The sequence below is a fragment of the Lactuca virosa genome, chromosome 3 (genome assembly GCF_052849685.1).
Source record: "Lactuca virosa cultivar CGN04683 chromosome 3, Lactuca_virosa_CGN04683_v6, whole genome shotgun sequence".
In the NCBI taxonomy this organism is placed as follows: Eukaryota; Viridiplantae; Streptophyta; class Magnoliopsida; order Asterales; family Asteraceae; genus Lactuca; species Lactuca virosa.
Genome location: NC_136428.1, coordinates 138,880,042 through 138,940,989, shown reverse-complemented (window position 1 = coordinate 138,940,989; position 60,948 = coordinate 138,880,042). Strand labels below are relative to the sequence as shown.

The 60,948-nt window shown below is 38.0% G+C and overlaps 4 protein-coding genes across 4 annotated transcripts; all 4 read left to right on the top strand.

Moving 5' to 3' along the window:
• Positions 1-7,087: 7,087 nt before the first annotated feature.
• LOC145164107 (uncharacterized) lies at positions 7,088-7,447 on the top strand. Its single transcript, XM_079082831.1, has one exon. The coding sequence runs from the start codon at positions 7,088-7,090 to the stop codon at positions 7,445-7,447; it is 360 nt and encodes a 119-aa protein (XP_078938957.1).
• Positions 7,448-7,474: 27 nt separating this feature from the next.
• LOC145164106 (uncharacterized) lies at positions 7,475-8,413 on the top strand. Its single transcript, XM_079082830.1, has one exon. It carries the CDS (start codon positions 7,475-7,477, stop codon positions 8,411-8,413), a length of 939 nt encoding a protein of 312 aa, XP_078938956.1.
• A 1,470-nt stretch (positions 8,414-9,883) lies between these two features.
• LOC145166632 (uncharacterized) lies at positions 9,884-12,484 on the top strand. The gene is made up of 6 exons (XM_079085650.1): positions 9,884-10,001; positions 10,113-10,964; positions 11,174-11,191; positions 11,415-11,462; positions 11,606-11,788; positions 11,868-12,484. The coding sequence occupies exons 1-6, from the start codon at positions 9,912-9,914 to the stop codon at positions 12,357-12,359; spliced, it is 1,683 nt and encodes a 560-aa protein (XP_078941776.1). The 5' UTR covers positions 9,884-9,911; the 3' UTR covers positions 12,360-12,484.
• A 30,550-nt stretch (positions 12,485-43,034) lies between these two features.
• Positions 43,035-45,722, top strand: LOC145166630 (uncharacterized). The gene is made up of 6 exons (XM_079085649.1): positions 43,035-43,165; positions 43,279-44,202; positions 44,412-44,429; positions 44,653-44,700; positions 44,844-45,026; positions 45,106-45,722. Exons 2-6 carry the CDS (start codon positions 43,285-43,287, stop codon positions 45,595-45,597), a joined length of 1,659 nt encoding a protein of 552 aa, XP_078941775.1. The 5' UTR covers positions 43,035-43,165; positions 43,279-43,284; the 3' UTR covers positions 45,598-45,722.
• Positions 45,723-60,948: the final 15,226 nt, after the last annotated feature.

Sequence of the window (60,948 nt, the reverse complement as noted above, 5' to 3'; positions counted from 1 at the left end):
CATTTGGTCAACCAAGTTGACTATGGCTAATCCCTTTACATTGGGAAGAGAATGCTTTTCTGGATTTCCTGTGTCACTATTGTCCCTGTCCATAAAGTTTTGGAAAGTCGATCTTCTAATAAAATTTGCTTTACTAGCCTTCCAAATCATTGTTGATTCAGCAGTACCAAGCAAATAGATAAGATAATTAAGGGTCTTGTTATAGTCTGTTTCACAAGAGTCCCAAAGGAACTCACTATGTAACTTAGAAAGTGATTGAACCACCAACTTTCTCAAGACTTTGACACTCAACTCTCCCGGCTTGTCAATATGTGACTACATCTCCAAGATGTGATCACACATAGACCTTTGCTTGCCAATAGGGCTTGAGTGACCTTAAACTTTTCAGGAACTTGTGGGTTAGGGAGAATAATTGGAGGAGGTGAAAGAAGTATGATTTCCATGGGACATCATCTTCATTTTAGGAAAACTTGTTTCAAGAGATTTGGGAAGATCATCTTTTGGGAGATATTCAAGATAGTTGATTTAAAGTCCTTAATATAACACCCAATATGAAATATTAAGGCTAGGACCCAACAAACTATTTTATAACTTAGAAGAGGGATGCCGTAATCCAAGCTATAAAATATTTGAAGGTAGGTGAATAACGATTCACCAATTTCCACCAAGATAAACGAAATGTATTATTAGGTTTTAATTGGTTTTGAAACTCCTAGATCTTTTGAGATTCATTGAACTGTTCAATGGCATGTTTCAATCTCGAGTGTGCCCTTCAGGTTTTGTGACTGGGATGCCGAGGATCACAAAACAAGGTGTGAAGTAACCATGCAAATTACTTGGTACTCTTAAATGTTTATCACCCAACCGATGTGCCGGTAAACCACACACGCTCCACCGGCCTATGATAAATTTTAAGACACCCTTTGCCTACCTTGTTAAATCAAGATAGTGTGCCGGTAAACCACACACGCTCCACTAACCGACTTAAGCAAAGTGCAAAGTGTAATTTCATGGGTTAGCACCTTATTCACATTTTCCTAAGTAACTAAGATTGGGAATTATAAGTGTTTAGTTACTTAGTATTTATCATTAATACTTTTAATGAAGGGAAAATTATAGTCCTTGTCCTACCCGTTCGGCTAACGACCCTCCACCAGTCAAGGAAGCGGTGGGTGAGAGTGGACACCCATTAAGTCACCATTTTATAGGCAACAACCTTATACCCCCTTATAGACCGGCTTCGTGAATGAGGCCTACTAACGGTAAGACTGACTTTACTCTTATACATATATATAAATATTATTAACTTATAATATTATAAAGTATAAGGGTTGAATTTTAACTTTTAAAATTCTAAGGGCTTAACTTGGAATGAAAGTATTCATAAGTGAAAACTTTTCAAATTCCAAAACTTGAGGGCAAGTTTTGAAACTATTCAAAACTAATTAATTCCATAACTTATGTGTTTAAAGTAGTTTTAATTAAAAGACTCTTCAAGTTCCATAACTTGAGGACAAGTTATGGAAGACTTTAAACTAATAAAAGAATGTAACTTTTCTTTATTTTTTTTTGTAACTTATGGAACTAATTAAGGTTACACATTTTATCACTTAATGAAGTGACTCTTGAACCTCCATAACTTGAGGACAAGTTATGGAGTCATAAAACAATTCAATGAAGACAAGACTCTTCATTTTTGTAACCTTTGCCAATTTTTTATGAATTTTATGATTCTTAAATGTGACTTTTCATATAACTTGAGGACAAGTTACAAAAGCACTCTTTGGAATCAACTCTTAGATTAAAATGGATTGAAAACAACTATCTCATAATTTTTCCTATTAATCTAAACAAACTCATAAACATGAACATCCATAATCAACATTTTTCAAGCATCATATAAACATGTATAAAACTTGAAACTTTGATTATTATCCTTTATTTGGATGAGAATAAACATTACCATAGTATCAAAAAACAAATTTTATGAACAAAAACACTTTGCGGTAATGATTCTAATCCAAAACAGGCCAAAAAAAAATAATTCGATTTTTTCCAGTTTTTTTTCCAGCAACTTGCATCAAGTATAATTGAAAAATAACCAGGCTCTGATACCACTGATGGGTTATGAGCATTATAACACTCCTAAGTGTACATGCAACCCTAAATACCTTGGATCTATGTTTTCTCTATTATACATGCAAATATGAACATCCAAGGTATTATCCTAATCTAGCATACAAAACAATGAATATAACAAGATAGAATACATACCTCTTTGATGTAGAATGTCTTCATGAAGCTTGAGTGCCTAGTGCCCCAAGTGTGACACCTCAAATGGTTCACACAACACCAAATACACTTGGAATAACTTGAGAGAAACTTGAACACTCCTAAAATCGGCAAGCCCTTTCTTGTTATTCATAGTGGCCGATTTTTCCCAAAGAAGATGATCTTATATAGTTGTTACAATTAGGGTAAACCCTTAATTGTCATGGCTTTCCATTTCTTTGGATCCATGGGTTCAAATACACCATGGAGCATCCATGAAGCATCATATGGGTTTTAGCCCAACTAGATGATCCATGGAGCATTAGCCCACTATATAAGTATGGATGATTTACACAATCAACCCATATATTTAATTAGTCTTCTTTTGATCACTTAATTAATCCTAGATTAATTCTTGATCAATACTAATTAAATAATCTTATTAATATATTAGCACTTATAATATATTAACCAACCTTAAGTGTTATTTCTCTCATTATAGTCTATCCAAATGCATGATGCCATGCAACCCAAATGGACCATGTCGGGTCGGGTCAAGTCTTACCAATTATAGTTATGGACTTAGACATTAATCCAACAGTTCCCCCATCATACCACATACCACACAAGTCCTCGGTATCTTTCAACCGGTAATCATTCATCGGTATCTTTCAACCGGTAATCATCATTGGTATCTTTTAACCGATAACTATTCATCGGTATCTTTCAACCGGTAACTATTCATCGGTATCTTTCAACCAGTAATTGGGGACTATTCCACCCCCTACCACTAGCATACAATCAACAAAGCATAAGTATACAGCCAGGCATATCCGGGTACTGACCTACCCCTTGGTCCTAAGGACCACTATCAGGGAAACTATCCCAATCATGCACGCAACATATCATACAGATATATCCCATAACCAACACATAACAAGACCAAGATAATTATCACAGAGACAATCATCTTCTAGATACTCCTCCCTGGTGGGCCGGCATTGTGGCCTTAGACCCACCCCTACTGGAAGGTAACTCACCTCGAAAAGAAGCTGTTGAAAGTCTGCTTGCTAGACGTCTGACTGCTGCACTGGTAATCCTCCGGCTATAAATCCATAAACATAGATTAGCCACTCATAAATACCCTTAGGTCAAATGACTGACCTACCCCTTGTCCAAGGTCAACTCCTTGGTCAAAGTCAACTTCCAGTTGACTGGACTCGCCGAGTCCTAGCACAGACTCGCCGAGTCCCTCTCCTACTAACCCAGTACTAACACATCAAGTCCTTCTTCCCACTCACTGAGTCACCCTTAACTCACTACTTGGGACGATTAGACCGACTCGCGATCTGACTCGCCTAGTCCGAGAACAACTCGCCGAGTCCCTACGAGCAGATCTCCTACTCGCTTCCAAATCCTCACCAGGGCATCTATCTTGAGGATTTGGGTTTCTGGGACTATTGCTACACGTTAAATTGCTCATTCCACGTGCAGCTACGAAGGGTTGGACCCTTTACACTTAAACCCCTCTTAACTCAGTCACAGTTCATATGACTCGCCGAGTTTGAAGAACAACTCGTCGAGGTCCAGGCAATCTTCATAGGACTCGCCGAGTGGTTCATCCAACTCGTCGAGTCTAAGACCATCTTCATAGAACTCGCCGAGTGCACTTTGGCACTCGCCGAGTCCCTTTAACCTTTCTCCCATACAGACCAAATCTGAGACATACAACAGTTCCAAACCATAGATCTAAGCCCCTAGGGCATGCTTATCACGTAAAGTTGCAAACTTTACGTGCATGCATGGCCCTATGAGCTCCAAAAGGCAATTCCAAGCTCTTTATGAGGTCAAACACTCAATAGGGACCTCAATCACTTCAACCATAGAGACTTTACACTTCTAAGATGTCCATAAGGTCCAAATCTGAAGTCCTTTCAGAACATAGAGCATAAACACATGGAGTTTGGGGTTTTAGGGCTTGAAAACCACAAATTAGGGACAAAAAGGGGATCTAATGAACTAGTGATCAAGGTAGGAACTTTTCTACCTGAATGGAAGCTTCCCACAGTGTAGATTTCGGATCTACCTCCCCTTCTTGCACTCCTCAACCTTCTCCTTCTTCTTCTAAGCTCCAAACTTCCTTCACAAAGCCAAAATCACTCACAAGAACAATATGGGGGCTAGGGTTTCGCTCTACAGCTCTCTGGAAGTGTTAGGGACAAGGGAGGCCAAGTTAGAGTGTTTAAATAGGGTGCAAACACCTGGATTAGGGTTTTAGTCCAGACAGCGTCTACTCGCCGAGTCCGGGACCCGACTCGGCGAGTCCATGACTTAAACCCTGTGTATCATCCCGCTTCTACTCGGCGAGTCGAGCCTTTGACTCGCTGAGTCCAAGGCCAAAATGCAAAATACTCAAGATTTATATAAAAGAATACGTACCAAGAACCAGGTGCTACAATTTCATTCTCCTAACGGTGGTTAAAAGAAGCGGATTTAACAGGAAAGTGAAGTTGATGAACATCAAAATCTAGGGTGGTGGTGGTGCTCGATGTTCTGTAAAGGCATTTGTGGGTGGTGGTGCAGGTGTGTGAACGTAGAGATATAGGGAAAGATGGTTGAGTATTTGGATGTGCTGCATAACACACTGGTGGTTCCGACGACTGTGTTTTGTGGTCTGGTGTTTGTTTTCAAAGAGATACAGAGTGTATAGAAATATCAGTATGGAATGTTTTGGCTGGGGGTGAAATCGTTTCACTTTAAGTCTTTTTATGATTTTGGAATCAATGAAGGTTCATGGACGGTGGTTTTCATGGATGGTGGCTTTAAAGCTTGATTCGAATTATGCCGACTGTTATTGATGAAGTCTCGATTATATTCATTTAATTTTGATTTCAGTTGTTTCTTTAAGTTAAATTTATTGGTTTTCAAGGACAATGGCTTTAATGCCTTTTCATTCTATTAAATGTTATGTTGAAAGAATCGAAATCAGTTTTGAATTTGAGATGATTTCCAAGTATTAAATCAAAATTGACCTTTGACTATTCTAATTTTAAGCTTTCCTTTGACATTGATAAAAGATTAAGGATTGATAGATTAGGAGAAATATTCTAAACCATAGGGACCATTTGTGTAATTACAGAGGCGGAGCTATGAGAGGGTCAGGGGTGCCATGGCCCCCCTGGTTTTTGGTATTCTAATACATATTTTATATATATATATATATATATATATATATATATATATATATATATATATATATATATATATATATATATATATATATATATATATTTGTGTATTGAACTTCTTGGCCCCTACGATTTATTATCTATAGTAAGGATATATATATGTGTAAATGTAATTAAAAATTATATTAAAAAACAATTAACTATGCATAATCAGGAAATCAGTTATGATGCATGTAAATCACTTGTAACAGAAGGCAGATTTTTGCTGAAAAAAATCAATTACAGTTCTAATAAAATTAGGATACTGCTTTTAGGAAACTAAATACTATATAAAAGAAAAACCAAACAACAAATATTACATCTAACTTATTATCCGAATCAAAATCTTTGAGAAACACAAAATAAGAAATCATCAATTTGCTTCTGCCGGAAATCATACCCACCATCAGAGTGCTCATCTCCGCTGGAGTTCGCCCTAAAAACCAACCACCTGAGTGCTCATCTTTTCCTGAGTTCACACCGAAAAAACCCATTGACCGTTGGGTCTCCGATCAACAACCGCCCTAGCTGACTTCTGTTATTTCGACCAATAGTGCTTTTATCTTCTGTGTTTCTGACCACAGATCACTGCAGTAGCCGCCGTCGCCGCCAAAGTACTTACCATTCCATATATTTGTCCGCCCTTTCCGACTTGTGTCTCCAGCCACCGAGACAGATCGATCTCCGACCAGCAGTTACGCCTCTCAAATTTCTTCTATCGGCTGGTTCTCAACTTCTCTCTTCTTCTATCTTTGACTTTCTCTCTCTATAATATATGATAATGTTTGAAAGTTCTATGATAGTTACAAGCATTAGAATAATATATCATTAGCTGTCAAGGATAGATATAGCATTAGCTGTCAAGGATTTAATAAGATAATTTTTAGTGATATAATATTATATATTATTTGTTTCTCATAAGAGTCGTACCAATATCCATTGCTTAGACAAATTGTAGTTATTTGTTAACTATATATTAATTACACATAATCATATGTTAAGTTTTTAACTGTTATTTTTTATATTATTAATTTTTTAGCTATTTGTTAACCATTTATTAATTATGCTATGTAGTGTAAACGAAAATGAAAAAATAATCAACACTTGACGGATTTTTTTAAAAGAAAACATGAAAGTTCTTCTCAAGTACCAGTAGAGCCACACCCAAATGTTATAGATACAAATACTCCTAATGATAGTGTTCCTGTGACCGAGAACCCATCCAAAAAACCTTGTCTTGAAATGAATGATGTTGATCTTAATAGACTAGAACGAGATCCTAGTTTGCGTATTCAAATTTACGATTATCCGATCAATCAACGAGACACAATTCGACGAGCTTATATGAATCGTGGTCCCTTTCAACCAATACTTTCTGCATATCCAAAATCTGGACCGGAAGACCATAAGCGTAGCTTTCAATGTTCTTGGTTCAAGCAATTCCCATGGCTTGAATATTCACAAAGTTCAGATGATGTGTTTTGTTTTCCATGTTTCCTTTTTAACAAACCTTCCGGAATGGGATACTACGGGCAACGGGCATTTACTATAGATGGATCTCAAAATTGGAAGAAAGTACGTAGGAAAAAATGTGCTTTTTGCAACATATGGGAACAGAGTGTACATCTTTTCACAATGTTGCACAAAAATCATATGATGATTTGTTAAATGAGAGTCAAGATATACGAAAGACGATCGAGAAATTTACAAATGAGGATCGTAAGAAGAATAGATTGGGATTGAAGACGATTATTTATGCAGTTTGTTGGTGTGCCTTTCAAGCAATTGCATTTAGAGGTCATAATGAAAGACCAGATTCCATTAATAAAGGGAATTTCCTTGAAATGTTGAAGGCAATATGTTCTTTTAACGATGAGATAAAAGAATTGTTTCGCACTGCGCCTAAACATGCATCATATACATCACCAACAATTCAAAAAGAGATTTAAAACCTTATCGCAAATAGGGTGAGACGGATGATTTGTGATGAGATTGATGGTGGAAAATTTTGTTTACTTGTTGATGAAGCACGTGACGAGTCTAATAGAGAACAAATGTCTATTGTTTTGAGATTCGTAAATAAAGATGGCGTTATTATGGAACGTTTCTTTGGACTTGTTCATGTTCCTGACACTACATCACAAACTCTGAAGAATATAATATATTTCCTATTGACACATAACAATCTTGATTTTAAGTCGATTCGTGGTCAAGGGTATGATGGTGTAAGCAATATGCGAGGTCATTTCAAAGGGTTGCAAGCATTGATTTCGAAGGATTGTCTGTCTGCTTATTATGTTCATTGCTTTGGCCATCGATTGCAATTAGCATTAATGGCCGCTTCTCAAGGAGTTATTACGTTGCAAAAGTTTTTTACTCAATTATCTTTTGTTATTAACGTCGTTGGTGCTTCTTCCAAGTGTGCTGACCAACTAAGAGATGCACAAGCAGAGCAAATGGCATATTTTAAATCTATTGGTGAGTTGGAGACTGGTAGAGGCCTTAATCAGATTGGTACATTACAACGGGCTGGAGATACTAGATGGGGTTCTCATTTGAAATCAGTTTCAAGCTTAATCAAAATGTTTAGTCCAATTTGTGAGGTTTTACTTAAAATTATTGAGGATGACACTGGTTCAATCAGAGGAGATGTAGATTCAGCATATGAGACTATTACAACATTTGAATTCATTTTTGTTCTACATCTAGAGAAAGAAATAATGGAGATCACAGATTTACTTTGCCAAGCTTTACAAAAACAATCTCAAGATATATTGAATGCATTAAGGCTAGTTGCATCCACCAAATTGTTATTGCAAAAAATGAAAGATGAAAGATGGGATGGTTTTCTATCTCATGTTAATTCATTTTGTCTGGAACGCAACATCGATATCCCTGATTTGTCTTCTTCTTAATTTAGTAGAGGGGCTCAAGCTCGTAATGAGTGTAGCGATCATACACATAAACATCATTATCGAGTGGATATCTTCATCGGAGCAATTAACTGTCAGTTAATGGAATTAGATCATAGGTTCAATGGTAGCTCGATGGAATTACTCCATCTTTCATCAACTTTAGATCCTAAAAATTCTAATGAGCCTTTTCGAAGTGGTGATATATGTCAATTAGTAGAAAAATTTTATCCTGAAGATTTCAATGAAACCGAGAAAAATCTTTTGAAGATGCAACTCCAACATTACAAGGCAGATGTCATTCAACGTGATGATTATAAGCAATTAATATATATTTCAGAATTATGTCAATGGTTGATAAAGACTAGAAGAGCAACCAATTTTTATTTGATTTATCGAGTAGTTAGTCTTATACTCACTCTTCCGATTTCCACTGGTACAACAGAGAGATTATTTTCAGCAATGAGTCTTGTTAAAACAAGGCTACGAAAAAAAATGGAAGATAAATTTTTAAAACAACTCGTTGGTTTTGTACTTCGAAAGGGAGCTTGCAGAAAAGATTACTTTAGAGACGATTGTGCAAGACTTTAAAGACGCCAAAGATCGACGAATTCCATTTTAATGAGCAATGTTAGAATACTTTATATTAATTTTTTGTTTGATTATTTATATGATATGACATTGAATCGAATAAATTTTTGTTTTCTGTTTCTTTAAAATATTTACTTTGGGCCCCCCACTACAACTTTTCGTGTTCCGCCCCTGCCTATATATATATATATATATATATATATATATATATATATATATATATATATATATATATATATATAATCCAAAGGAGCTTAGGAATAGTAAATTTTTTACCTTTAGCTTTTTGCCACAAATATTTACTAAATTTGATACTTTTAGTCCCTAAATCAAAACTTTTATATTTTTATGTTTTGATTAAGTTTTTGTGTCTTTAGGGATTTGCCACAAATCTTTAGAGACTTTGACACTTTTAGTCCTTGAGTCAAAAGTTTTACATTTTGGTGTTTTTGTCACAAATATTTAATAAATTTAACATTTTTCGTTATTGTAATCAAAACATTTATATTTTGACATAAAAAACGCAAAAAACCTCATTTAGAATTTTGTCACCATATTTTCTCTACTTTGGCAATTTTAACATTATTGCCACAACATTTTTAGATTTGCTCTACCAGTGTCTCTTTTTTTTGTTGTACATTTTTTACATCTAATTTTAGGGGCTGTCGACTTTCTCCCCTATTTGTAGTAATTCACAATTTCAGCCCATATCTTTTAAAGTTTGCCCATTTTTTCCATATTACCCTAATAGTTAGTTCTTTGCTAGTTACCTTTAGATTTCTTTTCATAATCCGTGAACACTGTACACCACTTCCATAGCGAACTGCTCCTATAAAACTCCCAAGATTGGTTAACGGGCGGACACCCCAACGCTTCGCTTCCTTCCCAACCTTTGTGCAATTGGGTCTTTATGTTTAAAAGCTATCGACATACGACACAACAACAGGCTGTCTTCCCCTTCATCGTTGCTCTCGAATTTTTTGCATTCCCTCATTCTCCTGTGAGTATAAAAAGTTCTAACCTAGTTTTTTTTTTTCTTCATAACTAACCTGGCGAATTGTAGAATTTGGTTTGTTTGTTTTGTATGTCCTGATTGATTGTTGCATTGCAGGGAATAATGCATAACAATGATCTGGTGGGATCTGTAAGAAAAAGAAAAAAATCAATAGATGTAGAAGGAGGCGATGATAGACTAAGCAGCCTGACGGATGATCTTATCCATGAAATCTTTTCTTTTATGAGCATCAAAGATGCTATCAGAACCTGTGTTTTGTCGTCTAGATGGAAGTTTATCTGGACTTCAATGCCTGACTTGAATTTTGAAAATCTCAATGATCGGCCCCACCTCTCGAGAACAGTTACGGACGATGAATCTGTCTCGAGAATTCTCAGCTTGGCATTCTCTCACAATCTCCAACAACTGAGTGTTATACGTGCGCCTGGGAATTCGATTATATTCCCATATTCCTTCATTGTGACACCAAAGTGGGACCTCCCAGCTTTAACCACATTGCATCTTCACTGTGTCAAACTCATGTCTGATGACCTTTTCTCCAAGTGCACTAACTTGAAGAACCTCATCTTAAAAGAATGCACATTAATGGAGGAGATGGAAGTTTTAACTATCTGTCATCCTCGACTTTCTGATCTTACACTTGTATCTACACCCCCGGATATGGAATTACAGGAGGGTGTGAATGTGGTTGCACCTCAACTCAAGAATCTCACTATTAAATGGTGCCAAGGGGAACATCTGATTTCTGCACCTGGGCTTACCTCCTTGGTCATAGAAGGTTTTCATCCATGCCAGAGTTTTACTTGTACAAAACCAGGTTTCCATTCTTTGGAGAAGGTTCGTATCTATTTCTATGATGCAGGGAATGCAGATGCTCATAAAATAGTTTCTCTGCTTCAACAGCTCCATAGTGTCAAGCTTCTTACACTTAATTTGCAGATTCTCCAGGTATTGGATTTGCTTCTTTCATCTTTTAATCTCAACAATGGAAAATACACTTTTATTTTTCTTTCACAAAACAAGGTATTCTTCCATTTGGCTAGCCTCTACTTGAAGATGATATAGCCTTCCATAACTATATGTGTGTGTGTGTGTGTGTGTGGTTATAAAGATGACATTAATCTATATCTAATTTCTTTTTGTTTTATTTTCTGCAGCGTCTTTTTTCAATAGAGGTATACCAGGAGTTGTTGCATTTGGCTGCTCTACTTCAAGATGAAATAACCCTCCATAACTACATGTTCATTCAGAATTCTGAAAAAAAAAAAAAAAAAAAAAAACAGACATATCCGTTCAACAGTGTTTAGGAAACTGTTTTTATCATTTTTATTATATGTGACATTACATACTATTTATTGTGTTTAATTTCAAGTTGTGTTTGGTTTCTTGACTGTGCAGGTGCGGCCCAGATTTAGGAATGTCAAACGGAGGATGAGGAAATCAGCGGTATGTGAGAACTTGAGAACCAATTTTTTTCAAAACCAACACCACCTAGGCCAATTGCACATAAAAAATCTAAAAAGCACGTAAAAAAACAAAAAAGTATAAACATGCATATATGTAATTTGGTTTTGTTATATTTTGTGCAGCGTTTTTCTTCAGGCATGGAAGTAAGCCCATATAAAACTTGTGTGTTGGCAAATGCAAAGATAGTAAAGTTTGTACCAAGTACTCAAGAAATAGTATACTTGGAAAAAGTAACCACATGTACTGAAATAAAAAACTATGATGATAATTCTCCAAGTTCCATCTTCCCAATGGTCTCACGTGAGGTATCTACACAATGCTATATTTTTCCTAGTTTATAACATTGTAACATTACAAAAACTTGAAATTTTTTACGACTTGCAGGAGATTATAGTTATGGGGGATATAGCATTAGCACATGTATTTGTGAGACACCTGAGGATATTGGTAAAGGAGTGTAAAGCAAATACAGATATTGAGACTGACATGGCTCATATGGATGAACATGGCAAACCACAAGTCTGGATGATGCTCTGGGCATGGGAATTGCAATATAAGCTTAGGAAAATGATGGCAATGCTTCAGCAAAGGGTAATTGTAGAACTAGAGAATTGTCGCATGATGGCATCGTTAAGGCGAAGATATAATATTATGCAGAGGGGATTAGAGACTCATCCCATAGTTACATGGTTGGAGGATATGCGTGCATTGTTTGAGCGCATTCAACGGTTGATATCTCGGCTGTCTGCATCAAAGAGCGATGTGTTGCGACCAATTTTTCTTAGTCTATGTCAAGATGCTGTCATTCTCACCAATAATATGTTGGGATGGATATTGGAGACTACAAACTCAACTCGACAGACGATGAGATTATAAGTTATGGTTAAATCAAAAGGGTCGTTGAGTTAGGATATCATTATTAAATTTTACAAATTACGTTAGAAAATTAGATAAGATTGCAATCTTTTAAGCTTAAAGAAATTATTTTTTATAAACTTCAATTCTTTTAGCAGCTTGCAGACTTTAAAAAAAACATTATTTTTCTTGCAGAATGCTAACGTTTGGTCCACCTCTTTTTCTGCAGATGTGGTCAGCTGACTGCAGACGTTTTAGTGTTTTACCTTTTGAAATACAAACAATATCTTAAGATCTATTTTTCTTCTACTGCTTCTGCCAAGTCAACACTTCTTTTCATGGATTAACGTTATTGTAAAAAACTTTAATTTAAACATCAAGTATTAAAAATAATATAACAGTAAACTGCAGAAATGGTCGAGTGGTTTGCCTTTTTTTTTTTTGCCAAACATCAAGTACTTCTACATCCCGTCTATGTCCCTCTCCTTGTTGTTGCTCATCCTCTCCTAAAGCTCAGATCAAGATGAATTTTTATAAGGCCTGTCATAACTTTACTCAACACAAAACGGTCTCCTCATGGTTTAAGGAGTTGAACCCTTGGACCAGAGATTTCATTATTAAGGAACGCCTCGTTTGGATTGACATTGAAGGAGTTCCTTTGAGAACTTGGAGCAAAGTAAATTTCTGAAATATTGTCAATAAATACGGTAGCATTGTGTATATGGATGATGATTTGGAAGAGAACCTTTTTACTAACCGCGTTTGCATTGAAACTAATCTAACGGGTATAATCTCAGATGATGCTTCGTCTATGGGAGAAGTGAATAGTAATCATATGCCCTCACCTGCCCCTTTTGAATTATGTGATTTTATTGATGATTCCGAGAGACATGATCAAGATTTTATTAGTCCTACAAATTCTAAGAGGCAGGATGATTTTAATGTCTTGTTATTGGTATTGATTATGATGCAAGTTCTCCGGATCTTGATGACACAACTCATGAGGATTTGCTTCATGATCCTTTTCAGTGGATGAGATCTAAAAAGAAAGATAACATTGGTTATTATATATATTTTTAAATACTACATAAAACTTTCAATTCTATAAAAGCCGTGAAAATTGACTATTTAAAAGTTTTTTTTTTGTCAATTTAACCATCAAAAAGGAAATATGTGCATTGAAAGATTGATAACTCATGTCTGCTATGCAACCAAAATTTTCTAGTTTGTGTGAAGATGCTGCCATTCTCACCAATAATATGTTGGGATGGATAAAGACCATAAATTAAACTCCCTTATAATCAAACGGTAGATTTATTTGGCTTCTATTGCATTTAGTAGGTAGGTAGGTAAGGAAGAACATTGGAACGATAGTTGCATTCTTGTTAAGAAAAAAGTTTGGTGGAATGGAATGATTTTGAGGTTGATGTTTGCTTGAGATTCACTGAAAAACTTGGTTTGTAGGTGTTTGTGTTGCCTTCTTTTTTTATCTTGTTTCACAAACACATATTCAAAGACTAAATACAAGGAATGCTAATGTTAATGATGCTCCTAAACCCTTCTATTGCATTCGATCATGTTGTTTCCATGCATCCTTTCCAAAAATGTGTTGCATTTGTGCTATGTGGTTTTTGCATCACTTTCATTGCATGTGGCTTTAATTTCCAAGTTGAAGCAAGTTTTTTATTTATTATTAATTTCGGATATAATAGCCATTTAGTGTTGTTATTAGTTGGTTATAAAACCTTCTATTATTTAGAACTATAAGGTCATTTTGGAAAATGTGTTAAAATTTGGTTAGATGTATATAAATGACCATTTGGGATGGTAGTTTTGTCATTAATCCCTTAATTTTATATGTTTTTATTCGGCAATGTCAATCAGAACATTCAACTGGTGCAATTTACACCAAATCTAACATAAGTAGATGACTAAAATACCCCCAACTTCTCACAATTTACACCAAATCTAACATAAGTAGATGTATGGAAATAAATTTTTAAGAAAAACAAGAATTTTAAGAACTTGTTAGTTAACATTTTTTTCAAAAAATTTGCACGAAAGTGAATATTTTCCATTTTTCAAAATTACAATGAGGTTGGTGAACTTTGAAAAACCAATAAATATTGTTTTCTACAATTTTCCAACTCTAAAAAATTTATAAAACACAAACATACTCATCACCACAAGGATGATGATGAACTTAAAATTATGTGATGTCTAAACAGGAAGTACAAGTATGACACTCATAGACTTTGAAGGATTTAGTGAAAACTTTAATCTGCAAAAAGATTTAGAAAAGAAAGGTATAGTTAAACATATGCAAATGAATTATCTAAAAAATATCAACGTGGATAATTTGGAGAATGCTAAGTGAAAATGTGTCTACAATGTTTAGCTCTCCAACCACATCATCATCTAGGAAAAGAATTGAGCTATTCTTAATTTAAAAATCCAAACACAGAAACACACGTAGTCTAAAATCTTTATATATATCAAAAATATAAAGCCCAATTAGTTTTAATGAAATAATAAACAGGCCCACATAACTAATCTTTTTGGTGGTGAATAAGTGGGTTTGATAAGCCCATGCCACTTGATCTTATGCAATCAGTGATACACATAAATAACGCTGACTGAGAAATAAGACGCTCCTTATTCCTTCTTCAGTTCTTTGCCTCTTTGCCAAAAAATCCCGCATTCTTCTTTTCTTCCTCCTACGCAAGCGACCACTGAAAATCACGCCTCAAGGCAAGCTTTTGAAATTAAATTTGATCACTCCATTATCATCTGGAGAGCAAGACGAGATTATCCATCTCCATCTACCTTCACGAATCCTCTCGTTGATTCCAACCGCGACTCCTCCCTCCGGTCGAAGCTCTAAGGGGTTGACAGAAAACAGATTAAGGGGCAGGGGCAAAGTGGGCATGGGAACATGGCCCATTTTTTTTATATTATATTTATTATTCACAAAACTGAATCAAGCCAAATGCTAATCGGTCGGTCATGAGATCACGATTTTACGCGCACACATAGAACGCAGATGTGGTGCAGACGTTTTACCTTTTAAAAAACAAACAATATCTTAGTATCTATTTTTCTTCTACTGTTTCTGCCAAGTCAACACTTCTGGATGATAATTTTCATGGATTAACGTTATACCCTCACCTGCCCCTTTTGAATTATGTGATCTTATTGATGATTCCGAGAGACATGATCAAGATTTTATTAGTCGAGGCGGGATGATTTTAATGTCGTTGTGGATTTGTCTGGCTCCGCTCTATTGGTATTGATTATGATGCAAGTTCTCTGGATCTTGATGATACAACTCATGAGGATTTGTTTCATGATCCATTGATCAGCGGATGAGATCTAAAAAGAGGGATAACACCGGTTATTATAATTTTTTTAAATACTACATAAAACTTTCAATTCTATAAAAGCCGTGAAAATTGAAAATTGTTTGGTTTAACCACTTAAAAGAATTTTTTTTTGTCCATTTAACCATCAAAAAGTTTGAATTTTTTTTCAAAAAAAAAAACAATAATTCCCTAAAAAAGTAATCTTTTGTTTTGTTACTTGCAATTCACTAACGGAAAAAACGTAGAGCGTATTTTTTTTGAAAAAAAAATACAAACTCCCAGCAGTTCAAAAATCTTTCAATAGTAAGGGTGTGTTTGGCACGGAGCTTTTGTAAGCGTTTGGGAGCTTCTAGCTTCTAGCTTTTGATAAAACGCTCTAGTTTAAACAAAAAGCTTCGTTTGGCAGTACAAGCGTTTAGCTTTTAGTTTTAACAAAACGTTCTTATTCTAAAAGCTACTTCATGTAGCGTTTAACAAAACGCTCCTAAGCTTTTGAAATCAATTTCCATAATTACCCTTAAAAATATATTATTATATTTATTTATTTTTAATCAATTGTCCTTTTATGTAATTTTATATATTTCAAAAACTTCCAGCTACTTTTGCCAAACATTCATATAACAAATAAAAGCTACAGCTTCCCGCTACCGGCTACCTGCTACACGCTACCAGCTAACAGCTACTTTTGCCAAACACGCCCTAAATCAGATAAAATCGAAGTTATAGTGGTTTTTACAGAATTTTAGCATAATTCAAATTCTAAATGAGAGGCTTGATAGTTTCAAAGTGGACTTTGTTGCAGTATTTTCGAAGTGGATAAATACTAAATGAGATCCTTGAGGTATTGCACCTTGATGTTGCTTATCATGTGCATTGGCAAATAGTAATACTCTTGTACAATAAAAATACTAAAACATAACATATTATTTTTTCTTTTCTTTCACAAAAGAAGGTATATGATAGAACTCATCTCATATTAGACCAGTATCACACCATAAGCCCAAAGGTAGAAATCAGTCCTTAAAAATAAAAAAAATAAAAAATAAAAAAACCAGAAGAATCAATCCAATCAGGCTTAAGACCCGGAAATACTAAGTCAAAACACGTTGTAAATACCAACTCAACAGGATCCCGAAAATATCAGACATTTAGTTACTTAACCTAGACTATAAATACACTTGTAAAACACACACAACAGAGACAATTTTTTGACACCTTACTCATCTAGACTCACTTTATCATTTGTAATAGCATTATCAAGCTCATCTCTGTAATTTATGTTCAAATCAATAAGATCATACAAGGCAGGTGATCATTATCACCTCTCAATGTTTTATGTTGGAGATCATAGCAAGGATCAACGACTTTCCTTGTAAACCTCCTGTGTTATTTTGATTTCAATTCCATATTCACATTAATAACAACACCACATCCTCTCATGCAATTTGGTTGATATCCATCTAGTCGATTTTTTACCAAAACAACTGCTACGCTGAATGTTAGAAAAATCATAAGTTCCTCAAATGAAGTCAGATTTTAACGTTCTTTATATGCACGCTCTCGGTTTAACGACTATTACGAATTTTGTTTAGATTACTAAAGCTAAAAAGTAATTTATGAAAAAATTATTTTTTACGTTACGCAGAGTCGTGCCGGTTTAAATTGCGAAACTTCAACGGGTCATAACTTCTTCGTTATAAGTCGGATTCCAGCTTTCTTTATATGTATGAAATCCTTGTGACATATGTTATAACTTTGGTTAAGATTATTTATCCTAAATAATCTTCTATCAAAAAATCATTTTAAACACTTATTATCCCTAAATTGACTAGCCCGAATCTGCGAGCGTTACACATGAATTCGATTCTCGAGGCTTTTTTATTAGACAAGACCGGTAGGTATGGAGCAGGAAAGGGAACCGCACCCTGGAACACCATATTGGGGGTGCGATTTAGTGGGTTCGGGGAGACTACCCCTCCCTCTCTCTTCTTATGTGATTGGTCAACTTTTTTTTCCAATTTTTTTAATATTTATTAAATTATATATATGCTAAATAATTATAAAAAATATTAAAATTCAACATTTTTATTTCTCTATGAAATATGTATAATATTTATATAATATATATATTTTTTAAAAAAATAAAAAAAAAAGTTAAAGATAGTGAAAGGAAAAAAAATAAAATAATAATAATAATAAAGATAATGAAAGCTGACAATTTTAGATTTTTTGGTGAGTAAAAAAAAAGAAAAAAGTAGGTGACATTTAAAACGGACGAAGTTATATAAATGGTCCTTGTGGTTGACACAATTGACCAACTTTGGTCTTTATGAAAAATTTTATGCATAGATAGTCCCTATAGTTTCAACATTTTGCAAAGACAGTCCTTTTGGCTAACGATATTAATTTTTTCAGTTAAGTCCTTTATGAAATGACACATTCGCCCTTCCTATCATAGGGACAATTTATATACTTTGTTCCAGCAACAATGACCATTTATATAACTTAGCCAAATATTTATCATTATTTTTATTTAATTTATTTAGATTTCTATGATTTAGATTTTCTTGACGTGTTGTTTGAATATATTCTTTAATGTTTTTTTTATATTTTTTTCCCTTAAATTTTTTGATATTTTGTTCGTATAATTTTTTCTAATTTTTGAGATTTTGTTCAAATATTTTTATTAATATTTCTTTTGACTTGTTTGAATAATTTCTTCTATTTTTTTACTTTTTGTTCGAATACATTTTTTATTGTTTTTTCTTTATATTTTTTTTCTTTATTTTATTAAAGATTTCATGGTCACTATAATCATAATTCTTAACTTAATTCACTTACAATCATATTTTCATTTTTTTTTGTTGTTTTACTATAGATAAGGTTTTATAAGTATTATTTTATAATTCAAATATATGTATATAACCCATATAAGGTTGTATAACTATACTATCTGTAAAGCTTTTTATAAATATTTTTTTATAAAAAGACAAAATTGCAAGAATGGTCCATGTGGTATGTTAAAACTAGCAAGTTTGGTCCAAACGAGTTTGGACTCGCAAGAGTGGTCCAAAAGTTTGATTTTGTTGCGAGTTTGGTCCAAAAATTTTGAAACTTTTTAAAATGACGGATTTGCCCTTGGTATTTTCCTTTTTTAATTTTTTTATTACATAAATCAAAAAAAGAAAATCTCTCTCTCTCTCTCTCTCTCTCTCTCCTACACAATTCATGTCTTTCACCTGGTTTTCACATGCAGAAAAATATGAACACCATGATCATCGGCCGGAGACATGAACGCCACCAGGGCTACTGATTGGTACCACCGATCCTTTACAGCGAGATTGTTTCAGAATATCATCATAGCTTCCTTGTCACCAGGATTGCAAATTAGGGCAATATCCCTTTCAAATTAGAGCATAGCCGTATAGGTGTACCAGATTCCACATTAGAAAAATCCACCAGCTTAATAATGTTACGAGAAGGGTAAGGACGCTCAGCCATAACAACACTAACACCAAAAGGGACAGGAGTTGACGAACTAGAACAGGATTTATCAAAGTCGCACTACCCCTCAAATTCGAAAATCGATTTTCTGGGAATTTCTCTTCTGTATCAAACTTTTTGACAAGTAATGAAACCGATTTAGGTTGCAAAGGGTCAAAATGATGGTTAGAGGCATCAACGGGAACCAATTTTGAGCCAATAGTCGATTTTTCACTTTATTCCCATTTCAATGTAAAAACATCGAGATTCAGATATGGAGGATACCCTCCATGAAAACGAACAACAGCTAAATCCAAGAAAAGAGGAGATAAAGGCAGTCAAGAAGGAAAGACGAAGGAACCAAAAGACCCACCTGAAAGTCAACTACAACCCACCTTATATCTTCACTGTCGGATTCTCCTTCTTGTTTTTCCAGCATCTCAGAACACCAATCGATTTTGATTTCGATCTGAGAACACAAATTAATAGTGATCTTTGTTTTGAGGTATGAGAATTGAGGGTAGCAAAAGGTAAGGGGCAACCTTTTCAGTTTGTGTGTGTGTGTGTGTTTTAGGATGATGATGGGTGTGTATCTTGGGGAAGAAGATAGGGGTGGTGGTTATATTTTGTCTCGTAAGATATATATATATATATATATATATATATATATATATATATATATATATATATATATATAGAGAGAGAGAGAGAGAGATTTTCTTTTTTCTTTTTCTTTTTTTTATTTATGTAATAAAAAATTGAAAAAGTGAAATACCAAGGGCAAATTCATCATCTTAAAAAGCTTCAAAATTTTTGGACCAAACTCGCAACAAAATCAAACTTTTGGACCACCCTTGCGAGTTCAAACTTGTTTGGACCAAACTTGCTAGTTTTGACATATCACAGGGACCATTCTTGCAATTTTGTATTGTAAAAAAATGTAAAAATTTTGTTAAATATGAATATGATTAATATAAATTAGGTACACATAGACTAACCTAAGACTGTCTCGTAGTCTTGACAAAAACAACCTTGTCATTTCACATTGGACTTAACTTTAGTATTTTCTAGTTATTTAATTCTTTTAGACATTTTTTTCGTTTTTGAAATATGCAGATTTTGATTAATCTATGTATAACTTGACAACGATTTTGGATTCCGATTAGCCTATGTTTTCCGATTAGCCTATCTACATTAATCATATTCACATTTAACAAACTTTTTTATATATAAATTTTTTTAAATGTATATAAAAAGCTTTACATAAATAATAATTATATAATTTTATATGTGTTATATAGTTATATATTTGAATTAAAAAAAATAATAATTGTATAACATTATTTATATTAAAAGAACAAAAAATAGGAAAATATGATTGTAAGTGAATTAAGTAGAATTATGACTACAGTGACCATGAAATCTTTAACAAATATACACAAACAAAATGTAAAAAATCATTAAAAAATATATTTGAACAAAACGTCAAAAAAAATTAGTAGAAATTATTCAAACAAAAGGTCAAAATAAATATTAATAAATGTATTCGAACAAAACATCAAAAAAAAAAATAATACGAACAAAATATATAAAAAAAAGCAAGCGGATATATATATATATATATATATATATATATATATATATACATACATATATATATATATATATATATATATATATATATATATATATATATATATATATATATATATATATTCAAACAAAAAGTCAGAAAAAACTCTAAATCATAGAAATATAAATAAATTAATAAAAAAATAATACACAAAATTACATAAATAATCCATGTGGTTGGAACAAATTACATAAATAGTCCTTATGACATGAAGGACAAATGAGTCATTGCATAAGGGACTTAACTGAAAAGGTTAACACCATTAGCCAAAAGGACCATTTTTTGCAAAATTTTGAAACCACAAGAACCATCTATGCACAAAATTTTTCATAAGGACCAAAGTTGGTCAATTATGTTGAAACATCCCAAAAATATAGACCAAAAAATCCGTTTTAATTTAGTAAATAAACCATCAATATCATCAATCACATAAAAACCATAGTCATGTGTCTCAAAAACATCATCAAATATGTCAATGTATCAAAATCATATATCATAAATCAGAGTGCATCCTCCCAGGCTAAAAAACAGTAGTGTGTGCCATGTAGTCATCCCGAGCTCTTCCCCTTACTAGCGGAAGTACCTGAAACCAAAACTGAAAACTGTAAGCACGAAGCTTAGTGAGTCTCCCCAACTACCGCATACCACACACATAACACATAAACATATATTGGGCCCCGCCCCTGCTACATCGAGTCAAGCTCGGCATCGGCTTTCCCGGCATCGAGCCCCGCCCGGCATCGAACTCTATTCGGCATCGGGCCCCGCCCTGAATCGAGCAAATCTCGGAATACATTAGATCATAATCAGCACTACACATAAATCTAAGCATATAACATTAACACTTAAACATTCCTCGGGCCCCGCCCGACATCAGACCATAATCTGGTAACATACTAACATTCCTCGGTACCGCCCCGACATCAAACCGAAGTCCGGAAACATATAATACAAACACATGCAAGAATCACAAAGACATCAAGCATACAAGCATTCCTCGGGACCGCCCCGACATCGGATCGAAATCTGAAAGAGCATATAATCCTACATCGGGCCCCGACTGGCATCGGACCATAGTCCGGAACTACTACTAGTTAAAAGGGCCGGACTTGGTTCCTTAGACCCGTTCCTACTGGAGGAAACTCACCTCGCATGCTAGCTGTGAAATCTGTCACACCCCCGAACCGTCAGAAATAACGGCGGAAACGTTCGAAGGCGGGTGACGTCATGCGTAGTATCACAACAGTTGTATCATAGTAAGCAAAGTAAACACAACCATTACATTGCATTATAAATATTTACATATGTTTTGAAAACATAGTTTGTACATAAGAGTATATAACAAAAATAAAAGACGTGACTCCAAACGCTCCGTCTTCTCCAAAATTTGGCAAGAGTACCTGTCTATTATTGCCCTGAGAATACAAGCAGTTTTAAAGAGTATCAGCATAAAGCTGGTGAGTTCATAAGTATTTAGTTCTGGAGAAAAATGTTTCTATGATCCCTTGAAAAGTGTTTCCCAAGAAAATCCTGTATTTTCTTATAAAAGGTGTTTGATTATCCATTAGTTATTTATTAAACAGTCTGATTATGAAAGGTTGAGTTATTCCGGGAAAATCCTATATTTTCCCTAAAAGTTGATAGTTGGTTATCTGCTCTTGTCTGAGGTGTACAAGTATCTACCATACTTGTATCGTTAGACGTAGCTTTCTTGAAAAACCCTGTTTGTTCCCTATGAGGTATATTAGTCTTATTACATAAATAAAACTAATAAAGAAGTGGTGAACTAATTCTTGAGGGTATTATTAGTACCCTATAATAATCGAATCGGTTATTACTTTGAGGTTAGTTCATTTGATTCATTATTACAAAAGTAAATCTATGTTATCTACATTGCGAGTTTTATAACTGTACATTAACTTGATATGGCACGTATCGGGGCCAGTATCCTTTATGACTTTGTCACCCCAGGCACGTATGCCTAACTGTAGCTAGCAGTTTAGGTGCGGGATAGTCAGTCCCGTATAGATCTATACACAACAGTTACGCTCTCCCTACAAGAGATTCTGGTTACAAGTACTAGTCCTACACTCTTGAATTCGGTGGGAGTGTTACCAAGGACGTGTCTCCAACTTTAGACTAACAATTTGTATGTAATAATGCTGATAATCCTGTTTAAGATCTGTATGAATCCTTTATAAAATAACACATTTTACGTTATGATTCATGAATTCGTTGCTTTAGTTTTGAAAACTGTTTCTACGAGTTGATTTCTTAATCGTTTGGTAAAACTATTTTATGTGTTTAAAGCATTCTAAACATATAGTTATCTTAAGCAAAATAGTATATTTTGAGCACAAGTTTCCTTGTACTTTTGCTTGTATTCCCCCCCCCCTGAAAACATGGAAAATTCGGAAAAGTGTAGGGGTATGAACTCACAGTTCGTAAGGTTCGAGCGTAAGGTTGGTGTGGATGCTGAGTGTCAACTGATGTTTCGTACACAAGTGGATCCTATTAACATATGGTAACACATATATGTATTAGATGAGGACATAACACTATTTGTTATGGAAGGAAATCACCTTAGGGACTAGGAAACACTTGAAACTAAGTGTTAGAATCACACGTGATTAAAAATGGGGAGTTTGCGGCCGTAATCAGGAGTTTACGGTCCATGAGTTTGCGGCCCAAGTGTTTGTGGTCCATGGGTTTACGGCCTGTGGGTTTACTGCCCATGAGTTTACGGCCGTAAACATTTGGTGAGAGGTGTGATTTTTGGTGTTACAGGGTCCTTTCTAGCCTCTTAGAAATGTTCTAAGCCTTATGTACGGCTTAATGTAGGGTTTAAAAGCCAATAATCGACCAAAAATGGAGTTTACGGCCATTGAAGGGAGTGCGGCCGTAAACCTGTTTCGTGTTCATGATTTGGGTCGATTTTTAGGTGATAATCAATGATTTCTAGTAGATATCAAGCATAGGGGTAGATACTTACTCTTAGGAGGCTCGAAATGAGGTTTTTAGCCACCAAGAACTAGTGTGTGTTCTTGGTGGTCTTGGTGAGAGAGAAAATATATAAAAAGGTGAAATTTATGAGATGAAACATGGATTCATCACTAGAAAAGGGATTGAAACACAATAGAAGTGAAGAATCACTTACATTTTGAAGATCCTTTGAGCAAAACTCGAAAATTGTAGAGAGAGAGTAGAGAGAGAAAGCTTATGGGATGTGTAAAGTGTGAAATGAAGGCCACTCATCCTTTATATAGGGGTGAGTTTTCGGCCAAGGGGGTGGGGTGGGGGTGTACGGCCGTAAACTCGAGTTTGCGGCCGTACACTCCTCTCGAAGGGATGTTTGGCCCGGATGCTATGCTTTGACTTAGAAAACCTCGTTTTTGAACCCAAAAATTGATTGTACTGAGTTCAAATATTTAATTAGACCCGAGATAATGCTGACAAAAGTAGAAATATATTCCGAATTGCTTTATTTTTAACAATTTCGACGAAAGAAATTTCGGGCTGTCACATCATCCCCCCATTAGGAAAGAGATGCGGATACTTCTGTTTCATCTAATCTTCGCGCTCTGAAGTGAATTTAGGCCCCCGCTTGGCATTCCAGCAAACCTTCACTATCAGGATGCGACTTTGTTTCGTTCGTTTGATTTCTCTATCCATGATTTCGACCGGTTCTTCCACAAAGTTTAGGTTCTCGTTGACTTCAATCTCATCGAGAGGGACCACAAGGGTTTCGTCGGATAAGCATTTCCTAAGATTTGAAACGTGGAAGACAGGAAGAATGTTGTTAACTTCTCGGGGTAGATGAAGTTTGTAGGCTACGGGACCGATCCTAGCGAGGATCTCGAAGGGTCCTATGTATCTTGGATTTAGCTTTCCACGCTTACCAAAGCGTATCATGCCTTTCCAGGGTGAGACCTTTAGCAGGACCCGGTCTCCAATCTGGAACTCCAAGGGTTTTCGTCGTTTATCGGCGTAGTTCTTTTGTCGGTCTCGTGAGGTTTTCAGTCGTTCTCTGATTTGTATGATCTTTTCTGTGGTTTCGCAGATGATTTATGGACCATTGAGAGTGCTGTCTGGGACTTGCCCCTTGGCTAACTGTGTTTCGCCCACCTCAGCCCAACACAGAGGGGATCTGCACTTGCGGCCATAGAGGGCTTCGAATGGTGCAACCTTGATGCTGGTTAGGTAACTGTTGTTGTAGGAAAACTCGACCAAGGGCAAATGGGTGTCCCACGACTTACCGAAGTCGATGACACATGCTCTCAACATGTCTTCCAAAGTCTGGATGGTTCTCTCACTTTGCCCATCTGTCTGAGGATGGTAAGCTGTGCTCATATCCATCTTAGTTCCAAGAGCTTTCTACAGGGACTGCCAAAATCTCGAGGTGAACCTTCTATCTCGATCGGAGATAATGGACACTGGCACACCGTGCAGTCGGACTATCTCGTAGATATAGATTCGTGTGAGTCTCTCCATTTTGAAGTTTTCCTTGATCGGCAGGAAGTGGGCGGATTTAGTCGGTCGGTTGACTATTACCCAGATGGTCTCGTACCCAGTCGGAGATTTTGGTAATTTGGTGATAAAATCCATAGTAACCCTCTCCCACTTCCACTCAGGTATCTCCGGCTGCTGAAGTAAACCCGAGGGCTTCTGGTATTCGATCTTCACTTTGGCGCAAGTCAGACACTTGCCCATGAAGGTAGCGATCTCTCCTTTCATGTTTGGCCACCAATACAGTTTCTTGAGATCGAGGTACATTTTGTCCGAACCTGGATGAATGGAGTATCTAGTCTTATGAGGTTTGTTCATGACAACCTCTCTGTAACCACCGAACCTTGGGGTCCAGATCCGGTCCATGAAATAATAGACTCTGTCTTCCTTGATCTCTAGGTTCTTATCCATTCCTCTCAAGGCTTCATCCGTCACATTCTCTGGTTTTAGGGCTTCCAGCTGAGCCTCTCTGATTTGTGCGGATAAGTGGGAATGGATAGTCATAGTTAGTGCTTTCGCACTGCTACCTGTGTACTCTTTTCGGCTAAGAGCATCCGCCACTACATTGGCCTTGCCGGGATGGTAGCGTATTTCGCACTCGTAATCGCTGAGTAGCTCAACCCATCGCCGCTGCCTCATGTTCAACTCCTTCTGGTCGAGAATATGCTGCAGGCTTTTATGGTCAGTGAAGATAGTGCACTTGGTTCCGTAGAGGTAATGTCTCCATATTTTCAATGTGAAGACCACTGCTCCCAATTCCAAGTCGTGCGTTGTGTAGTTGACTTCGTGTGCTTTCAGCTGTCTCGAGGCATAAGCAATAACTTTTCCTCGCTGCATGAGTACATAGCCCAAGCCTTGATTGGATGCATCATAGTAGACAACGAAGTCCTCCGTCCCTTCGGGCAGAGACAAAATAGGTGCGCTGCATAGGGCCCGCTTCAACGTTTGGAACGCAGTGTCTTGCTTCTCACTCCAACAGAAAGGTACGCCTTTCTGAGTCAGAGTGGTTAAGGGTTTGGCAATTTTAGAGAAATTCTGGATAAATCTGCGATAATAGCCAGCGAGACCCAAGAATTGACGAAATCTGTGGGTGTCTTCGGTGCTAACCAGCTCTCTATCGCTTTGATTTTTTAGGGATCCACATGTATGCCTTCCTCGCTTACCATGTGACCTAGGAAGGTTACTTTTGAATCCAGAATTCACACTTGGAGAATTTCGCGTAAAGCTTCTCCGCCCTTAGAGTTTCCAGCACTAATCTGAAGTGTTGTTTGTGATCTTCCTCGCTACTGGAATAGACAAGTATATCGTCGATGAATACGATGATGAACTTGTGCAGGAAAGGACGGCACACCCGATTCATCAGGTCCATGAATACTGTCGGTGCGTTGGTTAGACCGAAGGGCATTACTACGAATTCGTAGTGACCATACCGAGTTCGAAATGATGTCTTAGGAATATCACTCTCATGGACTCGCAGCTGATGGTACCCTGATCTTAGGTCTATTTTGGAGAAGTAACTGGCTCCTTGAAGTTGATCGAAGAGGTCGTCGATTCGGGGAAGGGGGTAACGGTTTTTGACAGTGAGCTTGTTCAGTTCTCGATAATCAATACACATCCGAAAAGATCCATCCTTCTTTTTCACGAACAAGATCGGGGCTCCCCAGGGTGAGGAACTCGGTCTGATGAATCCTTTGTTGAGCAGCTCGCTGAGCTGACTGGATAATTCCTGCATTTCTGCTGGCGCTAGGCGGTATGGGGATTCAGCTATGGGGGTAGCTCCGGGGATTAAGTCGATGCGAAACTCGACTTGGAGCTCGGGAGGAATCCCGGAAGCTCTTCAGGAAAGACATCAGGAAAGTTGTAGACTTTGGGGATGCTCTCGAGGTCTTTAACTTCCTGTTTCTCATTTATGACGTGGGCTAGGAATGCATGGCACTCCTTTCGTAGAAGTTTCTGGGCTTTGATGCACGAAACGATACGGAGGTTTGAGCTGATTTTATCGCCATAAATCATGAGGGTTTCACCAGAAGGAAGATTGAGACGGATAGCTTTTTCGTAACAAAGGATATCAGCATGATTGGGGCTCAACCAATCCATGCCGATGATGACATCGAAGCTTTTTATGGAAAATGGCATAAGATCGATCGGAAAAGAATGATCGTTTAGGGTAAGGGTACAGCCTACGAATATGTCGTTAGTGCTCTCTTTCTCACCGTTAGCCATCTCGACGGTAAATGTTTTGGTTAGAGATTGGGGTTTATGTTCGAGAAGATGCTTGAATGCATGACTAACAAAAGTCCTCTCAGCACCAGAATCGAAAAGAATGCATGCATAAGAGTTGTTGAGAAGGAACGTACCCGTAACGACGGTAGGGTCAGCAGCTGCCTCCTCTTGCCTCATTGCTAACACTCTCCCGGTGCTGCCAGTTGTTGTTGCCTTGGGGAAATTTCTCTTGTAGTGCCGACTTCCCCACAACCATAACAGGCTTGACCCATGCCTGCTCCAGAAGCCTAGTTATTGGGTTGGGCTTGTGTCTTGCAGCCCCGAGTTGTGTGGCCCTTCTTGCCACAGTTTTTGCAAAGCATTTGCCGGCATGGGCCGGGCTTATGATGGTAGCTACACTTATCACACCGAGGGAGGGCACCAGCATATCCATTGGTAGGTACTTGGGTGGTAGGAGCAGCGACGGGAGTAGTAGCAGCGTGAACTGCCACCGTTTGCTGTTTGTTTGCGGGATCTTGCGAAGACTCTCCCTTTCGCTCCTTCCAGAACTTTCTTTTCCCACCACTCACCTTTGCTGGTTCAGGAGTGGCTGTCACTTCATCAAGATCGACTCCATGATCGATCAGAGTCTGCGCCAGACACTTGGCGCTATCAAATGTAGCTGGCCGAGCAGCCAAGACATTTCCTTTGGTCGGTTGTGTCAGTCCCCAAATGTATCTTTCAACCTTTTTGCTTTCCGGGGTGACCATCCCCGGCAAAAGAAGTTCTAGATCTTCAAACCTAGAAGTGTAAGCAGAAATTTCGGAACCCTTCATCTTCAAGTTCCATAGCTCGTGCTCTAGTTTCTGCATCTCGCCCCGTGGGCAGTACTCAGCAAGCATGAGCTCTTTCAAGCTCTCCCACCCCATAGCATTAGCTATCGGTAGGGTTAGGGATTTGACCCGACCATTCCACCAGGTCAGTGCTCTATTGGCGAAAGTGCAAGCGGCGAATTTCACCTTGCTGGCTTCGGGACAAGAGCAAATTTCGAAGATAGACTCGATCTTTTCGAACCATCGAGTCAGGGAAATAACGCCTCCATTGCCGTCGAAGGATGTGGGTTTTGCATTCATGAAGTCTTTATAGGAGCACTCCTTCTGGTGTCCCTGGCTCCCTTCATGATTCTGGGGATGAGTACCACCTCCCGTCCCGCCAGATCCACCAGGATTTATCTGAGACATCGCAGCAGCCACAGCAGCAGTAACAGCTGCCTGAAACATAGCGGGATCGAACTGAGGAGGTGGAGGAGCTGGATCCGTTGGAGGATTGTTGTTCTTTCTGTTGGGTCTTTTCTTTGTAGGCATCTTGTACTATATCAGGAAGAAGAAAATGATAAGCCCCTCAGACTTTTGAATCAAGAGATATGAAACAAGGTATATCTCTATATGATAGATAAAGCGTTGTACCAAGCGATAAACAAGAAAGGATCACTAACGCAAGTAAAACTATCGCTAAGAAAGACTGAGTAGTAACACTTGGAAGGAGTTTTTACACTGTATTTGACTCTGAGTAAAATACTCCTATAGTATTTTAAGGTGTCTGTTTTGTTCTACTGACATCTTGTTGTATGGATACTTGGTAAGTTTTAGGCCTGCTGCAACACCACAGTCACTCCCAAGCACATGTTGGTCATGTCTCGAATGAATATAGTTGATCAGGCTATATTGACCCTAGACATGATTACATAACTGCCCAGGTTTAACCGCAGTGTTCAACATCCAAATACTTTTGTTTTGTTCTATTCATGATACTGTTTCTAGTATGTAGGTATACTTGTATACTTTTCGTAAAAATACGTATATTTTAAAAGCATACTTTTAGTTCAGAGCACTTATGCCCCTTAGTGTTTATAGTTGTATACCATGTAAGGTTCGGTATACTTACTTCACTATAAACAATAGCTCTGATACCAATCTGTCACACCCCCGAACCGTCAGAAATAATGGTGGAAACGTTCGAAGGCGGGCGACGTCATGCGTAGTATCACAACAGTTGTATCATAGTAAGCAAAGTAAACACAACCATTACATTGCATTATAAATATTTACATCTGTTTTGAAAACATAGTTTGTACATAAGAGTATATAACAAAAATAAAAGACGTGACTCTAAATGCTCCGTGTTCTCCAAAAGTTCGCAAGAGTACCTCTCTATTATTGCCCTGAGAATACAAGCAGTTTGAAAGAGTATCAGCATAAAGCTGGTGAGTTCATAAGTATTTAGTTCTGGAGAAAAATGTTTCTATGATCCCTTGAAAAGTGTTTCCCAAGAAAATCCTGTATTTTCTTATAAAAGGTGTTTGATTATCCATTAGTTATTTGTTAAACAGCCCCATTATGAAAGGTTGAGTTATTCCGGGAAAATCCTATATTTTCCCCAAAAGTTGATAGTTGGTTATCTGCTCTTGTCTGAGGTGTACAAGTATCTACCATACTTGTATCGTTAGACGTAGCTTTCTTGAAAACCCCTGTTTGTTCCCTGTGAGGTGTATTAGTCTTATTGCATAAATAAAACTAATAAATAAGTGGTGAACTAATTCCTGAGGGTATTATTAGTACCCTCTAATAATTGAATCGGTTATTACTTTGAGGTTTGTTCATTTCATTCATTATTACAAAAGTAAATCTCTGTTATCTACGTTGCGAGTTCTATAACCATACATTAACTTGATATGGCACGTATCGGGGCCAGTATCCTTTATGACTTTGTCACCCCAGGCACGTACGCCTAACTGTAGCTAGCAGTTTAGGTGTGGGATAGTCAGTCCCGTATAGATCTATACACAATAGTCACGCTCTCCCTACAAGAGATTCTGGTTACAAGTACTAGTCCTACACTCTTAAATTCGGTGGGAGTGTTACCAAGGACGTGTCTCCAACTTTAGACTAACAATTTGTATGTAATAATGTTGATAATCCTGTTTAAGATCTGTATGAATCCTTTATAAAATAACACATTTTACGTTATGATTCACGAATTCGTTGCTTTAGTTTTGAAAACTGTTTCTACGAGTTGATTTCTTAATCGTTTGGTAAAACTATTTTCTGTGTTTAAAGCATTCTAAACAATAGTTATCTTAAGCAAAATAGTATGTTTTGAGCACAAGTTTCCTTGTACTTTTGCTTGTATTCCCCCCGCCCCCCTGAAAACATGGAAAATTCGAAAAAGTGTATGGGTATGAACTCACAGTTCGTAAGGTTCGAGCGTAAGGTTGGTGTGGATGCTGAGTGTCAACTGATGTTTTATACGCAAGTGGATCCTATTAACATATGGTAACACATATATGTATTAGATGAGGACATAACATTATTTGTTATGGAAGGAAACCACCTTAGGGACTAGGAAACACTTGAAACTAAGTGTTAGAATCACACGTGATTAAAAATGGGGAGTTTGCAACCGTAATCAGGAGTTTACGGTCCATGAGTTTGCAGCCCAAGTGTTTGCGGTCCATGGGTTTACGGCCCATGGGTTTACAGCCTGTGGGTTTACGGCCCATGAGTTTACAGTCGTAAACACTTGGTGAGAGGTGTGATTTTTGGTGTTCTATGGTCCTTTCTAGCCTCTTGGAAATGTGCTAAGCCTTATGTACGGCTCAAGGTAGGGTTTAAAATCCAATAATCGACCAAAAATGGAGTTTACGGCCATTGAAGGGAGTATGGCCGTAAACCCGTTTCGTGTTCATGATTTGGGTCGATTTTTAGGTGATAATCAATGATTTCTAGTAGATATTAAGCATAGGGGTAGATACTTACTCTTAGGAGGCTCAAAATGAGGTTTTTAGCCACCAAGAACTAGTGTGTGTTCTTGGTGGTCTTGGTGAGAGAGAAAATCTAGAAAAAGGTGAAATTTATGAGATGAAACATGGATTCATCACTAGAAAAGGGATTGAAACACAATAGAAGTGAAGAATCACTTACATTTTGAAGATCCTTTGAGGAAAACTCGAAAATTGTAGAGAGAGAGTAGAGAGAGAAAGCTTATGGGATATGTAAAGTGTGAAATGAAGGCCACTCATCCTTTATACAGGGGTAAGTTTTCGGCCAAGGGGTGGGGTGGGGGTGTATGGCCGTAAACTCGAGTTTGCGGCCGTACACTCCTCTCGAAGGGGTGTTTGGCCCGGATGCTATGCTTTGACTTAGAAAACCTCGTTTTTTAACCCAAAAATTGATTGTACTGAGTTCAAATATTTAATTAGACCCGAGATAATGCTGACAAAAGTAGAAATACATTCCCAATTGATTTATTTTTAACAATTTCGACGAAAGAAATTTCGGGTTGTCACATCATCCCCCCGTTAGAGGGAATTTCGTCCCGAAATTCGAACATAGAATACAAATCATGAATTAGGAAAGAGATGTGTATACTTCTGTTTCATCTGATCTTCGCGCTCCCAAGTGAATTCAGGCCCCCGCTTGGCATTCCAGCGATCCTTCACTATCGGGATGTGACTTTGTTTCGTTCGCTTGATTTCTCTATCCATGATTTCGACCGGTTCTTCCACAAAGTTTAGGTTCTCGTTGACTTCAATATCATCCAGAGGGACCACAAGGGTTTCGTCGGATAAGCATTTCCTAAGATTTGAAACGTGGAAGACAGGAAGAATGTTGTTAAGTTCTCGGGGTAGATGAAGTTTGTAGGCTACGGGACCGATCCTAGCGAGGATATCGAAGGGTCCTATGTATCTTGGATTTAGCTTTCCACGCTTACCAAAGCGTATCATGCCTTTCCAGGGTGAGACCTTTAGCAGGACCCTGTCTCCAATCTGGAACTCCAAGGGTTTTCGTCGTTTATCCGCGTAGTTCTTTTGTTGGTCTCGTGAGGATTTTAGTCATTCTCTTATTTGTATGATCTTTTCTGTGGTTTCGCGGATGATTTTTGGACCAGTGAGAGTGCTGTCTGGGACTTGCCCCTTGGCTAATTGTGTGTCGCCCACCTCACCCAACACAGAGGGGATCTGCACTTGCGGCCATAGAGGGCTTCGAATGGTGCAACCTTGATGCTGGTATGGTAACTGTTGTTGTAGGAAAACTCGACCAAGGGCAAATGGGTGTTCGACGACTTACCGAAGTCGATGACACATGCTCTCAACATGTCTTCCAAAGTCTGGATGGTTCTCTCACTCTGCCCATCTGTCTGAGGATGGGTAAGCTGTGCTCATATCCAACTTAGTTCCAAGAGCTTTCTACAGGGATTGCCAAAATCTCGAGGTGAACCTGTTATCTCGATCGGAGATAATGGACATTGGCACACCGTGCAGTCAGACTATCTCTTGGATATAGATTCGTGTGAGTCTCTCCATTTTGAAGTTTTCCTTGATCGGCAGGAAGTGGGCGGATTTAGTCGGTCGGTCGACTATTACCCAGATGGTCTCTTACCCACTCAGAGATTTGGGTAATTTGGTGATAAAATCCATAGTAACCCTCTCCCACTTCCACTCAGGTATCTCCGACTGCTGAAGTAAACCTGAGGGCTTCTGGTATTCGATCTTCACTTTGGTGCAAGTCAGACACTTGCCCATGAAGGTAGCGATCTCTTCTTTCATGTTTGGCCACCAATACAGTTTCTTGAGATCGAGGTACATCTTGTCCGAACCTGGATGAACGGAGTATCTAGTCTTATGAGCTTCGTTCATGACAACCTCTCCATAACCACCGAACCTTGGGGTCCAGATCCGGTCCATGAAATAATAGACTCCGTCTCCCTTGATTTCTAGGTTCTTATCCATTCCTCTCAAGGCTTCATCCGTCACATTCTCTGGTTTTAGGGCTTCCAGTTGAGCCTCTCTGATTTGTGCGGATAAGTGGGAATGGATAGTCATAGTTAGTGCTTTCCCACTATGACCTGTGTACTCTTTTCGGCTAAGAGCATCCGCCACTACATTGGCCTTGCCGCGATGGTAGCGTATTTCGCACTCGTAATCGCCGAGTAGCCTAACCCATCGCCGCTGCCTCATGTTCAACTCCTTCTGGTCGAGAATATGTTGTAGGCTTTTATGGTCAGTGAAGATAGTGCACTTGGTTCCGTAGAGGTAATGTCTCCATATTTTCAATGCGAAGACCACTGCTCCCAATTCCAAGTCGTGCGTTGTGTAGTTGACTTCGTGTGCTTTCAGCTGTATCGAGGCATAAGCAATAACTTTTCCTCGCTGCATGAGTACACAGCCCAAGCCTTGATTGGATGCATCACAGTAGACAACGAAGTCCTCCGTCCCTTCGGGCAGAGACAAGATACATGCGCTGCATAGGGCTCGCTTCAACGTTTGGAACGCAATGTCTTGCTTCTCACTCCAACAGAAATGTACGCCTTTCTGAGTCAGAGTGGTTAAGGGTTTGGCAATTTTAGAGAAATTCTGGATAAATTTGCGATAATAGCAAGCGAGACCCAAGAATTGACGAATTTCTGTGGGTGTCTTCGGTGCTGACCAGCTCTCTATCGCTTTGATTTTTGAGGGATCCACATGTATGCCTTCCTCGCTTACCACATGACCTAGGAAGGTTACTTTTTGAATCCAGAATTCGCACTTGGAGAATTTCGGGTAAAGCTTCTCCGCCCTTAGAGTTTCCAGCACTAATCTCAAGTGCTGTTTGTGATCTTCCTCGCTACTGGAATAGACAAGTATATCGTCGATGAATACGATGATGAACTTGTGCAGGAAAGGACGGAACACCCGATTCATCAGGTCCATGAATATTGTCGGTGCGTTGGTTAGACCGAAGGGCATTACTACAAATTCGTAGTGACCATACCGAGTTCGAAATGCTGTCTTAGGAATATCACTCTCATGGACTCGCAGCTGATGGTATCCTGATCTTAGGTCTATTTTGGAGAAGTAACTGACTCCTTGAAGTTGATCGAAGAGGTCGTCGATTCGGGGAAGGGGGTAACGGTTTTTGACAGTGAGCTTGTTCAGTTCTCGATAATCAATACACATCCGAAAAGATCCATCCTTCTTTTTCACGAACATGATCGGGGCTCCCCAGGGTGAGGAACTCAGTCTGATGAATCCTTTGCTGAGCAGCTCGCTGAGCTGACTGGATAATTCATGTATTTCTGCTGGCGCTAGGCGGTATGGGGATTTAGCTACGGGGGTAGCTCCGGGGATTAAGTCGATGTGAAACTCGACTTGGCGCTCGGGAGGAATTCCCGGAAGCTCTTCGGGAAAGACATCAGGAAAGTTGCAGACTTCGGGGATTCTCTCGAGGTCTTTAACTTCCTGTTTCTCATTTATGACGTGGGCAAGGAATGCATGGCACTCCTTTCGTAGAAGTTTTTGGGCTTTGATGCAGGAAACGATACGGAGGTTCGAGCTGAGTTTATCGTCATAAATCATGAGGGTTTCACCAGAAGGAAGATTGAGACGGATAGCTTTTTCGTAACAAAGGATACCAGCATGATTGGGGCTCAAACAATCCATTCCGATGATGACATCGAAGCTTTTTATGGAAACTGGCATAAGATCGATCGGAAAAGAATGATCGTTTAGGGTAAGGGTACAGCCTACGAATATGTCGTTAGTGCTCTCTTTCTCACCGTTAGCCATCTCGACGGTAAATGTTTCGGTTAGAGGTTGGGGTTTATGTTCGAGAAGATGCTTAAATGCATGACTAACAAAACTCCTCTCAGCACCAGAATCGAAAAGAATGCATGCATAAGAGGACAGGAAACGCAAGGAAAGAAGGTGTTTCTCTTGGTCTAGAGCAGAGAGGAGGGTGTTTGGCTGATGATACTTGAGAGAGAATGGATGAATTCACAGCCAGAAGTGAAGAAATGAAGATAAAATCAATCAAACACACACACACACACACACACATATATATATATATATATATATATATATATATATATATATATATATATATATATATATATATATATATATATATATATATATATATATGGAGGAGTTCACGAACGAAGAGTTCACTGCCGAGGGTTCACGCTCGAAAGTTGTTCAATGCCGAAGGCTCGTTCGCGGTAGCAGGCTCGTTTACGACCCTGCGCGGGTTTGTGGTCCGAAGGGAAGAGAGAAGAAGTGAGGTGCGAAGTTTCTCGGTTCCAACTAATTCCCTTCTTAAACACATAACACCTTGAATACAAGGTTTAAACACTTAAAAGTCATTACTCTAACCCATTTAATATAGAATAGAAATTAAGTTGTCGTTAGTTGACCAAGTTTGACTTTTACAAGATAGAAGTTACGGGTTGTCACATCAGCAGTAAGCTGGAAAGCCCTACTCCTCGCTGTAGGCGCCTCTGCCCGGCCCTGACGGCCATCTGTAATCCTCAACGTGGTAAGAGTGGGTGCCGCCACCTATCCTTTTGTTGCTAGACTCGGACATTGGGCCTTCTTGTGGCCCCTCTGATTGCGCTGGAAGCAAATCAGATCTGAAACCGTTATGGTGGTGGTGGTAGCTGTATAATCACTGCTCATGTGACCAGTTCGGCCGCACTTGAAGCAGCCCAAACTCCCCGCCCTACACGCCCCCTCGTGCATCTTGCCGCACTTGCCACACCGGTTGCGGCCCTGCTGGCTCCTCAATCTGTGATCTGATACCTTGGGCTTCTTGCCCGAACTGCTTGTCTGAACCCCATCTGGTTTCCTCTTCCTCTCCATCTCCAAATCCAACTCCCTCTCTCGAGCCCTGGCAATCATATCCTCCAGCGTCTTGCACCTGGAGCGGCTCACAAACTGGAGGATATCACTCTGCAACATCTCATGATATCGGTCCTTCTTTAACTCCTCGTCCGCCGCGTACTGCGAAACGAGAAGGGCCCTCTCCCTAAATTTGGCGGTGATCTCCGCCACAGTCTCAGTCGTCTGCTCCAAATCCTGTAACTCCTCGCTAACTGTTGCACCTCAATCACAGGTGCAAACTCAGCCTTGAACCTGGCCAAAAAATCACTCCAGATCATAGCATCTAGAACTGTATCATCCCCAATGGCTCGTCCGACCTCCTCCCACCAAACTCGTTCCCTGTCCTTCAGAAGACAGGATGCAATTCGAACCTTGTCCCCCTCAAGACATCTGCTCGTACAGAATGCATTTGCGACATCAGCCAACCATCTGCTGCTAGAAATGGGGTCCCGAGCCCCATGATAGTCGGGAGCTCCACAAGCCCTGAACTCCCGGAAAGTCAGTGTGCGCGACCCCATCATGGCTGCCACCTCAGTGCGGAAAGCGCTCATCTTCTCATCCAGAAGCTCCAAAATACCCTCCTTGACCGAACCAAACATCACAGGAGTCTGCTCTAAATTTCTTGCGTGATCTTAGACAAAATAAACTCCCTCGTCTGCTCATCCATCTGCCCGACTCCAGAGCCCGAGCCTGATCCCTCACCAGTGCCTGAAGTGCCAACTGGCCTAGTGCGTAGCGTCACCATATTGAAAATACACCACAACAAACATCAGTATACTCATCATAACTCTAGGGATCTCACGTTCTACAAGTTTCTTGGGTTCATCTCAGCTTTCCTTGATTCGAATACGGATCCTCTACTTTCAGTAGTACGGGGCCCATACTACCTTCCACATCTATCCATACTTTCCTCAAGAACTGCCTTGACTCCACCAAGTTCCTTCTAGTACTACTGTTGATCTCATGCTAAACTCATCCTAGAGTTGCCCTAGGGTAATCACCAAACCACTCTCAGCCATCAGCTGCATAAGAAGTCCCTGCTATCTTCCCCTAACTAGCTCGCAAATACCATTACATATCACTAAGACTTGATAATTCTTCGAATGAGAGGTTCTACCCTACAACGTTTAGACTCAAACGAGAGCTGCGAAATAAGGCTAAACCTAACCTTCTGAAATTATTTAGTCCTTGCAATATGTAACTTAACATATTCGTTTACTAGTTAGTAAAAGATAACTAGAACTCCTAAAAGCACTGAGCAAGCAGCATTCGAGCATCGAGTAAACATAATCAATCATATCACATTCAGGCCATCACTGACTATTATATACTAGCATGCAGTTCATAAAGCTGAGATACCCATAACAGGCATATAAGGCATCATCTCTAGATCCTTAGTCCTAATCTAGCATGCAGTTCTCATAAAGCTGATACACATATAACAGGCACATAAGGCATCCTTCCTAGATCCTTAGTCCTAATCTAGCATGCAGTTCTCATAAAGCTGATACACATATAACAGGCACATAAGGCATCCTTCCTAGATCATTAGTCCTAATCTAGCATGCAGTTCTCATAAACATGTCATAAAAAAACTTATAAAAATGATTTCCTTTCGAAAATTTTCATACCATGTCCGTAGTTTGAGTTCAAACACACCCAAGAGTGTGCTTGAATCCCTCAAACCAAGGCTCTGATACCAACTTGAAACATCCCAAAAATATAGACCAAAAATTTTGTTTTAATTTTGTAACATCCCATAATTCAGGAGCGTCTCTTAAACCCTTCTTCTTTTCCAAGTTGTCAAGTTTAACCCTTAAAGGAAATATTAAGGCAAATGAGTATGCTGGGCGTACTGAAGAGTACGATGCGGACTCGCCTAGGTATGCTGGGCGTAGCGGGCCCAGATGCAAACCCTAATTTGAGGCTTGTACTCTATAAAAGGAATGTTATGGCCTTATCCCCAGCCACCATACTTCAGTGAGTGAAACCCTAAGAGAGCAAAAACCCGTCATAAGCTTGTGTGTGTGTTCGTAAGCTTGAAAGTGTCATTTCAAGGTGGGAAAGAGAAGAGGAGGCCATTTTAGGAGCTAGAAGTTGGTAGACAAGAGTAGATCCAAATTCTTCAGAGGATGGAGCTTCTTTCTGAGGTAAAAAGCTCAAAGATTTCCTTGTCATTTTGATTTGTGCTTCTTGGACCAATTTCTAGGGTTTTTGGTCCCAAGGTGGAGACTTTATGAGCAAATGGTCTTCATTGGCCTAGATCTGCCATATTTCAGGGTAATATGAGTTGTATGTTCATAAAAATCCAATCTTGGACGTGAATATTGAGCCATGCATGAGATCTAGACTTTATGAGGAAGAAGGAAAGGTGTTAGAGTGATTAGGGACCTTTACAGCCATGCAAAGGCTTAAAGGTCTCGACTTTATGGATTAAGTGATCTTAGAGAAGTCAGATCTAGAGTTTGAGTTTATGTCTTAACCGTTTAAGACCAAAATCCGAGAAAGGATGAAGTTGAGACTTACGCTGGGCGTAACTCTCAGAACGCGCAACGTAAGGGTTTGAGACCCCGATTCTGGATCACCAGAGTACGCCCCGCGTACAAGAGCTGGTACGCGCCGCGTACTGCCCCTGTTGACTTTTAGGGTTTTAGTCAACATTTGGACTTTTGGGTCAAGGAGGGGTAAAATGGTCTTTTACCCTTCTGTGGGGTTGTAGAAAGGGATTTAATCTAGCCTTTGAGAGCCATTATTTATTTGAGGATATTGTTTATATGATTAGGCGGGGGCTAGATCAGTATATCCGTGTGCGAGATTATCCGAGTTACCCGAGGTGAGTCTTCTCACTATACTGTACCTGGAAAGGTACCTATGTGTGACCGGAAGGTCTTGTATGCTATGAGGTGTATGTATTGTATGTTGTTATGTGATATGTATGTGTTATGTATGTCATGATGTGGACCAGAAGGTCAGGAGGATATGGGCCGGAAGGTCAGAGTGATATGGACCGGAAGGTCAGAGTGATATGGGCCGGAAGGTCATTACAGGTAGGGCCGGAAGATCTACCAGGGTTATGGGACGGAAGTCCCCTGAGACACAGAGACCGGAAGGTCTTCTAGCCTTGAGTGGCGTATGTGTGTATGTGGTATTTTGGGGAACTCGCTAAGAATTTATGCTTACAGTTGTTGTGTTATGTGTTTCAGGTACTAGCGAGGAACGCGGGAAGGCGCCGGCATGATCCGTACACACTTGTGGAGTTTTTATGTATTGTGATCTTGGGATGAATTTTATGGATTTGATATGTGATACATGGAGATTTATGACAATTATGAATGAAATTATATTTTTAAAAGTGAAAAATTGTTTTGGAAATTTACGTTGTTACAAGTTGGTATCAGAGCCTTGGTTTGAGGGATTCGGATGCACCTTCGGGCGTATCTGAACTCAAACTGAGGATTTCAGAAAGTTTTCATAAAAAGGAACAATTTTTCTAAAAAAAAGAGTAAAAGACTTTGAGAAAAGCATAAAGGAGCAGTGTATACGACCAGCCAGCGCCCGAACGGTGATTTCCCAATATACCCTTACATTATGTATTATGAGATATGATATGATATGTTATGCATGCTAGAGTAGGCTAGGTATTCATATTAGGACTAGAGTGGCCTGATTTGTGATGCCTTAGCCTAAGAAGATTTCTGCTGCTATGTGATGCTTGAGAGTGAGTAGGTAGCAGTGAGGAGCTTATGAGGGGTCTACCGAAGGGTAGCCTATGCTAGCGAGGTGTAGAGTACTTGTGATCTGGGATTCTAGGAGGAGGACTTGGGGTGAATACTGATGCGGTGTGGACGGTAGTATAGGGCCCGTACCACTGAAGACACCAGATCAGTGAGCAGTCCAAGTAAGAATCCTTAGGGTACCAAGGAACAAGTAGGGTTGGGCGATCGAGTGCGAGTATACTCGATCGAGTCTCTGGTATCTTTGTGTTGTGTTTCAGAGACATCATGGTTGGTACACCGCACACGCCGGAGAGCAGCGGTGTTAGCGATGATGAGATTCGTCGTATGATTCATGACGAGATGACCGCGACGATCCGGAAGGCTAATCTAGAGAATTTTGAGTAGCGGATTGAGAAGTGATGACATGGTTCGAGTACCATGATAAGTAGCTGATTGAGAAGTGATGACATGGTTCGAGTACCATGATAAGTAGCGGATTGAGGAATGATGACATGGTTCGAGTACCATGATAAGTAGCGGGTTGAGAAGTGATGACATGGTTCGAGTACCATGAGTTGTAGCAGGTCGAGAGGTGATGTCATGGTTCGAGTGCCATGATGTGAGGTGGAATGAGAAGAGGGAACATGGTTCGAGTACCATGATTCGTATAAGATTAAGAGGGAATAACATGGTGCAGGTACCATGATTCATAGCAGATCGAGAGGTGGCCACGCGGTTTGAGTACCATGGCATGTGGCGGTTAGTATTCCTGGTTTTACCGGTTATTCCGTGGGGATTGTCTAGACTGAGATCAGAAGTGAATGAGTATGGGGCCAGAAGGCCTTGATGAACAAGTTTTAGTGGAGCATCCCTTAAAAAGGGATATCGAGTGAGCTCCGAGGGATTGTGGGTGATATGCCAGTTGGAGTCGCAAGACTCAGGGATGAGTAGGGATGGTGCATTATGGGAGAATACGGTTTGGGCTGGGCGACCGGCCGATAGTGGAGATGTCACTTTCTGTGACCCGAGTGGTGTTATTTCCGTTTCCTGGGGGAGACGTAAGAGGTAATGAGATTTCGGTTTTTGAGTTGGGGGTGAGCCCTGTGGGATTGCACGGATGGTGATCTCCAACCAGAGTATATGGTAGTAGGTATGTCGCGAGGTAAAGATATAGCTTGATCAGGTCGTCAGTGGGGACTGAGATGGTCAAGGACCAGGATACACCCTAATTGAGTATAGTAGGGCATGTGTTAGCTGCAGCGTCGGATGATCAAGAGGAGTATATCAGGGCGGTGGCCCTTATTGTCTTTGATGGGTATTAATAGTGGAAATATGGTTTCTGCTCTTATGATAAGTGACGTGATGGAATGTTGGTTGAGGAGTCGATGATGAGGATTACGATAGATCATTACTTCCAGACTAAGAGTCAGGGTTAATACTGGACACTTGGGAGGTCCGGTGATGGAATGGTGTGAGATTTTGAATGACTAGAGGCAGTCATGGTGGGAAGTTCTGATGATTTCATCTGAGTTTCAGGGCATTTGGAGCTGCTCGATCTCTGTCGGGAGATCATCGAGCGTTTCGTAGCACCTTTCCAAGAGTAGGTGCGATGATTACTGGTGGAAGCAGTCGGTGTGATAGATTGCGGGTGCGCCGATTGGGGACGGTTCGAACCCTAAGTGAGCGAGGACCGAGTATTTTATTGAGGGGAATCAGAGATTCGAACGAGAATGGTTAGAGATCTGGATATAGAGACCGGCGGTGAGAATTCATTGAGCCCAAGGTTGTTAGTGATTGAGACGAGGTGCAGAGCGAGATAATGCATGTGTTATGTTTGAAAATGATGAGTGCCTCCACGACAAGTGGACATTGATCGAAGACCTTGGGGTGAACAGGAATTCTTCAAGGTCATAATGGTGAATTTGAGATGGTTGGCTCGTAGGGTGAGTTCGGCGGTTGAGAAATTCTGGTTCAATGATGGGGTTGTTATTCAACTTAGAAAGGGGCAGCGTACATGGCTTTCGTGGAATGTTAGGAAGTTTAGATTGTCTACATTGGGCATGGGAAAATTGTTATGCCTCACACCATGGTCAATTTACTCGATGTAATCATGGGCATCCAACGGTCATACTTAAAGCGGTGGCATCACAGGATCGGTGGATTTGACATGCTTTTTTTGGTTCTCCTGGATCCTTCAACGACATTAACGTTCTTAATTGGTCACCTATATTTAACAACATATACAACGGATCTGCACCGGATTCTTCTTCCAATTGCATGGAACACCATATAAATATGGTTATTATCTAGTTGATGGGATCTGTCCTGAGTATGCAGTTTTTGTTAAATCGTTTACGTGTCCGAATGATGCTCGTCGGAAAAAATTCAAGAAAACTCAAGAAATGTCGAGCGGGCTTTTGGAGCTCTCAAGAAACGTTGGTTTATATTGAAAAACCAGCAATTTTTTTCAGCGAGGAAAAAATGCATGAAGTCATGTATGCATGTATAATACTGCATAATATGATTATCAAAAATGAAGGAAGAGCAATATGTGAGTATAATGAAGAGGAAACCATACCCGCGACACAAAGAATAGAAATTGGGGGCGACGAGTACATTGAAAAGAGAGCAGAGGTTCGTTGCAATGAAACATTTCACAATCTTCGTATTGATTTGGTGGAACACATTTACAAGATGCAACACATTGACCTCAATTTGGATCCGGAGGAGGACCCGGAAGACGAGTTTTCAGAGGACGACTTCATGTAGTGCGTTTATTTTAAATCGTTTAATGTATGTTTTTTTTGAGTTTGTAGGTTTAAAATTTCTAGTGTTTTTTTTAAAGTTTGTAGGATTTCTATTTGGACAATGGAAGGTAATGTTATTTTTATTTTGAAGTAATGAAATGAATGATTTTTATTAAAATTATAGTTTTTATTTAATTAACAAAAAAAACCTAAAGTATAGCACCATTCATTGGGTGTACGAGACCACACTTTTGTGGTAATCGGTGATGGGGCGTCTATTTGTCGGTTTCGTTTCCATAGCGAACTGCTCCTATAAAACTCCCAAGATTGGTTAACGGGCGGACACCCCAACACTTCGCTTCCATCCCAACCTTTGTGCAATTGGGTCTTTAAGTTTAAAAGCTATCGACATACGACACAACACAGACTGTCTTCCCCTTCATCGTTGCTCTCGAATTTTTTGCATTCCCTCATTCTCCTGTGAGTATAAAAAGCTCTAACCTAGTTTTTTTTTTCTTCATAACTAACCTGGTTAATTGTAGAATTTGGTTTGTTTGTTTTGTATGTCCTGATTGATTGTTGTTGCATTGCAGGGAATAATGCATAACAATGATCTGGTGGGATCTGTAAGAAAAAGAAAAAAATCAATAGATGTAGAAGGAGGCGATGATAGACTAAGCAGCCTGACGGATGATCTTATCCATGAAATCTTTTCTTTTATGAGCATTAAAGATGCTATCAGAACCTGTGTTTTGTCGTCTAGATGGAAGTTTATCTGGACTTCAATGCCTGACTTGAATTTTGAAAATCTCAATGATCGGCCCCACCTCTCCAAATTTATTTCTAATGTTTTGTCTAACCGCAATAAAAAAATACAAGTTTCTTCAGTCAGTCTGTTACTTGGGAGAACAGTTACGGACGATGAATCTGTCTCGAGAATTCTCAGCTTCGCATTCTCTCACAATCTCCAACAACTGAGTGTTATACGTGCGCCTGGGAATTCGATTATATTCCCATATTCCTTCATTGTGACACCAAAGTGGGACCTCCCAGCTTTAACCACATTGCATCTTCACTGTGTCAAACTCATGTCTGATGACCTTTTCTCCAAGTGCACTAACTTGAAGAACCTCATCTTAAAAGAATGCACATTAATGGAGGAGATGGAAGTTTTAACTATCTGTCATCCTCGACTTTCTGATCTTACACTTGTATCTACACCCCCGGATATGGAATTACAGGAGGGTGTGAATGTGGTTGCACCTCAACTCAAGAATCTCACTATTAAATGGTGCCAAGGGGAACATCTGATTTCTGCACCTGGGCTTACCTCCTTGGTCATAGAAGGTTTTCATCCATGCCAGAGTTTTACTTGTACAAAACCAGGTTTCCATTCTTTGGAGAAGGTTCGTATCTATTTCTATGATGCAGGGAATGCAGATGCTCATAAAATAGTTTCTCTGCTTCAACAGCTCCATAGTGTCAAGCTTCTTACACTTAATTTGCAGATTCTCCAGGTATTGGATTTGCTTCTTTCATCTTTTAATCTCAACAATGGAAAATACACTTTTATTTTTCTTTCACAAAACAAGGTATTCTTCCATTTGGCTAGCCTCTACTTGAAGATGATATAGCCTTCCATAACTATATGTGTGTGTGTGTGTGTGTGTGGTTATAAAGATGACATTAATCTATATCTAATTTCTTTTTGTTTTATTTTCTGCAGCGTCTTTTTTCAATAGAGGTATACCAGGAGTTGTTGCATTTGGCTGCTCTACTTCAAGATGAAATAACCCTCCATAACTACATGTTCATTCAGAATTCTGAAAAAAAAAAAAAAAAAAAAAAACAGACATATCCGTTCAACAGTGTTTAGGAAACTGTTTTTATCATTTTTATTATATGTGACATTACATACTATTTATTGTGTTTAATTTCAAGTTGTGTTTGGTTTCTTGACTGTGCAGGTGCGGCCCAGATTTAGGAATGTCAAACGGAGGATGAGGAAATCAGCGGTATGTGAGAACTTGAGAACCAATTTTTTTCAAAACCAACACCACCTAGGCCAATTGCACATAAAAAATCTAAAAAGCACGTAAAAAAACAAAAAAGTATAAACATGCATATATGTAATTTGGTTTTGTTATATTTTGTGCAGCGTTTTTCTTCAGGCATGGAAGTAAGCCCATATAAAACTTGTGTGTTGGCAAATGCAAAGATAGTAAAGTTTGTACCAAGTACTCAAGAAATAGTATACTTGGAAAAAGTAACCACATGTACTGAAATAAAAAACTATGATGATAATTCTCCAAGTTCCATCTTCCCAATGGTCTCACGTGAGGTATCTACACAATGCTATATTTTTCCTAGTTTATAACATTGTAACATTACAAAAACTTGAAATTTTTTACGACTTGCAGGAGATTATAGTTATGGGGGATATAGCATTAGCACATGTATTTGTGAGACACCTGAGGATATTGGTAAAGGAGTGTAAAGCAAATACAGATATTGAGACTGACATGGCTCATATGGATGAACATGGCAAACCACAAGTCTGGATGATGCTCTGGGCATGGGAATTGCAATATAAGCTTAGGAAAATGATGGCAATGCTTCAGCAAAGGGTAATTGTAGAACTAGAGAATTGTCGCATGATGGCATCGTTAAGGCGAAGATATAATATTATGCAGAGGGGATTAGAGACTCATCCCATAGTTACATGGTTGGAGGATATGCGTGCATTGTTTGAGCGCATTCAACGGTTGATATCTCGGCTGTCTGCATCAAAGAGCGATGTGTTGCGACCAATTTTTCTTAGTCTATGTCAAGATGCTGTCATTCTCACCAATAATATGTTGGGATGGATATTGGAGACTACAAACTCAACTCGACAGACGATGAGATTATAAGTTATGGTTAAATCAAAAGGGTCGTTGAGTTAGGATATCATTATTAAATTTTACAAATTACGTTAGAAAATTAGATAAGATTGCAATCTTTTAAGCTTAAAGAAATTATTTTTTATAAACTTCAATTCTTTTAGCAGCTTGCAGACTTTAAAAAAAACATTATTTTTCTTGCAGAATGCTAACGTTTGGTCCACCTCTTTTTCTGCAGATGTGGTCAGTTGACTGCAGACGTTTTAGTGTTTTACCTTTTGAAATACAAACAATATCTTAAGATCTATTTTTCTTCTACTGCTTCTGCCAAGTCAACACTTCTTTTCATGGATTAACGTTATTGTAAAAAGCTTTAATTTAAACATCAAGTATTAAAAATAATATAACAGTAAACTGCAGAAATGGTCGAGTGGTTTGCCTTTTTTTTTTTTTGCCAAACATCAAGTACTTCTACATCCCGTCTATGTCCCTCTCCTTGTTGTTGCTCATCCTCTCCTAAAGCTCAGATCAAGATGAATTTTTATAAGGCCTGTCATAACTTTACTCAACACAAAACGGTCTCCTCATGGTTTAAGGAGTTGAACCCTTGGACCAGAGATTTCATTATTAAGGAACGCCTCGTTTGGATTGACATTGAAGGAGTTCCTTTGAGAACTTGGAGCAAAGTAAATTTCTGAAATATTGTCAATAAATACGGTAGCATTGTGTATATGGATGATGATTTGGAAGAGAACCTTTTTACTAACCGCGTTTGCATTGAAACTAATCTAACGGGTATAATCTCAGATGATGCTTCGTCTATGGGAGAAGTGAATAGTAATCATATGCCCTCACCTGCCCCTTTTGAATTATGTGATTTTATTGATGATTCCGAGAGACATGATCAAGATTTTATTAGTCCTACAAATTCTAAGAGGCAGGATGATTTTAATGTCTTGTTATTGGTATTGATTATGATGCAAGTTCTCCGGATCTTGATGACACAACTCATGAGGATTTGCTTCATGATCCTTTTCAGTGGATGAGATCTAAAAAGAAAGATAACATTGGTTATTATATATATTTTTAAATACTACATAAAACTTTCAATTCTATAAAAGCCGTGAAAATTGACTATTTAAAAGTTTTTTTTTTGTCAATTTAACCATCAAAAAGGAAATATGTGCATTGAAAGATTGATAACTCATGTCTGCTATGCAACCAAAATTTTCTAGTTTGTGTGAAGATGCTGTCATTCTCACTAATAATATGTTGGGATGGATAAAGACCATAAATTAAACTCCCTTATAATCAAACGGTAGATTTATTTGGCTTCTATTGCATTTAGTAGGTAGGTAGGTAAGGAAGAACATTGGAACGATAGTTGCATTCTTGTTAAGAAAAAAGTTTGGTGGAATGGAATGATTTTGAGGTTGATGTTTGCTTGAGATTCACTGAAAAACTTGGTTTGTAGGTGTTTGTGTTGCCTTCTTTTTTTATCTTGTTTCACAAACACATATTCAAAGACTAAATACAAGGAATGCTAATGTTAATGATGCTCCTAAACCCTTCTATTGCATTCGATCATGTTGTTTCCATGCATCCTTTCCAAAAATGTGTTGCATTTGTGCTATGTGGTTTTTGCATCACTTTCATTGCATGTGGCTTTAATTTCCAAGTTGAAGCAAGTTTTTTATTTATTATTAATTTCGGATATAATAGCCATTTAGTGTTGTTATTAGTTGGTTATAAAACCTTCTATTATTTAGAACTATAAGGTCATTTTGGAAAATGTGTTAAAATTTGGTTAGATGTATATAAATGACCATTTGGGATGGTAGTTTTGTCATTAATCCCTTAATTTTATATGTTTTTATTCGGCAATGTCAATCAGAACATTCAACTGGTGCAATTTACACCAAATCTAACATAAGTAGATGACTAAAATACCCCCAACTTCTCACAATTTACACCAAATCTAACATAAGTAGATGTATGGAAATAAATTTTTAAGAAAAACAAGAATTTTAAGAACTTGTTAGTTAACATTTTTTTCAAAAAATTTGCACGAAAGTGAATATTTTCCATTTTTCAAAATTACAATGAGGTTGGTGAACTTTGAAAAACCAATAAATATTGTTTTCTACAATTTTCCAACTCTAAAAAATTTATAAAACACAAACATACTCATCACCACAAGGATGATGATGAACTTAAAATTATGTGATGTCTAAACAGGAAGTACAAGTATGACACTCATAGACTTTGAAGGATTTAGTGAAAACTTTAATCTGCAAAAAGATTTAGAAAAGAAAGGTATAGTTAAACATATGCAAATGAATTATCTAAAAAATATCAACGTGGATAATTTGGAGAATGCTAAGTGAAAATGTGTCTACAATGTTTAGCTCTCCAACCACATCATCATCTAGGAAAAGAATTGAGCTATTCTTAATTTAAAAATCCAAACACAGAAACACACGTAGTCTAAAATCTTTATATATATCAAAAATATAAAGCCCAATTAGTTTTAATGAAATAATAAACATGCCCACATAACTAATCTTTTTGGTGGTGAATAAGTGGGTTTGATAAGCCCATGCCACTTGATCTTATGCAATCAGTGATACACATAAATAACGCTGACTGAGAAATAAGACGCTCCTTATTCCTTCTTCAGTTCTTTGCCTCTTTGCCAAAAAATCCCGCATTCTTCTTTTCTTCCTCCTACGCAAGCGACCACTGAAAATCACGCCTCAAGGCAAGCTTTTGAAATTAAATTTGATCACTCCATTATCATCTGGAGAGCAAGACGAGATTATCCATCTCCATCTACCTTCACGAATCCTCTCGTTGATTCCAACCGCGACTCCTCCCTCCGGTCGAAGCTCTAAGGGGTTGACAGAAAACAGATTAAGGGGCAGGGGCAAAGTGGGCATGGGAACAGGGCCCATTTTTTTTATATTATATTTATTATTCACAAAACTGAATCAAGCCAAATGCTAATCGGTCGGTCATGAGATCACGATTTTACGCGCACACATAGAACGCAGATGTGGTGCAGACGTTTTACCTTTTAAAAAACAAACAATATCTTAGTATCTATTTTTCTTCTACTGTTTCTGCCAAGTCAACACTTCTGGATGATAATTTTCATGGATTAACGTTATACCCTCACCTGCCCCTTTTGAATTATGTGATCTTATTGATGATTCCGAGAGACATGATCAAGATTTTATTAGTCGAGGCGGGATGATTTTAATGTCGTTGTGGATTTGTCTGGCTCCGCTCTATTGGTATTGATTATGATGCAAGTTCTCTGGATCTTGATGATACAACTCATGAGGATTTGTTTCATGATCCATTGATCAGCGGATGAGATCTAAAAAGAGGGATAACACCGGTTATTATAATTTTTTTAAATACTACATAAAACTTTCAATTCTATAAAAGCCGTGAAAATTGAAAATTGTTTGGTTTAACCACTTAAAAGAATTTTTTTTTGTCCATTTAACCATCAAAAAGTTTGAATTTTTTTTCAAAAAAAAAAACAATAATTCCCTAAAAAACTAATCTTTTGTTTTGTTACTTGCAATTCACTAACGGAAAAAACGTAGAGCGTATTTTTTTTGAAAAAAAAATACAAACTCCCAGCAGTTCAAAAATCTTTCAATAGTAAGGGTGTGTTTGGCACGGAGCTTTTGTAAGCGTTTGGGAGCTTCTAGCTTCTAGCTTTTGATAAAACGCTCTAGTTTAAACAAAAAGCTTCGTTTGGCAGTACGAGCGTTTAGCTTTTAGTTTTAACAAAACGTTCTTATTCTAAAAGCTACTTCATGTAGCGTTTAACAAAACGCTCCTAAGCTTTTGAAATCAATTTCCATAATTACCCTTAAAAATATATTTTTATATTTATTTATTTTTAATCAATTGTCCTTTTATGTAATTTTATATATTTCAAAAACTTCCAGCTACTTTTGCCAAACATTCATATAACAAATAAAAGCTACAGCTTCCCGCTACCGGCTACCTGCTACACGTTACCAGCTACCAGCTAACAGCTACTTTTGCCAAACACGCCCTAAATCAGATAAAATCGAAGTTATAGTGGTTTTTACAGAATTTTAGCATAATTCAAATTCTAAATGAGAGGCTTGATAGTTTCAAAGTGGACTTTGTTGCAGTATTTTCGAAGTGGATAAATACTAAATGAGATCCTTGAGGTATTGCACCTTGATGTTGCTTATCATGTGCATTGGCAAATAGTAATACTCTTGTACAATAAAAATACTAAAACATAACATATTATTTTTTCTTTTCTTTCACAAAAGAAGGTATATGATAGAACTCATCTCACATTAGACCAGTATCACACCATAAGCCCAAAGGTAGAAATCAGTCCTTAAAAATAAAAAAAATAAAAAATAAAAAAACCAGAAGAATCAATCCAATCAGGCTTAAGACCCGGAAATACTAAGTCAAAACACGTTGTAAATACCAACTCAACAGGATCCCGAAAATATCAGACATTTAGTTACTTAACCTAGACTATAAATACACTTGTAAAACACACACAACAGAGACAATTTTTTGACACCTTACTCATCTAGACTCACTTTATCATTTGTAATAGCATTATCAAGCTCATCTCTGTAATTTATGTTCAAATCAATAAGATCATACAAGGCAGGTGATCATTATCACCTCTCAATGTTTTATGTTGGAGATCATAGCAAGGATCAACGACTTTCCTTGTAAACCTCCTGTGTTATTTTGATTTCAATTCCATATTCACATTAATAACAACACCACATCCTCTCATGCAATTTGGTTGATATCCATCTAGTCGATTTTTTACCAAAACAACTGCTACGCTGAATGTTAGAAAAATCATAAGTTCCTCAAATGAAGTCAGATTTTAACGTTCTTTATATGCACGCTCTCGGTTTAACGACTATTACGAATTTTGTTTAGATTACTAAAGCTAAAAAGTAATTTATGAAAAAATTATTTTTTACGTTACACAGAGTCGTGCCGGTTTAAATCGCGAAACTTCAACGGGTCATAACTTCTTCGTTATAAGTCGGATTCCAGCTTTCTTTATATGTATGAAATCCTTGTGACATATGTTATAACTTTGGTTAAGATTATTTATCCTAAATAATCTTCTATCAAAAAATCATTTTAAACACTTATTATCCCTAAATTGACTAGCCCGAATCTGCGAGCGTTACACATGAATTCGATTCTCGAGGCTTTTTTATTAGACAAGACCGGTAGGTATGGAGCAGGAAAGGGAACCGCACCCTGGAACACCATATTGGGGGTGCGATTTAGTGGGTTCGGGGAGACTACCCCTCCCTCTCTCTTCTTATGTGATTGGTCAACTTTTTTTTCCAATTTTTTTAATATTTATTAAATTATATATATGCTAAATAATTATAAAAAATATTAAAATTCAACATTTTTATTTCTCTATGAAATATGTATAATATTTATATAATATATATATTTTTTAAAAAAATAAAAAAAAAAGTTAAAGATAGTGAAAGGAAAAAAAATAAAATAATAATAATAATAAAGATAATGAAAGCTGACAATTTTAGATTTTTTGGTGAGTAAAAAAAAAAGAAAAAAGTAGGTGACATTTAAAACGGACGAAGTTATATAAATGGTCCTTGTGGTTGACACAATTGACCAACTTTGGTCTTTATGAAAAATTTTATGCATAGATAGTCCCTATAGTTTCAACATTTTGCAAAGACAGTCCTTTTGGCTAACGATATTAATTTTTCAGTTAAGTCCTTTATGAAATGACACATTCGCCCTTCCTATCATAGGGACAATTTATATACTTTGTTCCAGCAACAATGACCATTTATATAACTTAGCCAAATATTTATCATTATTTTTATTTAATTTATTTAGATTTCTATGATTTAGATTTTCTTGACGTGTTGTTTGAATATATTCTTTAATGTTTTTTTTATATTTTTTTCCCTTAAATTTTTTGATATTTTGTTCGTATAATTTTTTCTAATTTTTGAGATTTTGTTCAAATATTTTTATTAATATTTCTTTTGACTTGTTTGAATAATTTCTTCTATTTTTTTACTTTTTGTTCGAATACATTTTTTATTGTTTTTTCTTTATATTTTTTTTCTTTATTTTATTAAAGATTTCATGGTCACTATAATCATAATTCTTAACTTAATTCACTTACAATCATATTTTCATTTTTTTTGTTGTTTTACTATAGATAAGGTTTTATAAGTATTATTTTATAATTCAAATATATGTATATAACCCATATAAGGTTGTATAACTATACTATCTGTAAAGCTTTTTATAAATATTTTTTTATAAAAAGACAAAATTGCAAGAATGGTCCATGTGGTATGTCAAAACTAGCAAGTTTGGTCCAAACGAGTTTGGACTCGCAAGAGTGGTCCAAAAGTTTGATTTTGTTGCGAGTTTGGTCCAAAAATTTTGAAACTTTTTAAAATGACGGATTTGCCCTTGGTATTTTCCTTTTTTAATTTTTTTATTACATAAATCAAAAAAAGAAAATCTCTCTCTCTCTCTCTCTCTCTCTCCTACACAATTCATGTCTTTCACCTGGTTTTCACATGCAGAAAAATATGAACACCATGATCATCGGCCGGAGACATGAACGCCACCAGGGCTACTGATTGGTACCACCGATCCTTTACAACGAGATTGTTTCAGAATATCATCATAGCTTCCTTGTCACCAGGATTGCAAATTAGGGCAATATCCCTTTCAAATTAGAGCATAGCCGTATAGGTGTACCAGATTCCACATTAGAAAAATCCACCAGCTTAATAATGTTACGAGAAGGGTAAGGACGCTCAGCCATAACAACACTAACACCAAAAGGGACAGGAGTTGACGAACTAGAACAGGATTTATCAAAGTCGCACTACCCCTCAAATTCGAAAATCGATTTTCTGGGAATTTCTCTTCTGTATCAAACTTTTTGACAAGTAATGAAACCGATTTAGGTTGCAAAGGGTCAAAATGATGGTTAGAGGCATCAACGGGAACCAATTTTGAGCCAATAGTCGATTTTTCACTTTATTCCCATTTCAATGTAAAAACATCGAGATTCAGATATGGAGGATACCCTCCATGAAAACGAACAACAGCTAAATCCAAGAAAAGAGGAGATAAAGGCAGTCAAGAAGGAAAGACGAAGGAACCAAAAGACCCACCTGAAAGTCAACTACAACCCACCTTATATCTTCACTGTCGGATTCTCCTTCTTGTTTTTCCAGCATCTCAGAACACCAATCGATTTTGATTTCGATCTGAGAACACAAATTAATAGTGATCTTTGTTTTGAGGTATGAGAATTGAGGGTAGCAAAAGGTAAGGGGCAACCTTTTCAGTTTGTGTGTGTGTGTGTGTTTTAGGATGATGATGGGTGTGTATCTTGGGGAAGAAGATAGGGGTGGTGGTTATATTTTGTCTCGTAAGATATATATATATATATATATATATATATATATATATATATATATATATATATATATATATATATATATATATATATATAGAGAGAGAGAGAGAGATATTTTCTTTTTTCTTTTTCTTTTTTTTATTTATGTAATAAAAAATTGAAAAAGTGAAATACCAAGGGCAAATTCATCATCTTAAAAAGCTTCAAAATTTTTGGACCAAACTCGCAACAAAATCAAACTTTTGGACCACCCTTGCGAGTTCAAACTTGTTTGGACCAAACTTGCTAGTTTTGACATATCACAGGGACCATTCTTGCAATTTTGTATTGTAAAAAAATGTAAAAATTTTGTTAAATATGAATATGATTAATATAAATTAGGTACACACAGACTAACCTAAGACTGTCTCGTAGTCTTGACAAAAACAACCTTGTCATTTCACATTGGACTTAACTTTAGTATTTTCTAGTTATTTAATTCTTTTAGACATTTTTTTCGTTTTTGAAATATGCAGATTTTGATTAATCTATGTATAACTTGACAACGATTTTGGATTCCGATTAGCCTATGTTTTCCGATTAGCCTATCTACATTAATCATATTCACATTTAACAAACTTTTTTATATATAAATTTTTTTAAATGTATATAAAAAGCTTTACATAAATAATAATTATATAATTTTATATGTGTTATATAGTTATATATTTGAATTAAAAAAAATAATAATTGTATAACATTATTTATATTAAAAGAACAAAAAATAGGAAAATATGATTGTAAGTGAATTAAGTAGAATTATGACTACAGTGACCATGAAATCTTTAACAAATATACACAAACAAAATGTAAAAAATCATTAAAAATATATATTTGAACAAAACGTCAAAAAAAATTAGTAGAAATTATTCAAACAAAAGGTCAAAATAAATATTAATAAATGTATTCGAACAAAACATCAAAAAAAAAATAATACGAACAAAATATATAAAAAAAAGCAAGCGGATATATATATATATATATATATATATATATATATATATATATATATATATATATATATATATATATATATATTCAAACAAAAAGTCAGAAAAAACTCTAAATCATAGAAATATAAATAAATTAATAAAAAAATAATACACAAAATTACATAAATAATCCATGTGGTTGGAACAAATTACATAAATAGTCCTTATGACATGAAGGACAAATGAGTCATTGCATAAGGGACTTAACTGAAAAGGTTAACACCATTAGCCAAAAGGACCATTTTTTGCAAAATTTTGAAACCACAAGAACCATCTATGCACAAAATTTTTCATAAGGACCAAAGTTGGTCAATTATGTTGAAACATCCCAAAAATATAGACCAAAAAATCCGTTTTAATTTAGTAAATAAACCATCAATATCATCAATCACATAAAAACCATAGTCATGTGTCTCAAAAACATCATCAAATCTGTCAATGTATCAAAATCATATATCATAAATCAGAGTGCATCCTCCCAGGCTAAAAAACAGTAGTGTGTGCCATGTAGTCATCCCGAGCTCTTCCCCTTACTAGCGGAAGTACCTGAAACCAAAACTGAAAACTGTAAGCACGAAGCTTAGTGAGTCTCCCCAACTACCACATACCACACACATAACACATAAACATATATTGGGCCCCGCCCCTGCTACATCGAGTCAAGCTCGACATCGGCTTTCCCGGCATCGAGCCCCGCCCGGCATCGAACTCTATTCGGCATCGGGCCCCGCCCTGAATCGAGCAAATCTCGGAATACATTAGATCATAATCAGCACTACACATAAATCTAAGCATATAACATTAACACTTAAACATTCCTCGGGCCCCGCCCGACATCAGACCATAATCTGGTAACATACTAACATTCCTCGGTACCGCCCCGACATCAAACCAAAGTCCGGAAACATATAATACAAACACATGCAAGAATCACAAAGACATCAAGCATACAAGCATTCCTCGGGACCGCCCCGGCATCGGATCGAAATCTGAAAGAGCATATAATCCTACATCGGGCCCCGACTGGCATCGGACCATAGTCCGGAACTACTACTAGTTAAAAGGGCCGGACTTGGTTCCTTAGACCCGTTCCTACTGGAGGAAACTCACCTCGCATGCTAGCTGTGAAATCTGTCACACCCCCGAACCGTCAGAAATAACGGCGGAAACGTTCGAAGGCGGGTGACGTCATGCGTAGTATTACAACAGTTGTATCATAGTAAGCAAAGTAAACACAACCATTACATTGCATTATAAATATTTACATATGTTTTGAAAACATAGTTTGTACATAAGAGTATATAACAAAAATAAAAGACGTGACTCCAAACGCTCCGTCTTCTCCAAAATTTGGCAAGAGTACCTGTCTATTATTGCCCTGAGAATACAAGCAGTTTTAAAGAGTATCAGCATAAAGCTGGTGAGTTCATAAGTATTTAGTTCTGGAGAAAAATGTTTCTATGATCCCTTGAAAAGTGTTTCCCAAGAAAATCCTGTATTTTCTTATAAAAGGTGTTTGATTATCCATTAGTTATTTATTAAACAGTCTGATTATGAAAGGTTGAGTTATTCCGGGAAAATCCTATATTTTCCCTAAAAGTTGATAGTTGGTTATCTGCTCTTGTCTGAGGTGTACAAGTATCTACCATACTTGTATCGTTAGACGTAGCTTTCTTGAAAAACCCTGTTTGTTCCCTATGAGGTATATTAGTCTTATTACATAAATAAAACTAATAAAGAAGTGGTGAACTAATTCTTGAGGGTATTATTAGTACCCTATAATAATCGAATCGGTTATTACTTTGAGGTTAGTTTATTTGATTCATTATTACAAAAGTAAATCTATGTTATCTACATTGCGAGTTTTATAACTGTACATTAACTTGATATGGCACGTATCGGGGCCAGTATCCTTTATGACTTTGTCACCCCAGGCACGTATGCCTAACTGTAGCTAGCAGTTTAGGTGCGGGATAGTCAGTCCCGTATAGATCTATACACAACAGTTACGCTCTCCCTACAAGAGATTCTGGTTACAAGTACTAGTCCTACACTCTTGAATTTGGTGGGAGTGTTACCAAGGACGTGTCTCCAACTTTAGACTAACAATTTGTATGTAATAATGTTGATAATCCTGTTTAAGATCTGTATGAATCCTTTATAAAATAACACATTTTACGTTATGATTCATGAATTCGTTGCTTTAGTTTTGAAAACTGTTTCAACGAGTTGATTTCTTAATCGTTTGGTAAAACTATTTTATGTGTTTAAAGCATTCTAAACATATAGTTATCTTAAGCAAAATAGTATATTTTGAGCACAAGTTTCCTTGTACTTTTGCTTGTATTCCCCCCCCCCTGAAAACATGGAAAATTCGGAAAAGTGTAGGGGTATGAACTCACAGTTCGTAAGGTTCGAGCGTAAGGTTGGTGTGGATGCTGAGTGTCAACTGATGTTTCGTACACAAGTGGATCCTATTAACATATGGTAACACATATATGTATTAGATGAGGACATAACACTATTTGTTATGGAAGGAAATCACCTTAGGGACTAGGAAACACTTGAAACTAAGTGTTAGAATCACACGTGATTAAAAATGGGGAGTTTGCGGCCGTAATCAAGAGTTTACGGTCCATGAGTTTGCGGCCCAAGTGTTTGTGGTCCATGGGTTTACGGCCCATGGGTTTACGGCCTGTGGGTTTACTGCCCATGAGTTTACGGCCGTAAACATTTGGTGAGAGGTGTGATTTTTGGTGTTACAGGGTCCTTTCTAGCCTCTTAGAAATGTTCTAAGCCTTATGTACGGCTTAATGTAGGGTTTAAAAGCCAATAATCGACCAAAAATGGAGTTTACGGCCATTGAAGGGAGTGCGGCCGTAAACCTGTTTCGTGTTCATGATTTGGGTCGATTTTTAGGTGATAATCAATGATTTCTAGTAGATATCAAGCATAGGGGTAGATACTTACTCTTAGGAGGCTCGAAATGAGGTTTTTAGCCACCAAGAACTAGTGTGTGTTCTTGGTGGTCTTGGTGAGAGAGAAAATATATAAAAAGGTGAAATTTATGAGATGAAACATGGATTCATCACTAGAAAAGGGATTGAAACACAATAGAAGTGAAGAATCACTTACATTTTGAAGATCCTTTGAGCAAAACTCGAAAATTGTAGAGAGAGAGAGTAGAGAGAGAAAGCTTATGGGATGTGTAAAGTGTGAAATGAAGGCCACTAATCCTTTATATAGGGGTGAGTTTTCGGCCAAGGGGGTGGGGTGGGGGTGTACGGCCGTAAACTCGAGTTTGCGGCCGTACACTCCTCTCGAAGGGATGTTTGGCCCGGATGCTATGCTTTGACTTAGAAAACCTCGTTTTTGAACCCAAAAATTGATTGTACTGAGTTCAAATATTTAATTAGACCCGAGATAATGCTGACAAAAGTAGAAATATATTCCGAATTGCTTTATTTTTAACAATTTCGACGAAAGAAATTTCGGGCTGTCACATCATCCCCCCATTAGGAAAGAGATGCGGATACTTCTGTTTCATCTAATCTTCGCGCTCTGAAGTGAATTTAGGCCCCCGCTTGGCATTCCAGCAAACCTTCACTATCAGGATGCGACTTTGTTTCGTTCGTTTGATTTCTCTATCCATGATTTCGACCGGTTCTTCCACAAAGTTTAGGTTCTCGTTGACTTCAATCTCATCGAGAGGGACCACAAGGGTTTCGTCGGATAAGCATTTCCTAAGATTTGAAACGTGGAAGACAGGAAGAATGTTGTTAACTTCTCGGGGTAGATGAAGTTTGTAGGCTACGGGACCGATCCTAGCGAGGATCTCGAAGGGTCCTATGTATCTTGGATTTAGCTTTCCACGCTTACCAAAGCGTATCATGCCTTTCCAGGGTGAGACCTTTAGCAGGACCCGGTCTCCAATCTGGAACTCCAAGGGTTTTCGTCGTTTATCGGCGTAGTTCTTTTGTCGGTCTCGTGAGGTTTTCAGTCGTTCTCTGATTTGTATGATCTTTTCTGTGGTTTCGCAGATGATTTATGGACCATTGAGAGTGCTGTCTGGGACTTGCCCCTTGGCTAACTGTGTTTCGCCCACCTCAGCCCAACACAGAGGGGATCTGCACTTGCGGCCATAGAGGGCTTCGAATGGTGCAACCTTGATGCTGGTTAGGTAACTGTTGTTGTAGGAAAACTCGACCAAGGGCAAATGGGTGTCCCACGACTTACCGAAGTCGATGACACATGCTCTCAACATGTCTTCCAAAGTCTGGATGGTTCTCTCACTTTGCCCATCTGTCTGAGGATGGTAAGTTGTGCTCATATCCATCTTAGTTCCAAGAGCTTTCTACAGGGACTGCCAAAATCTCGAGGTGAACCTTCTATCTCGATCGGAGATAATGGACACTGGCACACCGTGCAGTCGGACTATCTCGTAGATATAGATTCGTGTGAGTCTCTCCATTTTGAAGTTTTCCTTGATCGGCAGGAAGTGGGCGGATTTAGTCGGTCGGTTGACTATTACCCAGATGGTCTCGTACCCAGTCGGAGATTTTGGTAATTTGGTGATAAAATCCATAGTAACCCTCTCCCACTTCCACTCAGGTATCTCCGGCTGCTGAAGTAAACCCAAGGGCTTCTGGTATTCGATCTTCACTTTGGCGCAAGTCAGACACTTGCCCATGAAGGTAGCGATCTCTCCTTTCATGTTTGGCCACCAATACAGTTTCTTGAGATCGAGGTACATTTTGTCCGAACCTGGATGAATGGAGTATCTAGTCTTATGAGGTTTGTTCATGACAACCTCTCTGTAACCACCGAACCTTGGGGTCCAGATCCGGTCCATGAAATAATAGACTCTGTCTTCCTTGATCTCTAGGTTCTTATCCATTCCTCTCAAGGCTTCATCCGTCACATTCTCTGGTTTTAGGGCTTCCAGCTGAGCCTCTCTGATTTGTGCGGATAAGTGGGAATGGATAGTCATAGTTAGTGCTTTCGCACTGCGACCTGTGTACTCTTTTCGGCTAAGAGCATCCGCCACTACATTGGCCTTGCCGGGATGGTAGCGTATTTCGCACTCGTAATCGCTGAGTAGCTCAACCCATCGCCGCTGCCTCATGTTCAACTCCTTCTGGTCGAGAATATGCTGCAGGCTTTTATGGTCAGTGAAGATAGTGCACTTGGTTCCGTAGAGGTAATGTCTCCATATTTTCAATGTGAAGACCACTGCTCCCAATTCCAAGTCGTGCGTTGTGTAGTTGACTTCGTGTGCTTTCAGCTGTCTCGAGGCATAAGCAATAACTTTTCCTCGCTGCATGAGTACATAGCCCAAGCCTTGATTGGATGCATCATAGTAGACAACGAAGTCCTCCGTCCCTTCGGGCAGAGACAAAATAGGTGCGCTGCATAGGGCCCGCTTCAACGTTTGGAACGCAGTGTCTTGCTTCTCACTCCAACAGAAAGGTACGCCTTTCTGAGTCAGAGTGGTTAAGGGTTTGGCAATTTTAGAGAAATTCTGGATAAATCTGCGATAATAGCCAGCGAGACCCAAGAATTGACGAAATCTGTGGGTGTCTTCGGTGCTAACCAGCTCTCTATCGCTTTGATTTTTTAGGGATCCACATGTATGCCTTCCTCGCTTACCATGTGACCTAGGAAGGTTACTTTTGAATCCAGAATTCACACTTGGAGAATTTCGCGTAAAGCTTCTCCGCCCTTAGAGTTTCCAGCACTAATCTGAAGTGTTGTTTGTGATCTTCCTCGCTACTGGAATAGACAAGTATATCGTCGATGAATACGATGATGAACTTGTGCAGGAAAGGACGGCACACCCGATTCATCAGGTCCATGAATACTGTCGGTGCGTTGGTTAGACCGAAGGGCATTACTACGAATTCGTAGTGACCATACCGAGTTCGAAATGATGTCTTAGGAATATCACTCTCATGGACTCGCAGCTGATGGTACCCTGATCTTAGGTCTATTTTGGAGAAGTAACTGGCTCCTTGAAGTTGATCGAAGAGGTCGTCGATTCGGGGAAGGGGGTAACGGTTTTTGACAGTGAGCTTGTTCAGTTCTCGATAATCAATACACATCCGAAAAGATCCATCCTTCTTTTTCACGAACAAGATCGGGGCTCCCCAGGGTGAGGAACTCGGTCTGATGAATCCTTTGTTGAGCAGCTCGCTGAGCTGACTGGATAATTCCTGCATTTCTGCTGGCGCTAGGCGGTATGGGGATTCAGCTATGGGGGTAGCTCCGGGGATTAAGTCGATGCGAAACTCGACTTGGAGCTCGGGAGGAATCCCGGAAGCTCTTCAGGAAAGACATCAGGAAAGTTGTAGACTTTGGGGATGCTCTCGAGGTCTTTAACTTCCTGTTTCTCATTTATGACGTGGGCTAGGAATGCATGGCACTCCTTTCGTAGAAGTTTCTGGGCTTTGATGCACGAAACGATACGGAGGTTTGAGCTGATTTTATCGCCATAAATCATGAGGGTTTCACCAGAAGGAAGATTGAGACGAATAGCTTTTTCGTAACAAAGGATATCAGCATGATTGGGGCTCAACCAATCCATGCCGATGATGACATCGAAGCTTTTTATGGAAAATGGCATAAGATCGATCGGAAAAGAATGATCGTTTAGGGTAAGGGTACAGCCTACGAATATGTCGTTAGTGCTCTCTTTCTCACCGTTAGCCATCTCGACGGTAAATGTTTTGGTTAGAGATTGGGGTTTATGTTCGAGAAGATGCTTGAATGCATGACTAACAAAAGTCCTCTCAGCACCAGAATCGAAAAGAATGCATGCATAAGAGTTGTTGAGAAGGAACGTACCCGTAACGACGGTAGGGTCAGCAGCTG

Excerpts from the sequence above, each read along its gene's own strand:
- LOC145164106 (XM_079082830.1), top strand. The coding sequence starts at position 7,475 with ATGATTTGTGATGAGATTGATGGTGGAAAATTTTGTTTACTTGTTGAT.
- LOC145164107 (XM_079082831.1), top strand. The coding sequence starts at position 7,088 with ATGTGCTTTTTGCAACATATGGGAACAGAGTGTACATCTTTTCACAAT.
- LOC145166632 (XM_079085650.1), top strand. The coding sequence starts at position 9,912 with ATGTTTAAAAGCTATCGACATACGACACAACAACAGGCTGTCTTCCCC. Across the intron at positions 10,002-10,112 it reads TTGCATTCCCTCATTCTCCT|GGAATAATGCATAACAATGA; the intron begins GTGAGTATAAAA and ends GTTGCATTGCAG. Across the intron at positions 11,463-11,605 it reads GGAGGATGAGGAAATCAGCG|CGTTTTTCTTCAGGCATGGA; the intron begins GTATGTGAGAAC and ends TATTTTGTGCAG.
- LOC145166630 (XM_079085649.1), top strand. The coding sequence starts at position 43,285 with ATGCATAACAATGATCTGGTGGGATCTGTAAGAAAAAGAAAAAAATCA. Across the intron at positions 44,701-44,843 it reads GGAGGATGAGGAAATCAGCG|CGTTTTTCTTCAGGCATGGA; the intron begins GTATGTGAGAAC and ends TATTTTGTGCAG. Across the intron at positions 45,027-45,105 it reads TCCCAATGGTCTCACGTGAG|GAGATTATAGTTATGGGGGA; the intron begins GTATCTACACAA and ends TACGACTTGCAG.